General features: G+C 40.6%; 4 protein-coding genes across 4 annotated transcripts in view; 3 read left to right on the forward strand and 1 right to left on the reverse strand.

Annotated features, from left to right (window-relative positions):
• Positions 1–4,008: 4,008 nt before the first annotated feature.
• Positions 4,009–21,522, forward strand: aig1 (androgen-induced 1 (H. sapiens); the record flags this gene model as incomplete). The annotated part of the gene is made up of 6 exons (XM_079214924.1): positions 4,009–4,149; positions 7,640–7,795; positions 10,802–10,903; positions 19,977–20,092; positions 20,782–20,948; positions 21,021–21,522. The coding sequence occupies 6 exons, from the start codon at positions 4,009–4,011 to the stop codon at positions 21,038–21,040; spliced, it is 702 nt and encodes a 233-aa protein (XP_079071050.1). The 3' UTR covers positions 21,041–21,522.
• Positions 21,523–24,933: 3,411 nt separating this feature from the next.
• adat2 (adenosine deaminase tRNA specific 2) lies at positions 24,934–26,820 on the reverse strand. The gene is made up of 6 exons (XM_079215936.1): positions 26,624–26,820; positions 26,053–26,157; positions 25,762–25,912; positions 25,576–25,682; positions 25,306–25,378; positions 24,934–25,067 (listed from the first exon to the last, which is right to left on the reverse strand). The coding sequence occupies exons 1-6, from the start codon at positions 26,735–26,737 to the stop codon at positions 25,039–25,041; spliced, it is 579 nt and encodes a 192-aa protein (XP_079072062.1). The 5' UTR covers positions 26,738–26,820; the 3' UTR covers positions 24,934–25,038.
• Positions 26,821–27,740: 920 nt separating this feature from the next.
• On the forward strand, positions 27,741–37,201 carry pex3 (peroxisomal biogenesis factor 3). The gene is made up of 12 exons (XM_079216135.1): positions 27,741–27,862; positions 28,896–29,027; positions 29,142–29,223; positions 29,507–29,550; positions 29,700–29,821; positions 30,042–30,108; positions 30,242–30,296; positions 30,473–30,611; positions 30,692–30,762; positions 30,859–30,975; positions 31,180–31,276; positions 35,567–37,201. The coding sequence occupies exons 1-12, from the start codon at positions 27,790–27,792 to the stop codon at positions 35,648–35,650; spliced, it is 1,083 nt and encodes a 360-aa protein (XP_079072261.1). The 5' UTR covers positions 27,741–27,789; the 3' UTR covers positions 35,651–37,201.
• A 30,600-nt stretch (positions 37,202–67,801) lies between these two features.
• atf3 (activating transcription factor 3) overlaps positions 67,802–72,089 on the forward strand; it is a 4,980-nt gene continuing 692 nt past the window's right edge. The window contains exons 1-4 of the mRNA XM_079215377.1: positions 67,802–67,882; positions 69,247–69,484; positions 69,581–69,688; positions 70,151–72,089. The exon at positions 70,151–72,089 is cut by the window's right edge and continues 692 nt beyond it. Coding sequence (XP_079071503.1) covers positions 69,248–69,484; positions 69,581–69,688; positions 70,151–70,468 — 663 coding nt within the window. The 5' untranslated portion in view covers positions 67,802–67,882; position 69,247 and the 3' untranslated portion in view covers positions 70,469–72,089. The remainder of the gene's footprint in view (positions 67,883–69,246; positions 69,485–69,580; positions 69,689–70,150) is intronic.

Genomic DNA, 72,089 nt, shown 5'->3' on the forward strand with positions numbered 1-72,089 from the left:
ATATATATACATATATATATATATATACACACATATAATATTATTAATTAGTTGGTGTTTGAGTTGTGTTGAAATGGCTGACTAATTATTAGCCCAGGTTTTTTTGTTTAATTTGATGTGTAGCATCAATATATTTGTTCATGATTATTGTAATGTTTTACACAGTTTAACTAAAATGTCTAAAAAAGGACCTATATAGGTCCCGCGGGGCTTAAAGTTTAATGACATACACTTTATCCAATCAGCGCCCTAAAAAAGACTTCCAGGAGGGCCAAACTCAGTTGGCCCAAGGCTGCGCGTTCCCGTGTCTCTGTCTCATCAGGGCAGACGAGGCTCGCGCGCCACCCATTTTAACAACAATACAGCAGCGAGTGTGAGTACAGTCGAGCACGTTCCTCAAAGAAAACCAAACGCTAACTCGGTGTAATCTCTCCTCCAACATCGGTTTGAGAGAAGACCTTTGGTGGAGAAACTACAGGTAAAACACTTGGTCCTATATCAGCCTGACCTCAGTTTAACAGACTGGCGTCAAAGGGAAGCAGCTTCTGTGGAGACAGCTAAACTACGCCAGGACGGCTTGGCTAAGCTAGCTGCTGGATGCAGTCGTGCTAACGCCGTATTTGACTTTCCATGCCTGCTTTTTTTTTTTTAAATCAACATGGCCCGATCCAGCATGGACAGCTACGGGAGTAAGGGACATGAAGCACTTGTCGGAAAAATTAAAAAAACATGAGAACACCAGGAGGACACACATGGATAACTCTGTCAAGCTACTAACCAGGGACGTCCAACTTGTAGGAGACCCCGGGGAAGACCCAGGACAGCTGGAGGTATTATACCTCCCGGCTGACCTTGGAACACTCGGGATCCCCCAGAATGAACTGGAAAGTGTTGCGGGTGAGAGGGAATTAGAAACGGTAACGTATTAGCACTCCACTGTGTATGTTTTTAGGAAATGGGCGTGAGTGTTGTCTCTCTCTCTCTCTCTCTCTCTCTCTCTCTGTGTGTGTGTGTGTGTGTGTGTGTGTGTGTGTGTGTGTGTGTGTGTGTGTGTGTGTGTGCTATTAATGCAAACATACTTATCGTTTTTGTGCCTTGTACACAGCTCATACGTTGGTTTTGGGAATTCATCAATACATTTTAAATCATCAGTCAAGTCCAAAAGACTGTCTTTTGGAGGGGTATGCGACATGATATATATTTATTCCAACACTTTGACATAATGACATCTTATTAATACAATTCAGTATATTATAATATACTGTATTGTATTAATAAGATGTCCTTATTATGTCAAAGTGTTGGAATAAATGTTAAATATTTAACTGCAAAGTAGTAATGCGTAATACCTTTTTTTTTGCATTGAATCATACTGGGATTAGATGGCCCTACAAAAAACGAAATTGCCACCAGCCGCCACTGTATATATATATATATATATATATATATATATATATACACTTTCTACAGTGGAAACATGTTGCCAATAGACCCCACAGAGCTGGCAGTGTGTATGCACACACACACACACACACACACACACACGCACACACACACACACACACACACACACACACACACACACACACACACACACACATACACACAAACAGTCACACACTTAGGCATCTACGAGGGTCAACATATTCCGTCCAATCATTCTGGCATTTTCCACACAAACTCTTCCAAACCTTAAAGTGAGCTGGCAGGTTACTGGTTTGAGTCCCTACTCCACCACAGAGGGAGTCAGACTCAATCCCTTCAACCGTCTCCAGCAGAGCTGCTGAACAATTGTGTTGGAAATAGTTTATGACTTTTGAAATGTGAACATACATCCGTTTGAGAACGTTTTTTTTTATGCATGGGCGTAAAAAACAAAAAAAACACTGTCATCGTGGTGTCTGCGGTCTTTGAAGCCTCGAGTTCGGCATTCTGACCGTCGCCATCTTGGTTTTTGGTCGTTGCCGTCTTGTTTTTATGCAACCATGAGAGGGTGTCACCTTGTAGCCCCGCCCCTAAAGCATCCCCTGCTTTATGGTCTGTTTGACTCTAAATGGTCATCATTTAGTAAATGTACATCATTCTGTATTGAAGAAGACTTGAAACGAGAGATTGAGACATAAACTCATGTTTACAATGTTTACTGAGGGAATGAATCAAGAGAGAAGTAGAGTCATTTTCTATAGACTTCTATACAACCAGAGGAGTCGCAATCTGTTTTTACCGGTTGCACCTTGCTGCGAACTCGACAGCAATGACCCTGTGTTGTAACGAGCGCCGTGTTTCTGAGCAAACTGCATATTCCAGTTAAAACAACAGAGGGAATGTAATTTAACGTTAGACCTGTGCACGAGTCCATCCATCCATAAAAAAAAACTTTTAAAAAACTGCAGAAACAGCACTGTGTCCTGGGTAGCAGTGCAGCATCGTCATGGGAACAGCACCGACTCTTTCCTCGCCTGCTTGAGCGTCCTTTCTCTCTCTCTCTCTCTCTCTCTCTCTCAGTTCAAATGAGTTAATTTCGATTTCAATGGCTGCTTTATTGTTGTGACCTTCAATCTGTTTATAAACAATGCAGAGAGCTTACATTCCTGTCATCGGTTCTGGAGAACGAAGACGTAATCCTGGACCCGCTGGAGAGAAGGGGGGCGGGGGTGCTGGAGAACCAGAACCAGGACTAAGAGGGGCAGACTGTCAGATCCTGCTGCAGTAAAATGAGAGGTTTTCTAAAGGGACCCTGGTATTTAGAGACACTAACACTTTAGTACACAGAGGGCGCCAGACGGCTCCTTATATGTCCTGTACGTATGTTACTTCGATATTCGCAAAATGGTGTACCCACGTCGCTCTCATCATGTCCAACATATTTCAAATTGGAAATATGGAGTCGGACATTTTTAGGTATTTTCTCAAACCCCGACTGTGGGACGTTTTACATCACAACACCGTAATACATAATTTGGGAAGACATCTGTTCTTGGGATTTTTTTTCTACTGACAAATGTGTTTTATTCTCATTTTATCTCATATTTTATTTAATGAAATCCTATTTTCACATGTTTTTTATTTTGTCCTTTTATGTTACATGCCGTACAGAGATTCTCTGTGAGGTGAAATGCACACGTCATAACAGGAAGTCAGTGTTTGTACTTTGACCTTTCATTCGTTATCAACACGGTGGCTGTGACACACAGCTCAGGGCTCATTGAGGTGCTTTTACAGGTACAACAGACATAATATATGTTTTTAGATTCAAAGGGACTCAGCAAATCAGTTTGTTTGATTTCGATCCACTCATAAATCACATAAAAACAATTTAATATGCATGATGTAGTAAATCCCTTGCATATGTACACGTACTTGGTAATACAAACGTTTCTTGTTATGAATCCATGTACTGAATGTGATGTGCTAAATAATAAGTAAAAATGTGTCTAATAAAAATTAATTTAAATCCAAATGAAGATTTAGTTGACTTTAGATACGAATTCACATATTTACTTGAAATCTTGTATATATTTGTAATTTAACAGCCAGTTTTCAAATGTTATTTTGTATTATTATTTATGTCTACATTGTCCTATTATAAATATATTATATATGTCTCTTCAGGTGATTCCAGAGTGGGTTTTAATTTTTTTTAAATGTAATCTCCCCTCAGTTTTTCCCAGTAAACTGTATTTATGTAGTACTTTAAAAATAGATTAAAAAAAGGTTACAGTGCTTTACAAGATAGAAATGGCAGGTAAAACATATTGAGTAAAGATGAATATGAGTGCCTCCTCCCCCTTGCATCATCATCATCACAACACGGAAGCAGTCTACAGACGGAAAAGTAAGGGGGGGGGTGCACGAGCGTTAGACACGAGGAAGGAGGCGAGACAGGCCGAGACCGACCAGGAAGGATCTCCACCGACACGCTGAGAGAAGGAGTCAAGGAGACAAGGACACAAGGACACCAGGTGAACAGGTACACCAGGACGGAGCGCGCGCGAGCCAGCCACCGTCATGGCGCTGATCCCGTCGCAGGTCCTCCGGGTCGCCATCCTGCTGTCCTACTTCTCCATCCTGTGCCATTACAAGGCGCTGGACATGCCGGCGCACCAGACCTACGGGGGCAGCTGGAAGTTCCTGACCTTCATCGACCTGGTGAGGGACTCGAGACGGTTGCTGCATTTATTTTTTATTTGTATTAATTACCGTGCATGCACCACGCGCAGGCAGTGAATTCGCTGCACGGGCTGCAGCTTCGGATTTTTTTTTTAATGACCACTCAGCGTTTTTTTTCTTTTTCTCCGCCGTCCTCTTTGTTTACCGGTGGTTAACAAAGAGTGGTGGTTCCTCCTCCTCCCGGCACGCTAAAGCGGGTCTGGAGGCGCACAATGTGGGGAGCTCGGTGTTGTGGTGCAAAATGCACTAATGTCATATAATGCCCCCCACTACCACTACGCGGGAGCGCGCCGCGCGTTCACAATTAAACTAATTTAAAAAAGGCTGTCCCAGACAGAAGACATGCAACTCCCTCATCATTAAAACAACATAATAAAGCATGAATATTCAGCAAAAAAGAAACATAAAAGACATAAACACAAACAATTATGTATACATGGCATGCAAAACCTGCATATAAACAGGAGAAACATACAACAAATTAAAAGTATTTCCAGCACCTAGCTAGCCAATCATAAGAAGGCCGATCAGTGTTTCTACTCTGCTCATTTTGACTTTATTTCAAAATAAGAGCGCACTGTTATTCAACACAACTCCATCCCTTATCTGCAAATTGCTTTCTGAGAATAAACAGGATTATTTTTTATGGCCGCCTTTTACATAACGGTACAATACCTAAAATAGACATTGATGAATTAAAAAGTATGTGACAGGACATGTTCAGCTTCACAACCAGCAGGACGGCTTCTGGAGTGAAGTACATTTAGCTATAATGACAAGTGGAAAGCAAACGCACAATGCAGACACACATGGTTCACAAAGAGACGTCTCTGTTCAGACACTAACTCAGTCAGTCAGCATTAACAAGCATAGCATGTCCACTTTAGCAATAACCTCACACACGTTACAACAAGCGAGCCTTTGTGGACAGATAGCAGGAAGGTTTGCGTCTCTCTGTTTCTCTATTTATTCTTTGATTCCTGCTCGGATGTGTTTAACTGTAACGCGGAGCGACATCGTAAGACATGAGGTCACAACCTCCATGTTGTGTTCAAACGCTTTATTGTTTACATTAAAATGTCACTGACCAGTTTTGTTAGTTGTTTTGGAAGTGTGGGTTTATTTTATTTATTTATTTAAAACTCGTAAATACGATTTATAAAAAATAAATACATATATTTTTATAATCGTACATTTTGCACGAGGTGTGTGTGTGTGTGTGTGTGTGTGTGTGTGTGTGTGTGTGTGTGTGTGTGTGTGAGAGAGAGAGAGAAAAACAGCTGTGTCATATTTTCCACATTAGAACTCTCCTCCTGGTTAACTGTGCTGTTAATTAAACCAGCAGCCAGGAAACACACACACCACTGCAACATCTGGCTCTCGATCCCACTGTGTGTGTGTTTATCTGTGTGTGAATGTACAAACATGTGCAACATGAAGCTCTGCAAATAAGTGCAACACCGCCAGTGAAACGCAGACATGATTGCTATGAGATCCATTTCACAAATGCAGGCACTTTGACTGTGATTGATTTGTTTATGTGCACACACACACACACACACACACACACACACACACACACAAATATATATAAGTGCAGATGAATTCAAACCAAAACACCTGTCAATAGAGGATACGCTTTTCATCCATGTGGTTTTAGTTTTGAAAGCACTGTTGCTAGGCAACGGGCAATACCATTTTTAAAAAAAAAGAAGAAAAAAAAGGCTTTTCTCCCTTTTTTAAAAGATGGGAAGTTATTTTATTTTTGTGTTTCCTAGATTTCAAAATTAAGTCAAACCCCCCCAAATCTAGGGCTGTAGGGTTATCTCTGGATGTCTGTCGGCATATTTTCATCATTCTAAAGAAATATTAAAAAAAAAATATTTTGTGTGAGTTATTGTGGCGATATAAAAGTTATTTGTGGTTATGTTAGACCGCCCTGTTAACACAGATGCTGCCTCCCCTTTTATGTTTTTTTGACAGCAGTGAAAATGTCGGTTTTGAAACTAGAGCTGGCTGATGTGGAGAAGAACAAACTAATTATATATCACAATTAGGGCTGCAACTAACGATTATTTTGATAATCGATTAATCGGTTGATTATTTTTTCGATGAATCGGATAAAAAAAAATACAAAATTTCCAACCCTTTATTCAAAAACAGAAGTGACAGTGCAAAACATCTTCAGAAAGTGCACAAACAGGTTGCTCCTTGAACATCCCTGAGCTGTTAATTAAAAAAAATTAATAAGAATCGACTAATGCCGCGTTCACACAGGACGCGGCGCGAATTTGCGGCGCGACCAGATTACATGTAAAGTCAATCCTTTTTGGAGGAGTCGGTGAAATTCACCGAGCTGTGTGCGGTTAATATTATGAACCCAAACACGAGGGCGTTTCATGTTCCGACATGTTTGGGACTTCCACAACAAGTATAAAGCAGAACTAGTCGTTATTTATTCCATGGTCGATAGCGGAAATGAAAGCTCCGTTGCTTGTCTCACAGAGACAAGCAACGGAGCTAAGCCACGCCCTCTTCACGACGCGATCTTTCGTGTCTGGTGTGAACACCCTTGTTTCACTCACGTGAATAAACTGCCGCGGTGAACACGGCATAACACTAAAAACATACACATGTATGCTTTACATCTGCCAAATGTGAGCCCTTTTTACTGTAATTGATCTCCTTGGATCAGAGGCTGCTTTTACATACCCTGCTTTATCAATATGTATGAAACAGTGGGAAGCTGTACTGCTCCTTTCACGTCTGTTTTCACCTCCACTTCAGGCCCAGCTCCACTTCATCTGAGCTCTGCATCAAGTTGCGCTACATATAGAGCGTCCTCTTCCTTAAACTATTTCATACTGGGTCTCTTATGACCACGAAATCACGTTGTTGGCTAAGCCCAACTACGTGATTTGATTCATTCTACTTTGAGTAAAAAAAAAAACCTCCAGCCAGATCCGCCGGTGTGCCGGTTAACATTAACGAGTGACTACGTGAACTGAACCAGACCGGGGAGTTACGGCAAGTTTCATCATGTTACGTTTTTTTCCAAGTAAGACTGATCTGTAACGGAACATAAAGTAACTTTAACGACAATACACAACCCAAACGCGTTAGCTAACGTGGTAGCAAGCTGACTAGCTTCCATTTAAAAACAAGTTAGAGGAAAATGAAGCCGCTGTAGACATCTTAACGCTGATTGGCCAAGACTCGACACGTCACATCAAAGATCTTCTATTGCTAAGATCACGATTTAAACTTTTTTCCGTGTCTCACTCCAATCTCAGAAACGCTGGCGGCCGTCGGCCAGTTGCGCTACTCTTTTTTTTTTTTTTTTTTTTTTTTCCTCAGCGACTTATTGAATGCCGTAATAATCGTGCAACACAACAAATCGATAATGGATTTGTTGTTGCAGCCCTAATCACAATCATATATGTGTTTTTTGACCTAAATGTCTCCTCAGGTGATCCAGGCCGTGTTCTTCGGGCTGTGCGTCCTCATCGACGTGTCCTGTCTGCTGACTAAAGGAGGCGACAGCAGGGAGCAGGAGCGCCAGCTGAGGAAGCTCATCGGCCTGAGGGACTGGATGATGGCCGTGCTGGCCTTCCCCGTCGGAGCGGTGAGCGGATGGATGGATGCAGCGTCGGAAATACACTAGGGCAAAGGGCAAAACTAACCCTAAGAAATATAAACAAATTAATTATGGGGGCAATTTTTGCCCCATAATTAATAATAATTTGCCCATAATTTCCTCTAATAACTATGATGATTTAATGAACTTAGAAATTAGAAATGCGCCGTCCGCGTTTAAATCATCCGTCTGGACTTTCTGTCACTCGTAGCACCGATGCTCTCACAGCTGTTGCGCAACACACGGGACAACATGCGCGACACACCGCTGCTCAAAGACGTTAGAAAAAGCATAAAACTGGCTACGGGTCCTCTAGCAGCGCTGGAAGAGGCCTCCATTCAGACACACTTCCTCGCGTGACATCCACCGAGCTGTGTGGCTACGGATAATATTGTGAACCACAACAAGTAGAAAGCAGAAAGAGTGGTTATTTCCATGTGGAAGGCGTAAATGAAAACTGCTTGCACAGAGATAAGCCCCGCCCCCTCTCCGGCGCATCCAGCTCGAATGACAACATTGATAACAGTGTTCACATTTTGCTGCAATAAAAATGATTGAAGTGAGATGAAACTTGATCTTAGATACAATATGTTGACAAAGCTTTCCTTTGGGGACTATTTGCGGTGGAAAAAAGGGAATAAATCGCAATACTCAATATATCGCAGTCTAAAATAGAATCGTGGGACCTCTGGTGATTCCCACCCCTAGTAGGTACAACCTGATTAAGGTAATAAAAAAAATCAATAAATATCATTTTTAATTATAAAAAAAGAAAGAAAAAAGTTATAATTGTTAATAGTTGTTTCAAAAAATTAATAACAATGAATTACCACAAAGAAGTAAAAATAACATTGAATATGATTGTCTGATCTATGTTTTCTGTTTGTTCTTTTGTTCAAAAACCTAAGAATCTGTAGACTACTGCCTAATAGTCTTATTGTTGCCATTTGATGACAATTACTTATATACTGTAAGCCTAAATAAGTATATTTATTATTTTGAACAACAACATTTAATGTTCACAGCTTGAAGCTGAAGGAGCAGCGGACCGAACTACTTGTGTCTCATGTTAACTCACTTGACTCACGGTGTGCAAGAAATGACATCGCCAAAATGAATGCTGGGTAGATGACGCCGCCCACACAGGAAGACTTTTCTTGTGCAGGAAGAAGTTTTTTCCTGTGCAGCAAAGTGGGCGATGCTTTACCCATCATACATTTTGGCGATGTCATTTCTTGCACACCATGAGTCAACTTCTATCCGTGAGATGTAAGTAGCTCAGACCGCTGTACACATATATGTGACTGTAAACATTAAATGTTGCTGCCTGCTGAAGAATAACAATAGTCGTTATGGCCATGCATGTGCCACTAGTATCAAGGGATTCCCTGGGTCATAAATCCCTCCATGTTTAGCTCCCTATGTACCAATCAAAACAGCTGCTGGCCAGTTGCGATTGAGTGGTGAATAATGATGGCAGTGGCGATGGATGGAACCAAATCAGATGTCCCCAAATCAAGCAGACGATCGATAATGAATTTAATAACTGGTTATCTGAGAACTCGCTGTGAATAGAACAGAAGAAATGCTGTCGAGCCGTTGCTTCAAACTGTGACCTCCGTCTGATCCTTGGGATGTTTCTTACAATGCTGGCAGCCTACACACACACACACACACACACACACACACACACACACACACACACACACACACACACACTTTCAAGGCTTCAGTTGACAAGGTGCCCTTTAGCTGCTGCACAGAGTTGAACTTGTACAGCTGTATGACCACAACCATAGCCCATGTTTCGACATACAGTCATGAATATGCATACTAGACACAGATACTAAACAAATACACTTGAGATGGGGCTGCAACACGCACACATACTCTCCCTGAAACACCTATTGTCAGCTGGCACAGCGCCGTGTGTGTGTGAGTTCAGTTTACACAGCACAATAGACATGATTATCACCACAGCTAATGTCTGGAAACTCAGGCTGACTGATAAGGAATGTGCGTGCGTGCGTGCGTGCGTGCGTGCGTGCGTGCGTGCGTGCGTGCGTGCGCGTGTGTGTTTTCTGCCCCCAGCTTGTTGAAAGCAGAGAACATGCCGGTCAGGGTACAATAGGGTGTTCAGATACCTCGTCAGGTAATTCCACCCCCCACCCCGTCCTGCAGAACATGGTCTGGCTCACGTCCAGAACTGTCTGCTAGAGAGGCATTAGTCTGAGGGGTTTCTCAGTGTATGGTGCGTTCAGGGCACGTGTAGATTCTTGCTTCTCCCACCATTAAACCACCAAAGTTCAGAAACGCAGTAATTGACACTCCCAAAATTAAGACCCTGTATGCGAGACTCCATCGGGGAAATGTTGTAACTCTTCAGAGGTGGCATGTTACCGTGTTTCTGTAGCACATTACCGTGTCCCTTTAGCACGTTACCGTGTAGCTTTAGCATTTTACCGTGTCCCTTTAGCATGTAACCGTGCCCCTTTAGCACGTTACCGTGTCCCTTTAGCACATTACCCTGTCCCTTTAGCACGTTACCCTGTCCCTGCAGCACGTTACCGTGTCCCTTTAGCACGTTACCCTGTCCCTTTAGCACGTTACCCTGTCCCTTTAGCACATTACCCTGTCCCTTTAGCACGTTACCGTGTCCCTGCAGCACGTTACCCTGTCCCTTTAGCATGTTACATGTCCCTGCAGCACGTTACCCTGTCCCTTTAGCATGTTACCATGTCCCTGCAGCACGTTACCCTGTCCCTTTAGCACGTTACCGTGTCCCTGCAGCACGTTACCCTGTCCCTTTAGCATGTTACCATGTTCCTTTAGCACGTTACCGTGTCCCTGCAGCACATGAGGGTTTTTTCTCGTCTCTGGCGACCAGCAGCAGTTCAGTAATGCGTTCTTCAGTTCAGTGTTTTCATGCAGCTGCTTGGGTTTGAAATGCGCTGGATGAGGACTGCTTTGCTAACCGTTTATCTCTCTCTCTAGTTCGTGGTGTTCACGTTCTGGACTCTCTACCTGTACGACAGGGAGCTGGTCTACCCCCGACTGCTGGACAACTTCATCCCCCAGTGGCTCAACCACGGCATGGTGAGTCCAGTCGCTTCTGCTGAGCCGTTTGATTAAAATGAGATAAATGATGCAGAAGAATATTGTACAAGTGGGACCAAGTGGGACGAGAGTCCTGCACTGGTCCAGTTCCACACATCACTGGTCCAGTTCCACCCCTGCGAAGCTCACAACCAGAACTGATTAATACCAGCAATTATGTTTCTCAATGAATTCCAGATGGACTTTTGGATTGATGCGTGAAATCAGTCGGGGATAAAAAGAATTTTAAAAAAGTGTGTTTTTCCCTTTTTTGGGGGAAGAACAAAAGTAGCCTGAATCCCGCAGAGCAGATGGATTAATAATAATAATGTAATTAAACGAGGCGCAGACTTCTCTTTCCCAACATCAGTCTCTGGAGGAAAAAGTCAGTCTGGGCCCCGAAGGCGGCCCAGAGATTGTAATTCCACCATTTTTATAAATATATAAAAATGAATGTCAACTAGATGGTCTTCTGCATGGCCTGTCCTCTCTGGATCATGACTCATCAGAGGGTCAGTGAGCCATAGATTCGTCGGCTTTGTTTTGCCGCCTCGAGGAAGTGGGTTTTAATCTAATCGATGATCAAAAAATGTTCCAGAGCTGAAACATGAAAAACCTCCTCATGAAGCTTTCTTGGTGTGTGTGTGTGTGTGTGTGTGTGTGTGTGTGTGTGTGTGTGTGTGTGTGTGTGTGTGTGTGTGTGTGTGTGTGTGTGTATCATACTCCAAGAGATGACGCAACAGCTGAGTGGTTTCTACGGCGGCGGCACCGCGGACTAAAACAACCCAAACTGTTTTGTCATTGCGGTTGTAAATATTTTGCTGTAGTTTAGTTTTAGTTTGATGAGAATATTGCAGTGATGGTGACTTTTAGTTTTTTTTATCCAGTGTCTTTAGAGTTTGTTTATGGATAATATGGATATGTTTTAATGTCGTGCTGCTGGCTTGTGCCCAGCTGGATAATCATTGCATTAAAATATAGTTTTGCAGCCTGCATGGGTAGACAGTTTCTTATATATCTAAAATTCATGAGGTTAAATTTTAAAACCTTTGTCACATGTTTTACCTGCTTTTTAAAAGAGAGATTAGAATCAATAAAAATTCCTAAATATTTAAAATCTGACACTACTTGTAGCCTCTGACCAGCAACATAAACATCTGGCTCTTTTTACAGAGTTAACAGGAGATTTTAATCCAGAACTGATAATACAAATATACATTCCTCTCTGAAGGCGATTCATATGTGATTATAATATTTTTTTAAACCGACTCCGACACAAACACTCGCAGTGGTTCTCAAACTCTTTCTGTCACGCCGCATTTTGGAGGAAGACACATTTTAACAAAATGGTCCATGCTGAATTTGTATTGTAGTGGCACTCGATAGTCAACTCTCCCTGACTGCCAACATCACCGCAACAACACGTTCCTGTAGGTACATGCTGTACAACATCAGGAGAATACGTCCCCTTCTCACTCAGAAGGCGGCTCAGGTTCTTGTCCAGGCTCTGATCTTGACTACTGTATCACAAACTCCATCCTGGCAGGTCTACCTGCTAGTGCCATCCAACCTCTGCCGCTCATCCAGAATGCAGCAGCTCGACTGGTCTTTAACCTCCCGAAATTCACCCACACCACTTCACTCCTCCGCGATCTTCACTGGTTACCGGTGGTCGACCGCATCTCCTTTAAAACATTGGTACTTGCGTACCGTGCTACGAACAGATCGGGTCCAATCAATCTACATCCAGGACATGGTAAAACTGTACACCCCAGCTCGTTTGCTCCGCTCGGCTTCTGCCAATCGGTTTGTAGCTCCGTCACTGCGAGCTAAACACTCAACAAAGTCACGACTGTTTGCTGTCCCGGCTCCTCAATGGTGGAATGAGCACCCCATTGACATCAGGACAGCAGCAAGTCTCTACATCTTCCGTCGCAAACTGAAGAACACATCTTTTTCGACTACACCTTGAATAAGGAAGGTAGCGCCGTAGTAGCACTTTAGTAGCACTTAAATAGCACTTACGGATAGCACTTTGTAGTTTAAATTTGTTGTACTTTTTTACTTGTACTTTCTTGATGTTCTGAGTTTGTACTCATGGTTAATGCACTTATTGTAATTCACTTTGGATAAAAGCGTCAGCTAAATGTAATGTACTAACAACTTATTTTTTTATAAATAATAGAATAAAGAACATTGCAATCACTTTCAAGTAAACCAGATTGCTCCATCAGACAAAAACAAATATTGGGGCGAAACTCCGCCATGCGCGATACTGAGTGAGAGCAGAGGAGAGTTGTAAACGCGACCATGTAGAGACAGAAATACAAAAACAGACCTGTTCTGTAGGAAAGGGAACCTTAAATGTCTTCTGTTGTGATCTGACGCTATAGAGAAAATTAAATAAAACAAAATGAATTATATCATATAAGGGCGAGGCGCCCCCCTGATATAATGGTAGGGAAACACTGTATTTATATTCCTTTCTCACATCCGACTCTGACGCTCTGCAGCTATCGCTCCAGCTCTCATCAACACTTATTTCAAAAAGATCGAGTAAAAGTATTGCAAGTGTCAACCTTAACAGTATTGCGATTTGTTACCTTTTTTTTTTTCAACTGCAAATTGTCCCCAAAGGAAAACTTTGTCTACAACATATTTGATCTAATAAGATAACGTTTTCAGTCATTCAGTTCATCTCACTTCAATCATTTTTATTGCAGCAATTTGGGACAAACTGACCAACACTGTCATAAATGTTGCACCTGACAAAGTGAACTGTTGGTATTACAGTCTACATAGTCGCGTCAGAGAGGGATCGGGGCTTATTTCTGTGCAAACAGTTTTAATTTCCGCCATCCACCATAAAAATAAGCACTATGTCTGCATTATACTTGTTGTAGAAATCCCCAAAACATCGGAACATTGAACGCCCTCGTGTCTGGGGCCATAATATTATCCCTAGGCACACAGCTCGGTGAATTTTTACAGACTTCTCCAGGAACTGCGTCTGAATGACGGCCGCTTCCAGCGCTACTAGAGGACCAGGAGCCAGTTTGATTTATGCTTTTTTTAATGTCTTTGTCCAATGCCGTGTCGCGCATGTTGTCCCGTGTTTCGTGCAACAGCTGTGCAAGCAGCGGCGCTACGAGTGACATGAAGTCCAGACGTTTGATTTACACGCGGACGGCGTATTTCTAATTTCTTTCACCGAGGTCTCCATTTTTGTTTTGACCAACTTCCTACCGATCACGCTGATCCAGGACTCTGCTGACTTCACCAGACAACAACACAGCACCATCAAGTGGGCTGGAAAAGCAATTGATTTTATTATTCTAGGACCAAAATGTTAATAATTGATATGATAAAAGATCGATACTCGGCTTCCATGTCGCCACGCAAAATATCTACAAATCTTTTTTTTCTCCCCCCATCCCTAATATATACTGGTTCTATGCATTTATGCATTGGATTGATTGGTTTCATCGCTGCATACTTTGTAAACTCTTGCTTCTAAAGGTGCTGTATTATTATATGATCATTATTGTTATTAAGCTTCAGTGCTGTGGGGTTCCAAACCAGACAGAGGACCAGGATTGTGACATTAAAAGCTCCTGATAGTAAAATCCTGATTTCCTGACCTCTGTAAACTCTGCAGCAGCCACCAGTGATTATAAAGACGACTAGTCTTTATAATCTCGTGATGATCTTCTCAAAATCATCTTCTCAAAAGCCACATATGTTTTTATTGAGGATCCAAACGTTTCCAGGGTCACCCTGCCTGGACGTTCCCATAAAAACAAGGCTTGAAAATCACTCAGTGAAACTTTAAGTAAGTGTTTGAGCAAGAAGATGGAGATGTGGCCCCACAGCTGGGAAAAGCTTTTTCTGAATGTAAATAATCTTAAGGGTGACTTTAAGCTGGACTTAACTGTTAAAACATCTAAATTGTATATATTTGTGGGTGGTTTCAAGTGTTGTAACTAATAGTTATTTTCAAGAATGTATTAATGGCTCATTAAAATCCCGTACATATCCCGTACATCTATATCCCGTACATCTATAGTATAGATGATGTACATGTACGGGATAAACACTGATCTATGCAATACTGAGCCTGCAATATAGTGACTGGCCGAGTAATTTCCTATAGAACAGGTCTACATCTTGTTCTGTTAATAAACAAACTAAACGGCCGTATGTTATTGATCGTATCTACACACGGCATGTCCTTTCTGTCTCTACATGGTGGCGTTAAAACTCTTCTCTGTGTCACGCACGGCGGAGTTCTGCCCCGATGCGCTGCACACAGTGGAGAGAGAGAGAGAGGCGAAAAATATGTTGCGTGCTTTTCACAATGGGATTTGCTGCTTCAAGCTATCAGTATTTTAAGCTATAAGCTCTCACTTTTAAAGCCTAACAGTTAATGTATTTGCAGGTCAAGACAAACATCCAACAGCCTGCAGCATGGAGCTCCATCAATGACGTTTCTGACTTCGCGTATCGAGAGGCTCTGGAAATATTCTTCCAAAAGCCCGAAAAATGCACTGCAGTGACAAAGCCTGCACACTTTGTGGTCGCCATTAAAATAAATGAACACCATGTTTCCTTTAGTCAGTATTTATTTACAGGAGGGGCGCAAGAGGAAATGCTGATTTTAAATGTTCATCGTACGCCGTTAACAGGTTACCCTTGCGCATGCGCGACTCGCCCGTTTCTTGGCATTTTGTCAAAAGCCGATCTTTATGAATTCTCCGTGAGGTCTTTTCTGCTGTTGCGTCTCTCAACATTGAGCACGAATTGAGAGCGGCCGTATCAAATCTACAAGCTCACTGCAGCCACTAACACTGATATAATGTGATGCTCACACATCTGCACTCATTCGGTTTTGCAAAAAAAGAGCTTATTGTTTTCCACAATAAGGCATTTAGTAGTAACTAAATATTAGTTATTTCTTTGTACGGATATAACTTTATTGTCATTTTTCTAACAAAGTGATAACATTTTTTTTGTCTAATGGAGCAATCTGGTTTACTTGAAAGTGATTGCAATGTTCTTTATTCTATTATTTATAAAAGCACAGATGGAGTCACTGGAAGTACTGTGAGGTATTCAGAGGTGTCAAAAGTATTCACATTCATTACTCAAGTAGAAGTATAGATACTAGGGTTTAAAAATACTTCTGTAAAAGTTGAAGTATCAACTCAAGCTTTTTACTTAAGTAAAAGTGTAAAAGTACTGGTTTAAAAACTACTTAAAAGTATAAAAGTAAAGTAAGGGGAATGTTTTTTTTCCATTAAGGACAAACTCTTAAGCCGCGTCTCAGGGGCCTATAGTGCACTACCCCACCTCCCTCAAAACAATCATTTTTATAAAGGCCAAAATGACTACAATGTTTTAAAATGTTATGTTGAAAAATGTGGGATGCACTAGACTACCCGTTTCAGCTGCATATATGCCCATTGAAAATGATCACATTTTATTACAATGCAAATACATTAAAGTACCATATGTGTACTACTGAGCATTAACATGCGTTTCATGGAGCGGAAGACATGATAACTACTTGCCTATAAGTATTGTAATAGTGCAAAATAGGCGGCGGCGGCGCCTCCGACACAAACACTTAAAGCTGTGGTTCTCAAACCTTTTCTGTAAATAAAATAATTGTGACTCATCTGTGCTTTTATAAATAACAGAATAAAGAAAATTGCAATCACTTTCAAGTATATCAGATTGCCCCATCAGACAATGTATTGTGTAAGTTCTATCTGTGCAAAAAAATACTCATATTTAGTTACTACTAAATAGCTCATTGTGGAAAACAATAAGCTTTTATTTTTTTTTGCCAAACAAAACAATGAGTGCAGATATGTGAGCCATCAGGTTGTATCAGTATTAGTGGCTGCAGTGACCTGCTTTCCTCGACACACATGTTATAAACAGGGTTGTAGATTTGATACGGCCTCTCTCAATTCATGCTCAATATTGAGCTTAGATCTGTTTTTTTATTTCGAGAAACACAACAGCAAGAAAAGACAAGCTCACGGAGCTCACGGCGTCGCATCAAATCGCGCATGTGCAAACGTAACCTGTTAACGGCGTACCGTAACCATTTACCCAAAAGTACAGGCATTTGTCCATGTATTTATTAATGACTTAGTTTTATATCCGTGTACTTTGTACTTTTGTAATATGTGAAGCCAGCAGCTCATTGTTGGTAGAAGACACGGGCACTTTGGCTCGTTTCACCTGGAGCAGGAGAGCTGCTCCGGGTTCAGAGAGCTGCTCCGGTGCGAGGAGAACTCCGCTGCTCCTCACAGGAGAGCTGCTGTTGCATCTTCACCATGGGAGTGTTTAAAACGCAGATATAGCGGTCTACTTTTCACGTGACATATTTTTCGACGCTCTCTGTCCGCTGGTGTGTGTGCTCAGTGCTCACCTGTGTGCGCGCACACGTATCTGTGGGCAACGGGGCGGAGAGGTTTTGTGTGTGTGTTTTTGAACGATGACAAGCCGGAGTGAAAACAAACCAAGTGAGATTGGAGTGAGACACGAGAAAAGCTGAGGTCGTGATCTTCGCAAAATAAAACACCTTTGATGTGACGTGTCGAGTCTTGGCCAATCAGCGTTAAGATGTCTACACCGGCTTCATTTCTCTCAAACTTGTTTTTAATGGAAGCTAGTCAGCTTGCTATCACGTTAGCTAACGTGTTTGGGTTGTGTATTGTCGTTAAAGTTACTTTATGTTCTGTTACAGTTCAGTCTTGCTTGGAAAAAAACACAACGTGATGAAACATGTCGTAACGCCCCGGTCTGGTTCAGTTCACCAGTCACTCATTAACGTTAAACCGGCGGATCTGGCTGCAGGTTTTTTACTCAAAGTAGACTGAATCAAATCACGTAGTTGGGCGTAGCCAACAACGTGACGTCGTGGTCATAAGAGGCCCAGAATGAAATAGCTTAAGCAAGAGGACGCTCTATATGCAGCGCAGCTTGATGCAGAGCTGAGATGAAGTGGAGCTGGGCCTGAAGTGGAGGTGAAAACAGACGTGAAAGGAGCAGTACACTTCCACTGTCCCAGCATTTCATACATATTGATAAAGCAAGTTATGCTAAATGCAGCCTCTGCTCCAAGGAGATCAATCACAGTAAAAAGGGTCACATTTGGCAGATGTAAAGCATACATGTATATGTTTTTAGTGTTAGTCCGTTTTAATTTTAATGTTTTAATTAACAGCTCAGGGATGTTCAAGGAGCAACCTGTTTGTGCTTTCTGAAGATGTTTTGCACTGTCAGTTCTGTTTTTGAATAAAGGGTTGGAAATTAATGCTTTTTTGATTTTTAGTTTTTTTAATCCGATTAATCGAAAAACTAATCAACCGATTAATCGCTTATTAAAATAACAGTTAGTTGCAGCCCTAGATGTAACGATAAACATTCACTTTAATTCCATTGGAGTTTTGGTGAAGAAGCCAAATCAGTTTCCATCCTCGTCAGTCGTTTTGTCAACACTGGAAGATGACCCCCATGACCCTCAGCCGCGTGACCCCACCCCAGCTGTGTGTCTCTGCATGAAAGCGTTTTTTTAGCCCCCGCAGGATCGAACCACCACTGTTCTGCAGAGGAAGGGGGGGGGGGATTTTCTACAGAGTCATAAAGCTGGCTGCTCGAGCGAAACCGCAAACCTTGGGAGGGGGTGGAGGAGGTAGAGGGAGGGCTGCAGGGGGGGGACAGACGGAGACCTAGAAACCGAAATAGAGAGCGAGGGACGGCGAGCATAAAGAGAGTATTATTTACGAGCCGCGAGTCCTCTCAACGGAGACTAAACTTAAACATGACCGCGAGATTGGAATTCAACTGAGGCACTCTGGGTAAAGTGTGTGCGTGTGCGTGTGCGCGTGTGTGCTTTTGTCCCCGAAGTATAATGATGGGAGGGAAACCTAGAATTTAAGACCCCAGGAGAGAGCGAGAGCTATTCTGTCCTCCTCGTAGATGTTGTGACTCTTGTTCGTTTGCACATACTTGGCATCCTCGGTCCGACCTTTTAAAACCCTCAGAGGGAAACCAGATACGCCGATTGGTTGAAAGCAAGGTTGTGACACGGTGACCACCTCCCTTTTTGGTGCGCAGTGTACAAAGGAGCTCTGTTGCATTTTCTTTCCTGTTAAATCCACCTTGACTATCTGAGAAATGGGATGATTTTTAAATGATTTACAAAAACCTGTTGACCTAGCTAGCGCACATTAGAAGATACTTGTTTTTAACAATAAAATCAATAAAAATACCTTTTACCCCTGAAAGTGGGTTGTCTCAAATATCCACAGATTAGGTAATATAGAGGTCGAGGAAATAATTACAGTTCATGAAATAACATATTGAGGCGAGGACCGTCCGGATCCCCCAAAAAGAATAGTTTTCTTAGTAGTAATCATTAGCAAACAAGGCAGCGTTTTGAGGCTGATGTTTCCGGATATAATTGATATTTGATCTAACTGTGTGTGTGTGTGTGTGTGTGTGTGTGTGTGTGTGTGTGTGTGTGTGTGTGTGTGTGCGCGCGCATCTCTCTATCTAATGATGTTTGTGTGCATCATCTTCGTCGTTTGTATCCGCCGACCAGGGAATAATTTGCGAAATGTTTTTCTCACTGTGACATAACGAGCGGCTCAGCAGTCTGACTTCGCTCAGGGCGAACACACACACACACACACACACACACACACACACACACACACACACACACACACACACACACACACACACACACACACACACAGCTGTGCAAATGAGGTAAGAGGTCTCAACACTGCTGAGACAATTAGGTGTGTGTGTCTTTGTTTAATATCTGAGTGCCCCCTCGTGGATGGAGCGAGTAGCTCATGGGTGTAAAGTAGATGTTGGCTCTTGACTAACTGGTTGAGAGTTGATGGTGTTGCTGTACGGCGTGTTTGTTTACGGCCGTAAATGAATTATTAAAAGAGAACAAACTGACATCAATCCATAAGAAAGGCTAAACGACACAGAGTGTGACATGTTCTGCTTCGTCTCCTTTCCTTCTGTCCTTCTCTCCTAGCACACCACCGTCCTGCCCTTCATCATCATTGAGATGCGGACCACCAACCATCGGTACCCTAGCCGGTCGTGCGGTCTGGCGGCCGTGTGCTGCTTCGGCGTGGGATACATTCTCTGGTACCAGAATGTTCCCCATTAACAACCAGTCAATACACATCTCTTACAGTCCTGAACCAGTACCAGTCTAGTCCTGGTCCTCTATAAACCTCAGTGTAGTCCTGGTCCTCTATAGACCTCAGTATAGTCCTGGTCCTCTATAGACCTCAGTATAGTGCTGGTCCTCTATAGACCTCAGTGTAGTCCTGGTCCTCTATAAACCTCAGTGTACTCCTGGTCCTCTATAAACCTCAATGTAGTACTGGTCCTCTATAGGCCTCATTGTAGTCCTGGTCCTCTATAAACCTCAGTGTAGTCCTGGTCCTCTATAGACCTCAGTCTAGTCCTGGTCCTCTATAGGCCTCAGTGTAGTCCTTCTCCTCTAGGACGTATTTCTAGACCCGCTGGAGTGAAGGGGGGCACTGGAGAACCAGAACCAGGACTGAGAGGGGCAGACTGTCAGACCCTGCTGCAGTAAAATTAGAGGTTTTCTAAAGGGACCCTGGTGCTCAGAGACACTACCACCTTAGTCCACAGGGGGCGCCAGAACCAACATAGCATTAAAGTTCCTCGTTTAGATGAAACCTGTCCGGTTGAACGTAGCTTCAGACAAGTGGTCTGAAGGAGAATAATCCTGAGTTACACTACGAACTGTTGACCCAAATAAAACCTGCGTATGGATCCACGTTAACCCCCCCAACCCTCACCAGGACGTGTTGGGTGCACCAGGTGACGGGTGTGTGGGTGTACCCGGTGCTGGAGCGCGTCACTCCGCTGGCTCGAGGCCTCTTCTTCAGCGCCATGACGGCAGTGATTTGTGTTTTCTACACCCTCGGAGAAATCCTCAACAGCTACATCTGGGACCATCCACACACAGGTACACATACACACACACACACACACACACACACACTGTCTGCTGACTACACTCTTTGTGTCTTCCTCTTAGAAAAGGTCAAAGGTGAGTGATCGCCTCCCAGCTGCTCCTCTCGGACTGAAGAGGACGTGTCGTTGCCCCGCCCGCCCGGGATGGCACAAGACAGAAAACAAGCGCCCTCTCCTGAAGTGGGGAAAAATAACACGGTTTACCTTTTTTTAACTATACCCAATAACAACAACAACAATTTAAGGAGAAAAACATAATCTGCAGTTAAATGTAAATATTATAGTGTCAAAACTCAGCTTTTGATTTTTTTTCCAGTGGCAAAAAACTGATCAACTGTCTCGCTTTTTGTGGAGGCACACACACACACACACACACACACACACACACACACACACACACACACACACACACACACACACACACACACAATATTTGTAATCTGCTTTTCTGGTATGAACTACTGCGAAACCACTGATCAATAATGTGTTGGACATTATTATTATTCATCTCATGAGTCGCACTACATGTATGGAAGAAACTAGATGTTGGTACAAAATCAATAAAGTTTGAGTGGAAACTGTTTCCTGTGAAATCTGGAACTTTTTAACTTTTTAAAATGAGTCTGGGGGCGGGACTTAAACTGATCCGACTCTCTCACTGAGGGGACGTTTTGCATCAGCAGACAAGTAAATAAAGAGGAATGAAATGCTTCATCCAGTACTTTGCTATCGATGATTGTTTTAAACGTGTGTAGCATTTAAGCTAGCTCTTTGTTCACTAGTTAGCTAGCTTGCTAAATCTACCACACTTTAACGCTACAAGGGTTGCAGAAAAATGCTACAAAATAATTGTTTACTATCGGAGGGACATTTTTTATGTCTAATATTTCTGAGCGTTCTTGTGAGATGTTTCTCTCTCGATTTACAAAAGAAATGTTCAGCCAATCCTCCCCCAACTGCTTTTCCAGCTCTCTTGTCACCGTGGAAACCCCCAAACTTCAAACACAATTTAGTCCATAAAAATGCACACACACATTCATCTCTCTGAAAGAGACTTGTGGTGTTCAGAAGGGAAAGAAGACTTCTCAAGATGGAGGGGACGTGACAGGACAAAGAAGTAAGAACCAAGAAAAGACAGAAAGTTGAGGCATGACTGAGCGTTTGATTCCTCCACCAGCGCGGAGCAGACGGGTGGAGTGTGTGTGCGTGTGCGTGCGCGTGTGTTCATTAACATGTCGACTCCTCCACTCTTGAGGTGACACATTAAAATATTCTGGAATATCCTGCTTCGCATTAACTTGCATAGACTTGCATGCTAATGAGCAGAGAGGAGCTGGACGTCATTTAAACCACATTTGTATTATTTAACTGTCGAAGAAAAGAGGGAAAAAACTATATGTGTTTGTGTGTACTGAAAGCACTTGTGCCTTTTAGTGTGATGCATGTATTTGACACGTCTGTGAAGAAGAAGTTTACAAAGTGTTCCTCCTGAAAATTGAAGGAAGATTTGGGGGGAGGAAGGGAATGAGCAGGAACAAAGCGAAGGAAGGAGAGAGGGAAGATGTAAAGGAAATGAAAAAGGGGGAAATGAAGTAGAACATACATAAACTGATACAATAAACTACTGAAAGAAGGAAATGGGAAGTACAAAACGTAGGATAAAAAATGTGATAGAAAAGGGGGGGGGGAAGGCAATAATACAGGTAAAAGCCAGTAAATTAGAATATTTTGAAAAACTTGATTTATTTCAGTAATTGCATTCAAAAGGTGTAACTTGTACATTATATTTATTCATTGCACACAGACTGATGCATTCAAATGTTTATTTCATTTAATTTTGATGATTTGAAGTGGCAACAAATGAAAATCCAAAATTCCGTGTGTCACAAAATTAGAATATTACTTAAGGCTGATACAAAAAAGGGATTTTTAGAAATGTTGGCCAACTGAAAAGTATGAAAATGAAAAATATGAGCATGTACAATACTCAATACTTGGTTGGAGCTCCTTTTGCCTCAATTACTGCGTTAATGCGGCGTGGCATGGAGTCCATGAGTTTCTGGCACTGCTCAGGTGTTATGAGAGCCCAGGTTGCTCTGATAGTGGCCTTCAACTCTTCTGCGTTTTTGGGTCTGGCATTCTGCATCTTCCTTTTCACAATACCCCACAGATTTTCTATGGGGCTAAGGTCAGGGGAGTTGGCTGGCCAATTTAGAACAGAAATACCATGGTCCGTAAACCAGGCACGGGTAGATTTCGCGCTGTGTGCAGGCGCCAAGTCCTGTTGGAACTTGAAATCTCCATCTCCATAGAGCAGGTCAGCAGCAGGAAGCATGAAGTGCTCTAAAACTTGCTGGTATACGGCTGCGTTGACCCTGGATCTCAGGAAACAGAGTGGACCGACACCAGCAGATGACATGGCACCCCAAACCATCACTGATGGTGGAAACTTTACACTAGACTTCAGGCAACGTGGATCCTGTGCCTCTCCTGTCCTCCTCCAGACTCTGGGACCTCGATTTCCAAAGGAAATGCAAAATTTGCTTTCGTCAGAAAACATGACTTTGGACCACTCAGCAGCAGTCCAGCTCTTTTTTTCCTTAGCCCAGGTGAGACGCTTTTCGCGCTGTTTCTTGGTCAACAGTGGCTTGACACGAGGTATGCGGCAGTTGAAACCCATGTCTTTCAAGCGTCTCTTGGTGGTGGATCTTGAAGCACTGACTCCAGCAGCTGTCCACTCCTTGTGAATCTCCCCCACATTTTTGAATGTTTTTTTTTTCACAATCTTGACCAGGGCGCGGTGATCCCTATTGCTTGTACACTTTTTCTGACCACGGTTTTTCCTTCCCTTTGCCTCTCCATTAATGTGTTTGGACACAGAGCTCTGAGAACAGCCAGCCTCTTCAGCAATAACCTTTTGTGTCTTTCCCTCCTTGTGCAATGTGTCGATGGTCGCCTTTTGGACAGCTGTCAAATCTGAAGTCTTCCCCATGTTTGTGTAGGCTTCAGAACTGGACTGAGAGACCATTTAAAGCCCTTTGCAGGTGTTTTGAGTTAATCAGCTGATTAGTTTGTGGCACCAGGTATCTTCAAAATGTAACCCTAACACAATATTCTAATTTTGTGACACACGGAATTTTGGATTTTCATTTGTTGCCACTTCAAATCATCAAAATTAAATGAAATTAACATTTGAATGCATCAGTCTGTGTGCAATGAATAAATATAATGTACAAGTTACACCTTTTGAATGCAATTACTGAAATAAATCAAGTTTTTCAAAATATTCTAATTTACTGGCTTTTACCTGTATATGATAAATGAACAAAGAAGGGACGGAAGGAAGGAAGGAAGGAAGTTGTCAGCCACAAAGAAGGAAGTGGAGAACCGAAAACAAACACTGAAGATAAAAAGAGAAACATCGTGTGAAACAGTTTAAATATTTCGCTTTCACTTTGTTAACAAACAGCAGGACACCTGAACACACACACACACACACATATATACACACGTATATACACACACCGTGTTTCCAACTCCTCCATGCTGCAGATACTGTGAACACACACACACTCCGACATACTACAGTATGTGTGTGTGAGAGGAAGTGAAACGCAATCAGAATTGTGTTAGCCTCTCTGTGTGTGTGTGTGTGTGTTATGAGCAGTTGTGAAGGTTACTCCTGTTGAGAAGCGCTGCTAGACACACACACACACCTTCGCTGTTTCTCACACATTCTGTCGGTTCTCAGAAAGACAGGAAGTGGTGAGTTTTACAGTTTGAGAACAAACAACTGCGCGGTCATGAACAGTGAAATTAAACAACTTAACAAATTTTCTCCAAAATATTTGGACTTCCCTCTGTTAATTGTTTTTATGTTTGTTTTAATCTCAGAGTATTAGATCATGAGGAGTTGTGTGGGTGGGTGAGTTAGTGCTGCTCCCCCTGGTGGCACAATGAACAGCAACTGAAGTTGCGGGAAGTCTGTGACACACAGAATGATTCATGATGTCTTTTATTTCATAAAACAAAAATGAAAACAGGCGATATGAAAACTGAATGTACGACCGATGTGGAAGAGGTCAGTCCTTCCTGCTTTTGGGTTTTGGGGCTAAAACGGACAGAAGGAAGAAGAAAAGAGAAACATTAAGAAGAAACATTAAGAAGAGGAAGTGTAGGCTGTTCGTGTGTAAAGGCGTCAGGTAACAATGTCTGACAAGAGCAGAAGAAAACACAAGAAATATGATTAAAAGGAGAGAAAAATAGAACGGAAGATAAAAAAGAAACATTAAAATAAAATGTAAAAGAAAAACTTAAGAAGAGAAGAGATGAGAAAAGCTTCTGATCACCGTTTGGGTTCTCCTGTTTGTAGAAAGACTTCAGCATCTCGACAGCTTCCTCTGCTCTGTGACCTGAAACACACTGAACACACACACCATAAGTATGTGGACATGTATGGCAGTTGAACATGTTGCTCTATAACTGTGGGCTTTAATCTGCTGCTGTCACGGCCTCCGCTTCCCAACACACACACACACACACACACACACACACACACACACACACACACACACACACACACACACACAGTGTGTCACTTTTAAAAGTCAGACAAACACCTTGAATGTGGACCCGGTCTCTGGTAGGTGTGCAGAGGAGACGTCCAGAACCGAACCGCAGCCGCCAAAACGCTCATTCCTGCAGCCGTACACAACCACCGGGATGTCTGACAGCTGGTCAAGGAACAACAGCGAACAGCGGTCAACACACAAAACACACACACATACCCCCAGGTGTCGGGATACTGAGCAGGCGCAGGGCTGCGGCACACATGATGCACGGCTCCACGGTGACGTACAGCGCCGTCCACTCGCACACGGCGCTCACATTCAGGCTGCTCCGGCGGCACCGGTCGAGGAGCTGATCCAGGGCCACCATCTCAGCGTGTCGAGTGGCCTAACACACACACACACACACACACACACACACACACACACACACACACACACACACACACACACTCACTCTCTTGTTATATGCCGATCTGCATGTTTTATATACTGAGAACATCTGGAGTTCGTTCAAACTTTTCCTACATTTTTGGTCTTGTTGACTTCATTCCGACCTTTTCCCATGACCTCATCGTTGTGGACCATCAGACACCCGACCGGCACCTCCCCATTTTCCAGAGCCTCTCGGGCCTGCAGCATCACAGTACAGTCAGGTCAACACGCAGCAGCTTCACAGGTACAGTCAGGTCAACACGCAGCAGCTTCACAGGTACAGTCAGGTCAACATGCAGCAGCTTCACAGGACAGTCAGGTTAATATATATTTATTGTTATCCCCCCCGTTTTTTTATGTTTAGCAATTTAGGCTGCATGTCTGTATGGAAGTTAATAATAATAATAATTAAAAACAAAAACGTGTACAAAGAGTTTAACCAGAACATATTCGTCACTTTCCTTTTAGCTGGTAATTGAACGCTTATTTATTATCTATAAATCCTGTACAGCTATCAAATCAGGAAATATATATAAATGACAATGGTATCACTGAGAGCTTAGTTTTAGCTTTAGTTAATAAGCGGCACAACATTCCTGTCATGCATTATAGTTAAACTAAGATAACATGAAAGTTATTTGATTGATTGGCATTAATCCCTCACCATGTCAAATGCGCTGGACATCCACTTCTCAACGTCCTCATCACTCGGATAAAAACTCTCCGCCGAATCAGCTTTGGAAACTTCTACTACTTTACTGTCCTGAACAAAAGTCATAGTTTTGCTTTATGATGCGTTTTTTTTTTTTGCTTCTTTCTTTCCTTTCTTGTATTACATTGTAATGTTCTTGTAATTCACACAAGCCGTGCACCAACACTCGTGGAAGGGGGGAAGACAATATTGGACGGACCGGTTCCAGACATGACCAATCGAGCTCGACAGGCCAGCGCACATCCTCACGTTTACGCTGACGCTTCTGATGCGTCAAGCTTGCTGGATGTAAACCGGAAATGAAGAGACTTCACGTATAAAATACATGTTTTTTTTCTCTACTTTTAGATTTAGTTGTTTTCATAGAGGTTTAGGACTTTTATAAAGTGTGACAGGAGACAAAACCGCCCCGAAACTGCTTGGGGTTAAACTTTGTTTGTCTTTTTACCTTTTATTTTAAATATAATTCTTTATTAAACAATTGCACATGTACAATTTCATAAATTGGCAATAAGGGACAGCTAAATATATGGAAATACATTTAAAATAACATGCCAGGGAGGCAACCGCAGAGAATAAAAAATAGACCCAAACAAATTATACAATAATAAAATGTAAAAGGAGACACTAAGGCACACACTCTGATTATGTAATTACAAATATATTTCACAGGCAACGCATGCTGCTACTGTTCACATGGCCTTTTTGTTGGGCCAGCATTTAAGAGTTTTTAGATAAATTTAAAACTCTGTAAAAAAAAGAAAATACACAAAAACTTACACTTATGAATATAGAATTTGGCAAAAATAATAAATCAACTTATGGTATCTGCCCTTTATTTAAATTGTCTGCCTTATATGAATAATTCAAACAGCACATGTTCATAGAATAATGCAAAAATATTAGTTTTGTCGTCCTTTTGTCTTTACGTGAAGAACACGTGTTTTATTTTGGAACCCGTAAACCGGAAAGTGTTGCTGTTTATTCTTCTCCGACCGACTTTGGCTCTTCTGACAGTTAGCATGGTGGCCAGTCGTTCCCAACTAGCCGAACACAAAGTTTAAAAAGTACAACGTGTTCGCTCTGAATTGTAGATTGTGAAGTCTTACCGTTCGAGGATGTTTTCATCGGTCTGGAGTTTTATTAAACGCCACAAGAGGAAGTTTATTTTCACCGGCGCAGTAGTTGGAGGTAAACTGGCGTTCCTCTTAGCTTCTGAGCTCGCTAGCGGCTTTAGCAAACACGTCTGGCTGCACTGGAAATATGTTCTAATTTACGGTTTTATAGCGCGTACGTTTTTAAATCTGCCTGTTTTCAGGAGCTTTTAATAATCGATTAGTGTGTCTTGTCACTTCGGCGTGTATATTGTCCATCAAATTGCACAATTTTGTACATAAAGGTGCAGTTATCAGACAACCAATAATGGTAATAACGGTAATAACTGGTAAGACCAGACAGCAAAAGTTATTTTTTATTTTTGTATTAACACTGTGCAGTATTTTGTTGATATAGCTCGTCAAAAATGACGTCTAGATCATTACATTCGTGTACTGTGCACTGAGGGAGACCTTTTTAAATTAGCACAATTTTGAATGGAGTCTGGCGTGACTCTGGAACGCGTTGGCTCATTAGCTCATCGCCGAGCTCCTTAATGTGAGGAAGATGAAACATGTCAATAAACTGCTGACCAGAAACTGTAACGGGATTTCGACTTGTGTTACGTGACTTTATGGAAACAAGAAGGTTGCTACATGTTGTCTTCACATGTAGCAACTATTTATATTTATAATTAGTGATACTTAATCAAGCATCTACACCTTACGTATTATAATTATAAATATATATATATATATATATCGCATATATTAAATATATACTTTATTATAATGTGTATATATATATATACTATTATAAATAATATTTAATATATATTATATTTATTTTATCATATAATATATATTATATCATATCTATTATATATCATTTTTATCAGGTATTTAAGAGATTTAGTAGGCGGCTAAATAAGAAAGAAAGACAATGATCTAGTTCAAATATACAATTTAAAAGTATTCTGTTGGCATCATCTATCCCAAAATATAAACTTAATTAAATATTAAAGTGTGATTGAGGCTTTGAGGTATATATGTATTTACATTATGAATATTGTTTTGTTTTCCGTGCCCGATGTGAGTCAGTAATGCTGAGTACTTGTTGCTGATCCCAGGAGTGTACTTCCTGGGTAAATATGCCCAGAAGAAGATCGGTGACTTCCAGGAGAAGGAAGCGACGGAGTACATTGCTCAGGCCAGACGGCAGTTCCACTTCGAGAGCAACCAGAGGACCTGCAACATGACCGGTGAACGGCTTCTCTCTCCTCAACACTAGTCCCTTTTTTGTCATAGTATCGGGATCATCACTAAAAAATATATTTTTTAAACCGTGTGTGTGTGTGTGTGTGTGTATGTTGCAGTGCTGTCCATGCTCCCTCCACTGAAAGAAGCTATCGTCCACCAGCTGAACTCTGAGAGCCTCACCGCACTCCTCAAGGCCAAGTGAGTAGAGCTGCGTTTTTTACTGTCGCGCCTCTTTTTTCACCCTGGGAACTTCCTCCAGCGGCGTTGGAGGACCTCGATGTGACCAGCAACCTGTCTCTTTATCCGTCTTATACGTTCATTATTTTACGCATTTGTGCCAGTTTGTCGCCATTTTTATGAAAGATGTTTTTGTCGTATTTAAGCATTTGTTGCTTTGCTGTATGTAGACTAAATATTTCTTCTTCTTCTTCTTCTTCTTCTTCTTCTTCTTCTTCTTCTTCTTCCACGTTGTGTGTTACAGACCGGCCAACAAGCTGGAAATCTGGGAAGATTTAAAGATCATCAGTAAGTCTTCTCTCAACCTCAGCTATGTCTCATTAGCCGTAAATAAACACATTAACTAACAGAATAAAAAGGAAGATCTTTTAAGCTTTTCACTTGTGATTCGAGATCCAACATTTGACCCCCGACGTGTGCCGCTTGCTCCGGTCCAGGTTTCACCCGCACCATCGTGGCGGTCTACAGCACCTGCATGCTGGTGGTTCTGCTGAGAGTCCAGCTGAACATCATCGGAGGATACCTGTACCTGGACAACTCTGTGGGCAAGAACACCGTGGTGAGGGAAGAGAGAGACGCTGGTTTCTGAGTTCACTGGGAAACTGTGTTGTTGATGTGAATATTTGATTTTAGACTTCCTCTCGTAGTATCCACAGATTATTATTGTCAGTATTATCATTTTCTCTATAATCCGGCCATCGAGCACTTTTACTGTCAGCAGACCGAATATCTGGAGTTCTAAATCATTTTTATGATTATTATTATTTTTAATCTCCCAGACTCCTCTGGCTCCTCCGGACGTCCAGCAGCAGTACCTGTCCAGTATCCAACATCTACTGGGAGATGGTAGACAGACAGATAGACACATACACACATACACACACACACACACACACACACACACACACACACACACACACACACACACACACCAGGATGTCATAGTCTTTCATTAAAGTGTGTGTGTGTGTATCTCCAGGTTTGATAGAGTTGATGACGGTCGTGAAGAAAGCGGTGCAGAACTCTCTGGCAGGGTGAGTCTTTATTTGCGGTTCCATTTGATCATATTTTTGGTTCATTTGGTTTTTAATTGTTTTAGATGATAAAATGTCAAGAAACTGAGAGAAATGCTCATCGCAAAGCCAGCGTTGTGAATAAAACATTGAAGATTAAATAAGAAAGTGCTTATGATCTGACCTGCTCTGTGCAGCGTGCCCCTGAAACAGAGTCTGTCTCTGCTGGAGCTGGAGCAGCAGCTGAGCTGGATCCGGGCCGAGGTGGAGGCCAGCTCGGAGCGGCCGATGTCCTGGTACATGCTGGCCGACGACGAGAACGCGCTCGCAGACCAGGTCAACAACAACAACAACAACAAACAAACAAACAACAGCGCAGCGGTGAATAATCTGAATGTCTCCTCTCTTCTGTGCAGGCGTGCGGTTTGACGGGAAACGACCTCGCGACCATCCGACTGTTGAACGAGACGAGAGATATGCTGGACAGGTGTGTGTGTGTGTGTGTGTGTGTGTGTGTGTGTGTGTGTGTGTGTGTGTGTGTGTGTTCTGTGGTTCTGATTTGTGTGTGTGTGTGTGACTCCAGTCCAGACTTCACCACCGTCCTCAACGCCAGTCTAAGCCGTGGTTTCTCTCGTCTTCTTGACAACTTGGCCGAGTTCTTCCGTCCGCCTCTCGCTGACTCCGCCCTCAACTTTGACAGGTCAGCTGATTCCTGAATTTACCTTCCTGTCTTATTTTATTCATATTTCAGCTCACAAGAACCGCTGATTACACACAACATCAGGTCGCTTCACAAATTATTGTTTTCCTGCTCGATTATGAAGAATTCCGTCATCAAACCTCTGACCTCCGTGTTGACCTCCATGTTGACTATGTGACCTTCCTTTTGTTTCTGCCCGTCCAGTCTGTCTGCAGTCAGTCTGCCGCTGGCCAAGATCATCCCCATCGTCAACGGTCAGATCAACTACATCTGCAGTGAGACGCCGAGCCACTTCGTCCAGGTGAAATATATAATATATACAGAGGTGTCAAGTAACGAAGTACAAATACTTTGTTACTTTACTTAAGTAGACATTTTGGGTATCTATAATTTACTGGAGTATTTATTTTTCAGACGACTTTTTACTTCTACTCCTTACATTTTCACGCAAATATCTGTACTTTCTACTCCCTACATTTTAAAAATAGCCTCGTTACTATTTCATTTTGGTTTGTTTTATAGGCAACTAGTTATCATGTCTTCCGCTCCATGAAACGCATTTTAATGCTCAGTAGTACACATATGGTACTTTACGTTCCGCTGTCCCGCGGGCGTCCTTTACTTGACATTCTAGTGTACACTATACCCCCTATTTATAGTTCGGTACGAGTGCCATATGTTTCTGGAAATCTACGATTCTTGTGATTCCAGCTGTTTCCGTTTCCAAGATCAGACCACCACAGCAGCTACAAACAAGACTTTTGTCATACAAAAACAAACAAACAAACGATAGCAAAATCCAGGCAATTCACCGATGACGCCTCATATTTATCCATAAATCCATAACATTCCAACAAAAACGGCGTTGTTACGTTGTAATGGTCCAATAAAAAATAGTCCCATAAAAGATTTAATCCAAAACACGTGATTACATCCATAAATATCCACGAACTGCATCATTCGTTGCATCATTTCTTATCAGCTGGAAGATATGAAAGAATAACGTTTTGTTTTTAGAAAAAAGCAAGTTTGCATGAGAGCACAGCTACAAACTTGGTATCAAAATGACCATCGAAACCAATAGGAGCTTGATGTCCTGACTGACAGGCTACATTACCCAACCAGAGGCTACGTTGAAGTTCAGACTCACCCTCAATTTTCTTACGTGGATCAAGCCTGTCACGTCGTACGGCTCGGATGATAGGCGTTTCCTACAGCCAATGAAATTGCCTAAAAAACGAATACCAGGGAGAGGGGGGGCCAAATAATCCCAACAGCCTTCAATTTGATGAGAAGAGACAACTGCTGATAGAGTCTCAGTTTGGCATTGAATTAGCATGAAAATGCATTTATACTTAATTTTCAGCAATACTGGTAGTAAATATGAACTATAGTACCTCTATAAGTTTGCAAGACTATAAGCCTTTTTAATAGGTATATAGTATATATATATATCATGAATATTTTCAGTCTCAAAATGAAAAAAAACACTTAGACATTTCATTAGAAACACATGTGTAAAATATTCATTTTCTGTGATATTGTTATCTGCTTTTTACGTGGACTAGAAAAGGCTTCAGGCTATGGTTCCATTGTGTTTTCCAGTTCATAAGTCCCATTTATAGTCATCTACAGGCATCTATTTATAAAGAAATGTTCAGGCGGAAATAAAAACCTTATACTTTAGTGTGTTCAAACTTATATAACTCAGTGTCAGCAGCACTTAAAGTGATTCTGACTATTGAGGGAAAAAAGCTTCAGATTGATACCTTTCAAAAGAGACCAAGACCATGCATTTACTCCAAATAGTTCAAGTACAGCTTGCAATTTACTTTGGGTATACCTGGATAGGCGTTTTTCGTCAAATTTTACAGGAAAGCTAAGAGGTTAATGTATTTGCATTGTAATAAAATGTGATCATTTTCAATGGGCATATATGCAGCTGAAACAGGTAGCCTAGTGCATCACACATTTTTCAACATAACATTTTAAAACATTATAGTCATTATGGCCTTTAGAAAAATTATTGTTTTGGGGGGAGGTGGGGTAGTGCACTATAGGCCCCTGAGACGCAGCTTAAGAGTTTGTCCTTAATGGAAAAAATCCCCTTACATTACATTTATACTTTTAAGTAGTTTTGAAACCAGTACTTTTACACTTTTACTTAAGTAAAAAGCTTGAGTTGATACTTCAACTTTTACAGAAATATTTTTAAACCCTAGTATCTATACTTCTACTTGAGTAATGAATGTGAATACTTTTGACACCTTTGAATATATATTACATTCTGGATTTCACAAGAACCGAAACTTCAAGTTAACTTCAAGTTAAAATTCTGATGAGGTGACCATGCTTGCTATTGAACAGCACCACAATGGAGGCCCGGTCCCTGAGCAGTCCTGTTTAGCTATTGCTAACGGAGCTAACGGCTATTGCTAGCAGAGCTAACAGCTATTGCTAACGGAGCTAACCACTGTTTCTAACAGAGCTAACAGCTATTGCTAACAGTAAACAGCTATTGCTAACAGAGGTTGCATTGAGTTGCACTGTGATGCGTTCACGCTCTATCCATTCCGAGACTCGCGACGCGGATCTGCGTTTTCACAATGTTTACTTTACTTTATATTTTGTAAATATTCATATCTTCGCGAAAAAACGGCGCATAAAAAAGAATCCGATGCTGTTAGATCCGCCAGACTCTGTAGTTTCCGGGCCCCTCCTTTGTGTGCTTTAAGTGCCTGTAACAGGACATCACAGCCGGTGGAGTATGTGTGGAGTAGGGCTGCAACAACGAATCGATAAAATCGATTATCAAAAGTGTTGGCAACGAATTTCATTATCGATTCGTTGTGTCGCGCGATTATTACACCAAGTCGCGGAGAACAGAGCAACTGGCCTGCCAGCGTGTCTGAGATTAGAGTGAGACACTAAGAAAAGTTTAAATCGTGATCTTCACAAAAATAGAACATCTTTGACGTGTCGAGTCTTGGCCAATCAGAGTTAAGATGTCTCCAGCGTCTTCATTTCCCTCAAACTTGTTTTTAATGGAAGCTAGTCAGCTTGCTATCGCGTTAGCTAACGTGTTTGGGTAGTGTTGCCGTTAAAGTTACGTTATGTTCCATTACAGTTCAGTCTTGCTTGTAAAAAAACGTATCGTGATGAAACATGCCGTCACCCCCGGTCTGGTTCAGTTCACGCTGTCACTCGTTAACGTTAAACCGGCGGATCTGGCTGCAGGTTTTTATTTTTTTACTCAAAGTAGAATGAAGCAAATCACGTAGTTGGGCTTAGCCAACAGCGTGACGTCGTGGTCATAAGAGGCCCAGATATTGATCAGATGATGTGAATGAAAGAGTTTAAGGCAGGTGGAAGTCCAAACAGACGTGAGAGGAGCAGTACAGCTTCCCACTGTCCCAGTATTTCATACATATTGATAAAGCAGGGTATGCTAAATGCAGCCTCTGCTCCAAGGAGATCAGTTACAGTAAAAAGGGCTCACACTTGGCAGATGTAAAGCATACATGTGTATGTTTTTAGTGTTAGTCCATTTTTATTTTATTTTTTTAATTAACAGCTTAGGGATGTTCAAGGAGCAACCTGTTTGTGCTTTCTGAAGATGTTTTGCACTGTCACTTCTGTTTTTGAATAAAGGGTTGGAAATTAATGATTTTTTTATTTTTAGTTTTTTTATCCGATTCATCGATTAATCGAAAAAATAATCAATCGATTATTAAAATAATCTTTAGTTGCAGCCCTAGTGTGGGGCTCCGCCTTTCACTGCAAGAGAACACAGAGATGGCACCTCTGCGCCGCTCCGCTGTTCAGTTTTACTCTGCGCGACGCGACACACGACCATGCTCTGGTAAACAGTCCACAGTACACACATACATATAGAGTACAGTACATATGTTGTTCTTGTTCTGAAAACAGTTCTTGAAGAAACTGAAACATGCACATTGTGTAAACATTTTTGAATAGTTTGTTTTTCTATAGTACATATTTTGACTCAAATATATTGTACATATTTTGTTTGAAAACAATAACTGTTGTAATATAAATGTTTCATGTGCACACACCCAATGAAGCTTGGTCTGTAATATGAAGTCATTCCTCAGTCCCTTTCTCGTTTTGTTGAAAGTAGTGACAGACAACACTTCTACTCAAAAAACTATAATACAAAATTTGTTTTTAGACATTTATTTATATATATATATATATACCATTTTATTCATTTATTTCACTGCTTTTGTGAACCTAAGACCTTTGGTTAACCAATTTCCATCAAGATTACATTTTTTAGCTTGAGGGTATTTTCTCTTTGCACTTTTTTTCAAACATCTGGTCCCATCGTAACTATTAATTATTGTTTGATCAGACAGCTTCTGATTTAAATTACATTTTGTCTGTTTTTTACTGTATTCATTATTATTTGAGAGGGTTTTTTGTCTTTTTTATTATCAAAACGTATCATAAATAAATTAAAACGTGCACGTTCGATGCTTCGGACGGCGTTACATCTGCATCATAATAAACTATTTTGATAAGTGAATTATCTCCCAGTAAAAATGATGGGTGACGTTTTTTCTCTCAGGACCTGCTGATGAACGACCAGGTGAAGGAGTTTGCGGCCAACGTCTACGAGACGTTCAGCGCTCCACAGGCACTGCAGAAATAACCAACCGAGTATGAGGAGGAGAAGAAGGAGGAGAAGAAGAAGAAGAAAAGAGGGATGAAAAAAGTTCATCCCTCCTTCCTTTCTGTGAGACTCTTTTCTCCTCCGAACCCTGAAGACTTTTCTCTCTGCGACGGGAGAAATAACGAGTCCTCCCTGTGAATTGTTAACCCGGCGTGGGAAGAAGAGACTGAATCCCTCTGACCATTGCATCCTGGGAAATGGAGTCTTATTTACCCCGAGAGGTGGGAAACGCACGCCGAGACCGTCGAAAAGCGGAATGAAGGATCAACCGGTGCTAATCTCTGTTTCTTCAAACGAGGTGACGCCTCAGTTTATTCTGCTGATGTGACAGATTTTAGGATGATTGTTTTTCTCCGTTTCTATCAGCAAAAATGTGTAAAACATTTTTTTAAAGGCTGCTCACTGTTTTCTGTCCTTGATTTACTTTTACTAAATTCAGGTGTCAGAGGGACGTATTGGACCGATGGCACAGTGGGGTTTTATTTAATTTATAAAATGTTTTTTTTATTTAACATAACATAACAAATTGGCATTTTCCTGTGGTGGAAGAGGTACACAGATGAAAAAACTCCATTACGAGTAAAAGTTGTGCATTTAAAATTACACTTATTATTTTGTATCATTTAAAAAAAATTGTGATAAATTTCAGTTTATTTTTTTTATTAGGAGGAAAGGGGGATGTCACGATGGGGAAAATCCTACAGCAGCTAGTGAGGTAAAATTTGGGAGATTACAACTTTTAAAAATACGATTTAAAGACATTGATTGATCGATCGATTCCAAATGAATCAATGGGGACAGTAGTGATGCGTATTTGCTCTTTTTCCATCAAAAAAAAAAGAACAACTGTATCTGTGTTTTTTCTTTTGCCCAGAGGGTGGCGCTGTCATCTTGTCTTTTATATGAAGGGCTTCATTCCCAAACTATTCCCTCCTGTGTTGTAAGTTGAATGACATGCTGTCCTCTCTCAGTGCTGCTACCACAGGAGGATTTACACCCTAAAACTACTTTCATAGCCGCACTGATTTTTGTATTTTTCCTCACAAATGAGAGACAATATTGTTTCCGGAAGGCAAATCCTTCGATGTGTTTCCACCGCTTCTCTCGGTTGTTTTTGTCTGGATGTGACTAATCAAATCAAGCCAAAAAAACATCTGGGACCAGTGTGTGACTGGTGGGAAACCAGTGGTTCCGAGTCGTGCTCTGGTCCACGTCTGATTGGTGCTGGAAAGGAGGGGGAAAAAAAATTATAATAATAAATCCGCTGAAGTCCAGTGATAAATGCATAAAGCCAAGTCCAAGTTATGAAATGCATGCACCACGTTTGTGGAGACGACGGTGGTTTCTGTTTGCTTCTTGCCTCTCGGGAGGAGAGGGAACACCAGGTGACGGGTTCGACTCCCGTGCAACTCAGTCGGAATGTAAATGTGTACGTATTAATCGATGTGATGCCTTTTTGAAGCGTGACATCCTGAATGAAAGCTAACATGTATGTTTGTAGAAATTTATTGAAGAGATAATAAAGTATGATTTAAATATAATTTTTGTGTTTGTTCCCTCTGTGCTTTTAAATATGCATTTTCTTAAATTTATGTTGGTGTTAAGCCGGTGAGTCATCGCACAGTTATGCCAGCAGGGGGTGCCGTTCTGCAGCAGTGAGCTCGGATCTGTTGCTGGAAAATAATCAGTGTGCTGTTAAAGTGCCGACCCATGACGAGTCAGCAGATGATGACATTTATTGAGCAAAACAAAATATTCCATAAAAGCCAAGTCACCAAGTGGTGGATTTGTTTTGGGTAAGGCCAGCCAATCAATTTCAGCAAACATCCAAGTATGGTTCAATGCAAAAAAAAAAGGGATCAAAAACGCATTACTACTTTGCAGTTACATTTTTATCATTTATTCCAACACTGACATAATAAGGACATCATAATATTCAGTATAATATGATATATAAATGACATAATCAAAAATATACAATATGAATATATTATACTAAAATATCAATATAAATATCATATATATATATATATATATATATATGTATATATATATATATACGTATATATATATATATATATATATATATATATATATATATATATATATACGTATATATATATGTATATATATATATATATATATATATATATATATATATATATATATATATATATATATATATATATATATATATATATATATGACCTTCTTATTGAAGGCATGTCCCTGACAAGTTTCTTCTCCATGGAGAGCATAGCCAGAGCATTAAGGCTGTGTCATGGTGTCTCACTGTTCTCATGACAAGGTGCTGGGTGAAGGAGAACCGCTCCTTGGCTTGCATCAGGATGGTATCACATACCTGTAAAAGATAAATCAACTTACATTTGCAATAAAGCTATTTTAATTAAAGTGATTCTGATTGAACACATGCTTACGTCCAAGTCAAGTATTTCAAAAATACAATTTTTGTAAAATATTACAAATAACTTTAGATGATGGGAAATTATAACTACATCATCAAAATGTATCAGACGGTCAGTTACCAGCTTGTCCTCCCCTTTTTAACAGTCAACTATGTTATTGAATAGTTGCCAACTTGCAATCTTCAAAGACAACTAGGCATCTTCTAGAAATTGACTTGGTGGACACCTGAATAAGCATGTTAATAACTACTAGCATTTTTATAGAAATTTGATCTTTTTCCTTTTAAAATATTTAAACAAATATCATTGTGATGTTTTCTATCATAATCATTCACTTTGATGACTAGGCCCATTTAGGCTTTTACAGACTGTTGGATGTGAGCAACTCATCTTTCTAACAACAAAAGCTTTATCAGCTAATATAGTAGCGACCCTGGGTCAAGAAAGCTACGAAATGTTAGCTTGCTTATTGTGTGTTTATTCGTTAACAACAGAACTGTGGGCCGTAGCGTACGCCAAAACAACCTCGTAACATGCTTCACACTCTGCTCCCGGTCATAGCCTCCTCTCCACAGGCTCGTAACACAACAATAACATCCCACCTCACTCGCTCTGCCGATAACAGGCACGCTCACAGGTAGCTTCGATGAGTACAAGCTACACAGCTCATGAGACATTCACTGACCTCCTGAACCCAGTAATTACAACAACCAGTCTTCTTATCTAGAACAACTTCTTTCTGTAAACACAATAACACTTTAAAAATAACAGGTTAACACTACATGTCACTCAGTCTGTTAAAATATAGTTATTTACCAGATTGTTTTAATGCTGTCTGCTAGCGGGCTAACGTTAGCTAACCCCTCGTCGCTGCTTGGTTCCGGAGGGACAAACAAACAAGCAAAAAAAAACAAGGTAGTTGAGTTTAGATAAACATATTTTTAGTACTCCATAAGATAAAGATTGACAACCTAGTAAAACACAGTTTACTATAACACTATACTATACAACAACATGCCTTTAAAAGAGAAGTTCTTAAGATTCTATACTTTCATAAACACTTTAAAATGGCATTATTGTACTAGTTTACATTTGTCACACTGAAACATACATGTTGTATTCGGCCCCTTTGAGACGAAGACATTTGTTATAAACTTAATCCTAAATTTACCTAAAATAATCATGGGTTACGTTGTGGGGACCAGCGTTTTTCCCTTGAACGTGAGTCTGGTCCTCACAACGTCACTTTGTTAGGATCCTTGTTGAAATAAACCAGCCCCCACGAATTAATCTTTAAAATGAACTTCATTCTGGACTTTATCTTCTCTGCGGCGCTTTGAGACGCACACATTTGCTATAAACTTAATCCTGAACGTCACCAAAAGCCTCCTAAAAACACATGGTTCACGTAGTGAGGACCTGTGTTTCTGCTACATTGTAGCACCATAAGACATTTGTCACAGTGAAAAATATATTTTGAGACACATTTGTAACCTTAATCCTTAAATGTCACATAAAACCAAGCGGCTTCAAAATGCCTGGTTTACTGTACGTTGTGGGGACCAGGAACGTGAGGCTGGTCCCCACAATGTCACTTTGTGAACTGACACTTGTGAGGACCCTCATTGAAGTAAACCACTCCCCCAAACACTTAACCCTTAATCTGAAGTACATTCTAGCCGTAACCCCAAAACCACGTCCCAAACCCAGAATCAGCCGTTTGACAAAGACAGACACACACACACACACACACACACACACACACACCCACACACACACACACACACACACACACACACACACACACACACACACACACACACACACACACACTTTGTCTGGCAGCTGCACAGTAAATTACCCAGTGTTAAATATGCATTGTCAAAGTATATGAACTCTTCCAGAGTTATTACAACAACGTCAAGAGTAATTACTACCAATTTATAATACGGGTAGATCAAATCAAGCATTCTGATTGGTTGAGAGTGAGTCACAGGGTGTACTTTATTCAGCCATAAAGTACTGTACAGCCTGTTTACATTTAGAGCGCTCCATATCAGTGTGCACTTAAAATAACAGGTAGATTTAAATTGCGTGACCGTTAGTTGTCATTTCAAGCTTGACAGTTACCACACATGTTTTGTGTAAACTTTGATATTGTAACGTCCGCAGTAACGACTCGCAGACGTTGGTTTCCTTAACTTGCAGGTTTATTGCTTGAGTGTTCATAGTATTGCAACGGGGCTCTTCGCTAACAGTAGCTCAAACGGAACAGCTAACAAGCTCACTTAGCATCCCACACACTAGCATAACGAACGACAACACACACGCCACTTCCTCCCTAACCTAAAGATGAGGAATGAAAAGGGTTTGATCACAAAATTGTGATAATTTCCACTGAGAGATAATTACGTCGGTAATTTCCCAACGCGAGGCAAGTTCTCTAAACATCATGGAGGAGAAAAATGACGGAGAAAAGACGGACAGAAGCAGCGAGAGCACTTCTTTACATCGGCAGTTCAAGGGTTTGCCGGCCCTTTGCTGCGCGTCGGGCCTAACAACACCCTTGAACAGTACATTATTGCACGACACAGTACTGCCTCTCGTACCTTATTGCTTAAGTATTGCCCAGTGTTGGTGTAAATAATCAGAGTTAAACCTTTCAGTGTAAAAATGCTGTGTCAAGGTACTGTGGCATCACAAGGGGACAGGTAGTGGAGAGGCGCTACATACTCACTCAAGATCAGTGCCCACACCATAAAATGGCCGCCGGGCTGGAGACTACATCTCCCTGGCTGCCTCATCACGCAGCCAGATGCAGGTGCGTAAGGCCCCTTATTGAGGCTAGAGTGGGGCAGTGCAACAGAGAGCAGAAAACAGGCACAATCCAACGGTATAAATCAAATGTAAGGTTTATTGTCCCTCCCACCAGCAAGGTAATTTCCAAAAAATAAAATAAAAAGTCCATTCACAAACATAAAGCGTCCCCGGAGGAGGGTTGTTTAACCGAAACAAAACTCAAAACTCAACACTGCAAAGTCCAGGGTTCAAGATCCTCCTCTTCATAGTCCTTTTCTCTTCTTCAGCCTCTTGCACCTTCTGCTTGTCCTGCTCCTTCCCTCCATGTGCTCTCCGCTCTGCCCTTTATCCAGCTTCCCAGACCTGCCTGCCCTAGGGACAACCCGTGACACTACAGTACATTGACTCTTCAAGAGTAACAGAACAACAGCAAGAGTAAAACAAACCCCAGTGTTGATGTATTTGTACACTGCTACAAGATAAAGTGTACTCTGGAAGGTACTCTGTGAGGCTCCGCCCATCTCCTTCTCTTCTCAAACGGATCAGTAGTCTCCTCACTGCGCCATCTTGCACTTCTCAAAAGACTGTGGTAAGTTTCTCTAAATCACTTTTGAAACCAAATGTTGGCAGTGAGCTTTCTTTGGGGATTGCATTAGTTAAAAAACTATTTCAATGTATTTACGGTAATTTCTTCAAAATTATTTCATATTTAATAAATATTGTCTTGTCCTCTACTCTTTTGTTTCACAGCAGATCTGTGTTGGCTAAGAAAGCTGGTGGAGACGTAATGTCAAGACTACAACAACAAAAGGTCTGATGTACGGGAGTTACACTGGCGTCTCATAAACATGAATGAACATTGTATGCAAACTAAACTAAAATGTTTTTATTTTTAATAAAGTGCTATTAAGACATGGATATAATGGTGTTTGATGTTTTTTCCCCCGCAGACATGTTTTAGTTTTATTGTTTTAAGTGTTAGCTGGACATGTTGAAGTGAGTGTGCAAAACATTTCATAGTTATTGTGTAGAAGAGTTAAAAAGTAGTCAATTGAAAATAAGTAAGTAAGTGCTGGATTAAAAAGTACACTAATAGGGAGTAAATACAAGAGTATTTTGTAACAATGGCAAGAGTCAGTTAAAACAACACTTGGTGTTAAGTAGGTCTGACACTAATGAAGAGTAATATTTGAGTATTAGTGTCAAATCTAAATAGCACTACTCTTACTAGAGTTGAATTGACATAAAGCCACGGATGTTTTTTAATTAGCCCCAAATATTAGTTAATTAAAATGTATTATTTTGGTGATGTTATTAAATTAAACTATTGTTTCTCACATGGACAAATTATTTATAACTCTAACATGCTACATATGTGCGTGTGTTCTGGTTTGTATGTTTGCTCCCCTTAAAATTACAATCCAATAGCCTATCATCATACTTGACCTTAGGGCACTAGGACCTTGGGGAGGCTGCTGCGCTGGCTTTCTCACTATTCCAAGTAAGGTCTCATCAACCACAACAGGATTATACCAAGGAGGTTATCTCACAGTAAACTATATCAAGGAGTTTATCTCACAGTAAACTATACCAAGGAGTTTAGCTCAAAGTAAACTATACCAAGGAGTTTAGCTCAAAGTAAACTATACCAAGGGGTTTAGCTCAAATTATAATACGGGTAGATCAAATCAAGCATTCTGATTGGTTGAGAGTGAGTCACGAGGTGTAGTTTATTCAGCCATAAAGTACTGTACAGCCTGTTTACATTTAGAGCGTTCCATATCAGTGCGCACTTAAAATAGCAGGTAGATTGAAATTGCGCGACCGTTAGTTGTCATTTCAATCTTGACAGTTACCAAACATGTTCGTGTAAACTTTGATATTGTAACGTATGCAGTAACGACTCGCAGACGTTGGTTTCCTTAACTTGCAGGTGTATTGCTTGAGTGTTCACAGTATTGCAACGGGGCTCTTCACTAACAGTGATGTTAGCTCAAACGGAACAGCTAACAAGCTCACGTAGCATCCCCCCACACTATCACAACGAACGACAAAACACACGTCACTTCCTCCCTAAAATGAGATGAGGAATGAAAAGGGTTTGACCACAAAATAATGATAATTTCTAGTGAGAGATAATTACGTCGGTAATTTCCCGACGCGAGGCAAGTTCTCTAAACATCATGGAGGAGAAACATGACGGAGAAAAGACAGACAGACGCAGCGAGAGCACTTCTTTACATCGGTGGCTGCGTGTCATCCTCCACCCTGCTTCCAACCAGCCTGGTCAGTAAATCACAGATTTACTGAACAGGCAGTCCGTTTTATAGTCCCGTATGTGCGTCCCGGGACTATTTTCTCTGTCGCTGAAATGCGATTCACAATGTTTGGTGGCTACAGCTATTTTGTGCTGAAAAGGAGCTTACTATTACTATTTATAAAGTCGCAGGTACCTGTATTATAAAAGCAATAAGGTACTTGAGGCAGTACTGTGTCTACAATAATGTACAGTTCAAGGGTTTGCCCTTGAACAGTACATTATTGCACGACACAGTACTGCCTCTCGTACCTTATTGCTTAAGTAAACTATACCAAGGAGTTTAGCTCACAGTAAACTACAACAAGGAGTTTATCTCACAGTAAATTATACCAAGAAGTTTAGTTCAACATAAACTATATGTTACACACGGCACCATTATACAATATTTAGCATTCGATAATTAAGATGTACTTGACATTTTTTTTTTCATGTTTTTTTTTTTACTATTGAATGGTATATTTGACACTGAACTAGTTCATCTTTATCTCAGTGATAGTGTCCAAATTAGCATAAAATATCACTGGTTTGTAAAAACTACACAGACAACAAAATAGATGTAAATGTTGATCAAAATCTTATTCCCTTCTGCTCAAAATAAAACAAGTAAACAACTCAAAAGTTTACACTGTCCGGTCCATTCTTCATCCATTGGATTTGGGAGTGACGTGGATATGAAAGCTAGTTTATCCGTCTTTCCTTTACAAGCAGGAAAAGTATTAGTCACTCGTTATTTGAGAAAAGTTCATATTTGTGTTCACTATGACCCTTCTATTATCATATACTGAATGAATGCAAGCAAAACTATAGAGCAAAATCATACTCTTTCTGATTGAACCAATCTATGAACTGTCTGAAACAATGGATATCCGGGACCCCAAATGGGCCCCAAATGGGCCCCAAAAAAAACATGCCGGTTCTCTAGGGGCTAAGCCCCCCCCTTTCCTTGAATCCTAGAAACGCCCCTGCACTGACCTAGTGTTCAATTTGACTCTTTAAGTGTTGCATTAGCACTGTCAATTTTACTGTGTGGTTAACAAACAGCCACATGATTATTAAAAAAAAGGCCATGTGGTCTGCAACACTGTGAGAGTGTGTGTGATGTGTAAGTTGTCCTCAGAGTTTCAACACAGAGTTGCCGGTTAGCTGACAGTCCTCTTTTGCTGATTGTCTGATACTGAAACTGTTGTGCTGACGAAATTATTTCTCGCAACCCAAAAATAGAGCTGAAGCGTGACATAAACAAGCCACTTCATGCAGCGCAGCAGAATGGAGCCTTTGTTTGTTAAAAAAAATAATTAAATGGCTTTATTGGCTGAGTAACTGAGTGGTTTTCCATGTTCAATACGGCAAAAAAACAGGTTCGCTCAAATTAGACGACTGCATGTGTCACAGTGTGAACTTTTGTTGCGCTTTTGTCTCGTGTCCAAACTCCAACTTACGAAGAAATGTTTGACTACCCATCAAAAAGATTGTTCAAATATTTAGTTTTTTTCTTTTATGTTTTTTTGACCTTGTTTTTGCTCGTTTCCATCTTGGTTTTTGCTCATTAGCATCTTTGTTTTTGCTCGTCGCCATCTTGGTTTTTGGTTGTTGCCATCTTGGTTTTTGCTTGTTGCCATCTTGGCTTTTGCTCGTTGCCATCTTGGCTTTTGCTCGTCACCATCTTGGTTTTTGCCCGTCGCCATCTTGGTTTTTGCTTGTTGTCATCTTGGTTAGCCTAGATGCACATCATGCAACATCCCTCTTGTTTGCTGTCAACTGCTGACTTTGTATTGCATGCCATTCTGTCACTCTTTGAATGTTTCCCTTCATAAATAAATGTATCTATCTGCCACCATGTTTATTGGAAATCATTTTTAGTTAAAAAAAAAAAAATGACCACGAAATACAAACTATGAAGCAAGAAAGTTCTATTTATTTTTCCTTGGCAGTGTATTCAAGGTCACACTAATCCCTCAGCACCAGGTGTGGTATAGTACCAGAGTCAAACCAGGAAAACTAGCCACACAAAGCTTGAATTCCTGCTTGTGAAACCTGCCGAGTGGCACGGTGACTCAGGTCATGTGACCTCTGAGCTAACATCCAGTCTTGACATAATCTCTGTGGAACGTGGCCTCGCCAGTGTTTGAAAGTTTCCCCCTCAGTGGGACATTTCCTACCGAGACACAAGGACATGTCAGGTGTGTCCAAAACATTTCCATCATCATCATCATCATCATCATCACTGTGACTCAGCAGGTTTTTCGTTTTAGGTATTTAGGTTTGATCAAGTTCATGAGAAGTTGTTGTACAAACAAATACGATTTTACCACAAAGAATCATGGGATTATTTGACAGTATTTAAGCCAAAACCTACTTTTAATAGTACATGCAAGATATTGATTCCTCTTCCTGCTAAAGGTTAACTAAACTACTATTGAGAATACCTAAACTTAAGAATACTCATACTCATATTGCTTGTATTACTGCTTATTGCTACTACTGTTTATAAGAAGAAGTACATATTCATAACATATTCATGATGGGACCTCCTGCACACTAGTTCTTAGGTAACTAGACACTAGCTAGCTACTGTATACCGTATCGTCTCGTCACTTGATCAAATAGAGACGTGACATTGGATAATATTAACATACATATTACCCAGCACTCCACATTGAAAAAAACTCAACCCCCCCGCAACCCTCCCATGGGCCCTTATATTGGAAAAATAATATATATATATATATATATATATATATATATATATATATATATATATATATAGTTTTTTTTCCTGTTTTTATTCTGTTTGTGCCATGAATTTGTGTGAATTTGAAGTGCAAAATATTCTTTTAAATTGACAAACCTATTATATATTGTATCAATATGCAAAAGTTATTTGTTTCTCACCGCTTACTAGCGTAAATATTTTTTCCTAAAATAAGGTCCCGTGGTAGTCAACCGGAAGGGCCGGGACTTCTTGTCTCTATTGGCGCCCCCCTGCACACAGAATACTGCTACCTTTGGTCTCATAATCTCTCCTGGTGCAATACACACATTCCTGCATGTGAAACCTGATTGTCCTACAGAAGCCAGCCAGCACAACAACAACAAAAACAAACAAACAATGGCTGAAACTAAACAATCAGTGTGAGAACTGAGCCAACAGTTCAGATTACAGTTTGCAGGATCAAAAGAATGAGACTCAGCCTCTCTGGTTTTAAATTGCTGCAACAGCCGTGACTCACGAGTAACTCCTGGCAATGACTCACTCACTGAGATCATCTTCTCCCTCTTCTATTGGTCCCCACTCTCACTTTGGTTTCTTTATTTCTCTCCATCCTTCCCTTTTCTCCCGAAGCTTCGGAGCTTCGTCATTTACTGTAATGGTAGTAAGGACACGCTCAGGGCGCGTGTGTGTGTGTGTGTGTTATTGATTACTCCTGAGTACCACCAGGCAGTAATCTGTGCGCTGAGCTGTGATTGGCTGTGTGCCGTCAGGCCTCGTTACCTGATAATCCAGGGCATGTGCCGATTGGCCGCTGTCCGACCCCCTCGTTAGGAATTCATGATGATGATGCAGGCTGAGGTCACACTGCTGATCAGGAGGACAGGGTGATGTCATCTCACCTGAGCCCTGTGATTGGCCCAGAGATGGATGGATGAAAAAATAGAAAATGACACGAGAGAAAATGACAAAAGGAGGTGAAATTGAAAAGAGATTCAGAGAAATAACCGACTGACGAGTGGAAATTTCAAATGTACAATTTTAAGACGAAGGAAAGGAAATCAGCGACATCTTTACATCACATTCATTATGCTTCAGTGCAGAGGGAGTATGTTGTTGTTAAAGGAATACAACATGCAGTACAGCAAATACTTTCAGAACCATAATCTAGTTTATTGACAAGTAGTAGGAAGTAGGAAAACCGAATTTCCGAACTTTTGAACCGAGGTTACGTGAAGCGAGGCCGGATTTCATCAGCGATGACAAGACGAGTCAGACAGAAAGTGAGCTGAAATGTGACAAAATGACTCATGGTCACATGGTCACATGGTCACACGGTTCATGCGTGATGACACGTTGTTTAAAGACGATGTAAATCGTCCAGCATGATCCTGCTCCCTGCAGCCAGAGATCTGCTGGGTCATGTCGGAACATGTGGGCGAAGGAGGAATTAATGAAAAAGAAAGAAAAAACAGACACTGCTGGGATTGGAGTCAACACCTGAGAGAGACGTGCTGAGTCATGATTACGGAGGACAGAGTGTTGTATGGAAGCCCATTTCTGACAGTAAAATAAAAAAATTAAAAAAATGTCTTCTTCATGTTATGTGCGCTGTATGGTATGGTAGTTAACAGGAACAAAATAAAATAAAAACAAAGCTAGAAACAAATAACAGCGCTACTGAAGTGCATACACACTTTCTATCTCATAATTATGATTTTTAACCTCATGATTATGTCTTACCATGGGGATATTTTTATTATCACAGCTACATTTTCTTTTTTCTTCTTCTTTTACTTGCTGAAATGGGCTTCTATAAATTTGAGATAAAAAAAGAAAGAAAGAAAACCAGGGTTGTGTCTGAGGTCTGATATCAAGACTGGAATCAGAAAGCGGAAGTTTAAAAGTTAAACTTTAACTTTAATGATGTCACAGCAGCGTCAAAAGGAGGATGATTGATTCCTCTACAGATTATTATTTTATTACGGGTCACGTCTGACGTCACCAAGGTGTAAAGGATGCCCCTCCTCTCTACCTCCTTCTGCTTAATGGGTCGTGGCTATCTGGATCATGGACCATGCATACTACTCATTATATGAATCATTTCTGTCACATTCATTGAATGTGCTGTAACTCTGTTACGTGATTCATTCTGGCCACATGACATCTATTGCTTCTGTCCATCCGGGGAGAAGGATCCTCCTCTGTTGCTCTCCCTCAGGTTTCTTCCCCTTTTTTTCCCTGTGAAAGGGTTTTTACTATCTTTTTGGGGGAGTTTTTCCTGATCCGATGTGAGGTCCCGGGACAGGGATGTCATGTGTACAGATTGTAAAGCCCTCCAAGGCAAACTTGTATTTGTGATGTTGGGCTATACAAAATAAACTGAATTGAATTGAATTGAATTAAAGATATGTTGAATAGAACTCTTTAATATAGATTTTACCCTGTGACTTTTTCACCGTTTAACTTGATGTTTTATGAGTTCCTCTCTTCATTACGTCTGACATAATCAAATATACAAGTATAAATACACAACATACAAGTGCTATTATTAGCCAGTGGATCAGAAACGTCATCCATGACTACGAGTCTATTTACACAGTAACATATCTCACTTATTAATGTCGGAGTGGTGATGTCATGGCTTTTTTTTATGCCACTTGTTGTATGAGACATATAAAGATCGGTAGTGTTTTAGCGTCACCAATATTTACAACAGGGTGTGTGTGTGTGTGAGTGTGTCTGTGTGTGTGTGTGTGTGTGTGTGTGTGTGTGCGTGCGCGCGCGTGTGGTCTGCGTCGCAGCTGCCAAGGCCATATAACCCTGTTTACACATGTTCTAAAAATAGCAGCTCCGAGCCCAGAGGATGTGACGCAGAGTGCAGGAGCCTCTGGAGCATGGGAATCCTGGGACGCTTCCCATTTCTAAACAGCGGTCTCCTCTCACGATTCCTTGTTTCTCTTGAGAGGGCAGATTAAAACAACCGAGAGAGTTTTTATTGATGACACACATTTCTAACACAAAACACACTTAAAGTCACTTTACCTTTTTGTCCTTTGTGTTTTGTAAAAAATAACTTTAGAGATATAGTTATAACCATAAAGTTATGAGGATATTTTTATTATCAATAGATAAATATAGTTTGTTTTGCTACTTTAACTGTAGTTTGACAAAAAGATCTTCCTCAAGGGTTTTGACTGTTCCAAACATTTATATAGATTTCTATCTCCTATACATTGTACTGCTCCTCACAGTTAAAATGTTATGTTTTATTTTCATTCCAGAAAATATTCATAACTGCAAAGGATTTTTTGTTCTTTATTTAGATCCCCAGTTGTTGATACCTCAGAAAAACAGATATTACGGTTACAATATCACATTTAAACCTATAACAGTACAAATACATCAAAACGAAACATTAAAACAATACAGAAACAACAAAAAAATTCAGAATGGAACGCGGCCCTGGCTGAGGTTTTCTCTCTCTCTCTCTCTCTCTCTCTCTCTCTCGCTCTCTCTCTCTCTCTCTCTCTCTCTCTCTCTCTCTCTCTCTCTCTCTATCTCTCTATGACCTGTCCATCTGTCTGTCTGCGTTCCAGTGGTGGAAGTCCGCAGGGCGTGAAGGTGTTGTTACCGCGGTAACAGCCATTACAACATAAACAGAGGGGTTAGTGGAGCAGAGAGAGAGAGAGAGAGAGATTATGGCTCATAAATGTCACATGTTTCAAAAAGGCCGGTTAATTAGTCCTAAATATAAATATATTTGCATTTTATAACATCAACAGATGACCAATAACTTTGGTAAAATCATTAGTTTGTTTTAATGTTTATTCATTTTAAAAGCTTTCACAACTTTGGGGAGTTTTCATTTTACCGTAAAAAAAAAAAAGGATGACATTTTCTTAGGCTGGATCCACTATTTTTAGACTCATAGGTCACGAGATTATTTGTTGTCGTTGTATAACAGGGTCAAAACAACACTCTGTTATACGTGGTGGGTGGACGATGCGTTCAGGGTCTCTTTTAGTGTCTTTTTAGCTCCGCACAGGCACCTCTTGTCACCAATATCACTGATGCCAATAATCTTTGTCCTGAGCCCTGCGCATAGCCTGTCAGGTTGTAATGTTTACATTCAGGGTGCTTTCTATTGCTCTTCTATAAAAAATACTTAAAAACTAATAAATACAAATCCTAGCATTATGGAGATCGCATAGGAACATAATTTAAACATTTACTTTGAAAGAAACAAAGAGGTAGTGCTTTGTTTTAGTGGTCAGTCATTTCCTAATCATTTAGGACGTTTCTTGGACACATTATAGGGTTAAAGAAATATATATTTTAGTTTCAGCCTGCTTCGCAGAGTACTTAATATGTGAAATATTGGCTGATAAGAAAAGCATTTAACATTTTGAAGATGTGTTCATGAAGCAGTAATTCACTTAAATGCCTCAATGATAAATGTTTTCCTTTATTTTGATAACAATAGAAGACAAAAAAGAAAATAGCATTTCCGGCTGTACTGTAGAAGCCAAGGCTGGATTACCAAGTAAAACAGATAATTACCCAAAAGGTTCTCTTGTGAGTAGTACACTTTATATGTATGGCACCATTCAAAAACAAGCGCAAAACCAAAACGACCCTGCTGGGTGTCTGTTAATTTGAATATTTTTACTAACGTTGGTTTGTAATTATGCAGCACTAAATCATAGCAGCGATAGAGGCCTTCAGGTGGTGATCTGTCTGGTGGGAAAATACAGAATTATTTCTTTATTCCTGCTAATTGGCCCAGAAATGACCATTCAAAGTTTATTTGTATTTGTTTCCATTTTAATCATTGCATAATTCCCCTCGGTCGCTAAAAAACAACCCAAATTTCCAAAATGAACCACCTGGAATGGAAAAGTTAATTCCTCTGGTAACGATAACAAATACAACGTGTGCCGGCGATACAACCGGTTGCACATATCTTTGCGAGCAGTTACATCACGGAGCGTTGGCAAAGTGCCTGAAGGTGTGAAAACAATGACGCAGCTCTTACACAACTACTGCGGCAAACAAACAAACAACAACACACGGAGCCTGCAAAGCATTCCCGGCATGTGAAGCTGCCCGGCTTCATTCTCAACTCGCTGAGAGAACGTGCAGAGTCGCAGCGAACCTTGAAGGGAACTTCCACTTTTTGTTTTGAGGAAATGCCCAATCGGCCCACTGAAACCGAGAGTTACCTGTGAGTCAAAGCACCTGCCCATGGTCTTCCTAGGGTGTTTTGCCGGAGTTTTACCAGCGTTTGAGAGCATCGAACTTGCAACCACACAGGATAGACCTTGCATCAAACCGTTGGTCAGCCAAGTGATCTTTTTAATTAAATCCCACAAAAAATGACTGCCCTACTTTTGCAGCTCTTTTTGTAGTTTTTTTGTAATTTAAACAGTTTTTATTACTTTTTATGTGATTATTTTGGTGAAGTATTCAATGTTTCCTCAAACGGTTCATTTGATTTTTGATAAAAAGTCCAACAAAATGTGTCGACTTCTGCTCCTTACAGGAACACAGTCTTTTCAAAATAAAGGTCCGTATCCACAGGAAAAAAAATGTAGTTAGATTTAGGAAAAGATGGTGGTTTGGGATAAAAGATATCCACAGAAGTGTCGTTACTGAAGATACGTGACTAATTAATAAACGTACTTCTCGTTTCAAATTTTTTCGCAACACTTTAACTTAACTTTTGAAACAAAAAGGGCGTTTTAAACCTCTTAAAATGAGGCTTATATCAGTTTTTTTAAAGAAAAGAAGATGGAAAATAAAATAGTTTAAAAATGTATTGTCACCATTTAGTAGCTGAACTGGAGCATGACCTTCTGTAAGAGTTGCATTTTTTTTTTTTTTCAGGACGTATTTGCTAAAAAGTTTTAGATTCAAAGTTCATTCTTGGAAACAACAGCCGACAAAACAAAGACAATTTATTGAAAAATACAATTATTTTAAGAAGAGCAGATACACAAACTGACAATAATAACTTTAATCTCAGTCATCAGAAATATGGAACGCAATGTTAAGAAAGCGTTAAAAATAACTCTTGAGAGGAGCAGCTGGAGCATGTTGGTACTTTACAAGGAGGGGTGGCAAGCGAGGAAGGAAGTAAGGAAGAGAACAGGAAGAGTGAGCGAGAGAAGGAAGGAAGGAAGAGAAGAGGAAGAATAGGAGAGGAAAGGAAGGAAGAGAAGAGGAAGAATAGGAGAGGAAAGGAAGGAAGAGAAGGGGAAGAATAGGAGAGGAAAGGAAGGAAGGAAGAGAACAGGAAGAATGGGAGAGGGAAGGACGGAAGGAAGAGAAAAGGAAGAATGGAAGAGGGAAGGAAGAAAGGAAGGAAGAAAAAAGGAGGAGAAAAGGAAGAATGGAAGGAAGGAAGGAAGAGAAAGGAAGAATGGAAGAGGGAAGGAAGAAAGGGAGATAAAAGGAAGAATGAGAGTGGGAAGGAAGAAGTCAAATACGAAAGGGAATGAATTGGGGACTGACTGCTGCAGGGAAGGAATACAGGAAGTAGTGAGGAGATGAGGGAGGAATGTTGCTCTTCAGCTCCTCGCTGTTTCCTTCTGGCATTTCGTCATCGGTCCGTGAAGCCGACCGTTCGAGTCCCGCTCCCTTAGCCGTGCTGACCTCGGCCATGAGGAAGAGAGCGACGCCTCCTCTGAGGCCACAACGCCAGCGTTAGCAATCTGATCCGCTCAGAGCTCACATAGTGACAGACGATCATAAACCGTAAATAATGCTCATTCCAGTATAAGTGCTCTCAATAAAGAGCAAAAAAATTGCTTTATATGTAAAACGTGTTTCATTAGATTGTTTACAATGTTTTTTTCTCTTCAGATTACAGTATGTTTAGACCTGGGTTAATACAAGTAAATCAAATAAATGCCGGCATTATGAAGACCTATATTGTTTTAAAGGAACAATAAAGGGTTTTACTGCTCTGTAATCCCTTGATAGTTTTTAAGGAAGATTCCTGGAAATAGGTATTCGTGTAATTTGGCATCTTCTGAGAAGGTTTTTTTAGTTTCAGCCTGCTTCGCTTATAGGGGGAAATAAATAAACAGAATGAAATAATATAAAAAACGGTAAATTTAGGCTAAAAATAATACCCAATAAATACTTATCATTGTCTAAGGATTTGTTCTTGAGGAAGTAACAATCATGAATGCCTTGTGTCTATATTTAGACGTTGAGAGGCCGCATACCTTCAGAGGGCGTCACAATCCTGCCGAGGTGTCGGGAACCTGATCCGGGTCAAAACTTTCACAATGACGGGCCGTCGTGTGTAAATGTGACGCTCGGCCAAGTGACTCCAGGAGTCCGTCAACAAAAAGGACATATATATATATATATATATATATATATATATATATATATATATATATATATATGATAAAAATAATAATAAAAAAATCTCATAAACCTCCAAAATCACTTTTTCTTGGCTTATTATGACCCTTAAATCTGTAATCTAAAAAACACACAACTATCTTTGTTTTCCGCGCATCATCTTTTGCACTGATATCATACGTCATAATATATATTTGCTTCTTTTGTTTGTTAAAACTGTGAAATAAACACCATTTGTCTTCCATTCCACAGCATGCAGCAGGTGGAAGTGATATGTAAGTAATATGTCCACATAGATGAAATAACTCTCCGTTGAAAAGCTTTTATTTTGGTGGGGAACCACTAATACGAGAGCAGCAGCAGAGAAAAAAGGAAATTTAAAGGCCGCTGCTGTCAATAATGAATGATGTATTTGCAAATTCTTCCAGGAATGTCCAGCCATCTTGCCTTGAGCCTCAGTATCAGTGAATGTCTCTGTGTGTGTTTGTGGTTCGTTTCTTCCTGTTTTTCCTTAACAGAGGAGGAAGAAGTACTCACGTCTTTTAGTTAAGTGAATGCAACTCTGTAGAACATACTCTGTTACATGCATATGTTAAGCCACTTAATGTAGTAACAGCAACATGTAAGTGTTGACGCATTGTATTATTGGAATATTAGTTCTGATGCTTTAAAACAGTTTGACTATTTGATGTGTTTTGTCTGTAAAATATCAAATGTAAAGAAGTAAATGTTTGGCTCTGAGATGTGGTAGAGTAGGAATATGAAGTAGCATGAAATTAAAATAAATTAAAATAAATAGATGAAAACATCTGCGAGTGCAATATCTCTGGATCAGCCCTGGAGCAGTTCTCTTCCGACCTGTCCGACGGGAGTTTTTTAATTACGCCTCATCAACTGAAAGTCTTGGTGTTGCCTAGGGTTCTTTCCTGGGCCCACTTCTGATTACATTGCATGTACTTCCTCTCTGAGAGCTAATGTGTCATTTAAAAACATAGCTCTGACCGTTACTTTGAAGACGATATTCAATTATACTTCTCAGTTAAGCCTCAAAATGTTTCAAAACTCTCTGTCCTACAAAAATTGCCTGAACTCTGTAAAAAAAATGTACTTACTCGAAAAGGAACAAAAAATTCAAAAAGGTATCTTAAATAAGACACATTTTGATTTGTTTTAACAATAGCATCACATAAAATTAAGAATCCAGTTTTACACCCACCTGTTTAGACTGTTTACTTTTTTGTATCTTATTTAATTTCATAGTTTTTTTGTGTATATGCATTTCATGTTTGTTTCTGTATTTTAAAATTTAATAAAACTGGAAAACTATATTCCAGACATTTTTTTAAATAAATTCCAATATGCATTTTGTTCCAAATATACTTCAAAGTTGTCATTCAAATAAGTTTAAATGTTAAATAAAGCCCCGTCTCAGAATTAAAAAAGAAAAACACTGTTCTTGCCACATGGCCAAACGTTCCACTAAATTACATTAATATGTTGAACAAGTCTTTAAAATATCCTGCTGACTCTCAAGAAGAACTGAAGCAGGACGGGGTTGTGAGCACGATAACAAGTGAATCCAGGTGAGAGCTGCAGGTGATGGCTCGTTAGCGTCAGCTGTGAGCTAAACGCTCACCACGCAGAAGCAGGAACGAGTCAAACAAGAAGTCGCCCGCCTCGAGGCGGTTGCAACACATTTCCCACAAAAGCTTCTTCAGCTGAATAGCAGGAAAGTGATTAACGTAACGTGTCCCTTTTTTTTTAAACCACATTCTGCATGAAACATCGTGAACTTCCTGTTTGGAGTTTTGTTTTTAAGCACACTGTGTGAAGCAACGTCTGGGCTGCAGAATGTGTGAGATGAAAAGTTTAATGAGACCAGAAGGGGGAAACTGGGTCACTGCAGCAGAAACTGAGTGACAAAGAGAACACACTCAGATTCAAACTTCAGCAGCTTCATCGCACAACCTTTGGTTTAATTCTACTGAACATCAATAGAGAGATTATATAAAAACATAGTTGAGAGCAGTTATTGTATAACGATATGAGCAAGAATGTAGAAATAATACAACACAAAAGCATCAACAACAAGCTGTTTAAACACTGGTGTATTTATTTAAACATCATCATACTATTTTTCAGCTGAAGGAATTCTAAACAACGTTTTGACCTTTTGCCTGCATGATGACATCATCCTCACTTTAAAATAAAAAAGAGGCTGGTATCAGATACTCGAAGCTGCTGCATCAGCTGGCTTTGACCCAAACTGCACTGAGGTGGGAATTAAGTGTCATGGAAACCACGCACCTTACTATGACTGTTTAGGTGACACCAGTGGAAAGATTTAAACAGCGGGACAAGCCGGGGCAATAAAGTGGGTGCGGAGTGAAAAAAAAACGTTGAATCACACGTTTGTTTTCCTCTGTGACCTTCGGCTCGTATTATTTATAAACAGATCGCAGTCTGCACCTTTGACACAGTCAACTTCAAACACACTGTAACACTCAGCGGTGGTTTTTACCAGCACACCCACTAGGTTAGCTTCAGAAACAGGATCATCAGCTTTTACTCTTTTTTTTCCTTCTATTTACTGCATGAAAAGAAAACGCTCAGGGCTGCAAATATTGTTTTTCAAGAAAGAGTAACAAGGAAATTCATCAGGAAAACAAAAACAAAAAAAAACATTGCCTAAGCAGAGACGTAGAGAAGTATGTAAAAGAGTTAATGTGATAAAAGACTCCAGGAGCGATACATTATTAATGTAATTCTGAGTAAATCTTATTAGCATCATCTTGGGTGGAGTGAACAGGCTTACTGGGTGCAGGACCAGCGGTGAAGGGCCAGGGGCCCGTGAACCAGAGGCCCCTGGACCAGAACCTCTACCAAGTGACTGTTCAACATGTCTTGTTGGAAATTCAATCCAATGCAAAACAGTACAAAATGACATACTTACCACAAAAATACAGAAAACAACCACAAAGGGATAAAAAAACGACCACAAAGAGACATGCAAAGACTACAAAGAACCATGCAAAGACTGCAACTAGACATGCAAAGTCTACAAAGACTACAAAGAGACATGCAAAGACTACGACTAGCAGTTCAAAGACTACAAAGAGAAATGCAAAGACTACAACTAGAAATGCAAAGAATACAAAGACTACAAAGAGACATGCAAAGACTACAAAGAATACAACTAGACATGGGAAGACTACGACTAGAAATACAAAGACTACGAAGAGACATGCAAAGACTACAAAGACTTGAAAGAGAAATGCAAAGACTACAACTAGACATGCAAAGACTACAAAGACTTGAAAGAGAAATGCAAAGACTACAACTAGACATGCAAAGACTACAAAGACTACAAAGAGACAGGCAAAGATTACAAATGTTACAACTAGACATGCAAAAACTATGACTATAAAATGCAAAGACTACAAAGAGACAGGCAAAGACTACAACTAGACATGCAAAGACTACAAAGACTACAAGAGAAATGCAAAGTCTACAACTAGACATGCAAAGACTACAAATAATACAACTAGACATGCAACGACGTCAAAGACCACAAAGAGACATGCAATATCTACAAAGACTACAAATAGACATGCAAAGACTACAAATACTACAAGTGACATGCAAAGACTATACAGACCACAAATAATACAAAAAGACATGCAAAGACTACAAAGACTAGAAAGAGACATGCAAAGACTACAAAGAGACATGGAAATACTACAAAGAATACAAAGAGACATGCAAAGACTACAAAGACACACAAAACGACCACAAAGAGACACATAATGGCGGCTCGTCTGGATGTCCGGCTCCCGGTTGGTGGAGCTCATCTTAAATTCAACATGTTACTATGTCAAAAATGATTCGTATCAAACTATATACATTCTAAGTCAGGAACAAGTTGAACTCATCAAGGACAAGGTTCACAACTTCCTGCTCCTCATATCGGGTCATGTGGAGCTGCTGACTTCACCAACCGTTTACAACCGTCAGCATGTTTTAAACACTGAATCATCACCTCGGTGCCAATTAGGATGAATCACAATCAGCTCATTTATCTCTGCCTTCTGAATGTCGCTGCTGTGAAGGCGTTGAAACTTTGAAGAAACCTCAGTGAAAAATTTGGTTTTCTTTCAACCGAGCGGGTTCCTGGCAGAAGTCGAATATAAAGGGACGAACGTGAGTTTATGTTTAAAATGAAAGAAAAATAAGAACAAATGCTACACATGAGTGGAAGGTGAATGTTAGCTTTACATATTAGTATAAATACATATACTCATATGACTTTTTTTATATTACAAAGTATGGATATGCAGTACAGATATTATACTATGTTATAAGTACATGGATAAGACATTAATATAATCAGCAAAACTGGGTTCAAATAAACTTTACTGTCTCATAAAGGGAAATTACGGCCGGGGGTGTAAAACCATGTGAGAACAAGCGAAAACAACCATAAACAATCAAACAATAAAAAGCCACAACTATAATACAATAAAAAAGTAAAGCAAATAAAATGAAAGAACATCTGAGACCAAATCAGACGTGGGTGGCAGCAGCAGAGTAAAAGGTTTCAGCCTGCAGTTTCAATGGTTGAGTGATCTTTTTTTCTATTTTCTTAACAACAACTCCTTTATGACGGCAAACCCCTGCCACAACTAGAGAGCGCAAATGAGCTCCATGAGAGCGCGCAAATCAAACAGCTGCGCGCGTAATTTACTTTGACGAGCGCTTTTACATCACTACGCGAGCAAAATCCCCGCTTGCGAGAGCAACTTTTGCAAAGGTCCCTCTTGAAGTTTGAACCTGCTCACTCGCGTGTCTGTTACCTGGGCCCTATTTCTCGTACCTGGCTTACTGAGTTGGCGGGCTAATTGTCAGGATAAGATGACGTAGGTCAGGCTTTCTCGGTTTCTCGAAGCAAGCTTAGATAAATCACCATAGCAACACATCCAAAAATTTAAACCTGCTCCCGGGCAGGCTTACTGAAATTCACTGGATAAACTGACCACTCCCACGGACAAAAAAGGCAGCTCCCTTCCTCATTGATGAAGGAGCGATATTAGTTATATTAGTTTTATAGGGAGAGAGTTCTTTCAGATCGCCAGGATCCATCCTTTACATTATCATGACTTCCTATACGTGGCGCTATAGATTTTGCCGGCAAGAAATTATTTATTTACGAGAGCTTCTCGAGCCGCGGACATTGATCACCACAGGCGCAGCTGATCGCCCGTCTCAGACACAGACTATCAGCCGCTGCATGCCGCTGTTCTTAAGTTTATTTAGCTCTTAAGAAACTTATGGATGTGTTGAAAGCACTCATAATTATATGACAGTGCTATTAGTACACCATACATATCATTATTGTAGAACATGATTAAAGTGATCGTGATGAGAATACAGAGAATCACACATAATTTATTTTCACTGCTTCAATTGATTGAATTTCTGATTATGAATAATATATACATACTGATCCGCCCATACACATATTCAAACTCATATACACATATATAGTACATCATTCATACGTGCATACAGTACATATATCCTCATAAGTATATATTTATTCGTAAATATAATCTGATTGATTTGGGTGATAAAGCACTTCAAATTTGCCGATACATTTTCTCAACACTGACGCATTTAACTTGTCTGATATATTTGCGACGCTTATGTCTCGCAGCGGGCGCTGTTAAAGTTGCGTTCACGGCAACAATGTTGCAAAAATGTTGGAATATTCGCAACATGTTTGCTGTGAATGACTACGGTATTGACTTCCTCATATGCCTTCATGATCATCTCCTGCTTCTCATTAGAGAAATAAAAAGAGGTTCCTCTGAGTTTGTACATTGTACTGTTAGAACATCGTGGTGTCAGTGCTCGATTATTATCCCTTCTGAAGAGGAGCGGGCGCGCGCATTTATCCAGATGACTGACGTCTGGCTAGAATTAACGAGACCGTTTCAGTGCGGATCAGCCGTGAAGAAACCCAGATAGCCTGATGTCAATCATCTCGCTAATTTAAGATGGAGATTAGGACATTTGCTTGACTTTGTTTAGCCAGGTACGAGAAATAGGGCCCTGCTTGCGCTTGAGTAGATTTTCTTTTTGACAGTAAGTAGGCGGATCCAGTCACCATCCATCTCTACATCTCTACATCTAATTGGTTACAATCCTCGTCTTCGGATTGGCTGGAATGCATTTCGCACCAGAAACATTGCCGGATGAGAAAACACAACTGAAAGTTGACGTTCTCTGAATACTACTGTTATTCAGTCATAAAATGTAATTTTAGGATGTTTTCAGGCGAGAAGTTAGTTGTTTAAGCATCAAATCTGTGGTTGGTTTGTCAAGAACCGACCACAGTCTCGGCAGGCCTTTTTGAAATGATCCGTTGGCTCCGATTTCTCCGTAGCGGTTAAACATGAGATATAATTCAGTTTACACGCGAGCGAGCAGGTTAAAGCTTCGAGAGCAACTTTTGCTCGCGCGAGCGGGGATTTTGCTCGTGTCGTCATGTAAAAGCGCTCGTCAAAGTAAATTACGCACGCAGCTGTTTGATTTCCGCACTCTCGTGGAGCTCATTTGCGCTCTCTATTTATGACATTGATTTGCCCCAATACTCCTTCATACTGAGGAAAAAAACTAAATTTGAACTACAGTTCAAGACAAATGGGCAACCAAATATCCGCAAAAAGGAAGACCATGTGATGTGCTCAAAAGCTCCAGATGAGCTGAACTAAATAGAGGAAATTGAACCTAGAATTAAAACATGATTATGTCAAACGGCTAAACAATCAGTTGCTAATCGTTCAAATAAATCAAGAAATTCATGACATTGTTTGTGACTTATTGTTTCAGCACCACTGAAACATGTTTAATATACAACTGCTGCAGCTTATAGAGGTTTATTTCCATTTAGGAAGATCAAGGATGATAATGAGGGTTCTGTAAAATGAATAACAGCTTTTAAGGATTTTATCATGAATACAATATAGTATAGTATGTATCTTAGTACATTAGTATATTAGTATCCGACACGTGTAAATAAAGAGCAGTGGTGTTTATTATTGTCTGGAAGCGGCATCGGACCGCCATGCACCTGCAGTGTTTACGGTCAGTCTGCAGCTCCGTTGCAGATATTTACCGGGATGCGATGAATCACCTTGGATCGAAAGGGCAACTGATCCCGACCGGCTGCCGTAAATAAAAAAACGTTTACCACGTTAACATGTAAAGAGTCGCATTGTCCATCCATTCATCCATCCGCCGTGTTTCACACCCCGCCCCGCTTCTCATCAGTGGCGTGATGCTGGAGGAGGAGGAGGAGGAGGAGGAGGAGGAAGGGGAGGGAGGAGAGGTAGGAGGAGGGGAGGAGGGGGATTTCCCGGATCCCCCGTGATAAAGAAGAAGAGGAGGAAGAGCTTCCCGGAAAGGATGACCACACCGGGATCTGCAGGACAGAATGTAGGAAGAGAGGATCAGGCAAACTACATAATGCAGTATAGAAATAAAAATAAAATAAATTGGTGTAAAATAAATATCTTGTTCTCCTAAAGATTATCATTATTAATATTATTGTTATTTAATAATAGTTGTATTTACAGTATCAATTAATCTTTTCAAGTACTCAAATTATAATCACTATGAAGTAGTATTATATACACAGAATATGTGTATAATAAAATATATCATCAAAATAATAATTTATTAATTTCACATTACTAATTTCACATAATATATTATATTAAGTTAATTTATAAAATAATTAATGAATTGTATTATATTTTTGCAGCTTAATTCTATTGATTATAACAATAGAATAAGTATAAATTCTAAATCGTATTTTTTTTTCTTCTTTTAGCAGCAGAGGCGTAAACAAAAGCTCCTCTGTCCTCCTCCTCTGTCCTCCTCCTCCTCCTCCTCCTCCTCCTCCTCCTCCTCCTCCTCCTCCTCCTCCTCGTTTTTTATTCTCAGCAGGAACAGATTACGTCACCCTCTTCCTTTCCGGGAAATAGTGCCTCTCATCCTCCCGGTGGCTTTACCGGGCAACCAGTGGGGAACCGGGAAAAGACACCGGGAGGATGGGAAGCCTCCTCATCTTTAACACTTACCATCATCATCATAAGCACTTTTATTACCAGAACATTTCAAAGCTGCAGTCTCATTTGGAAATGCAGGAAATTGCAAATACTACTTTCTCCACCAATAACAGAACAACAAATCCTTTGTTCTTAATCTAGAAATATGGGGGTGGAGGGGTAGAATATTAAATAAACCCCCATAGCGACCTGCAGACACTTTCAAAATCATTTCAGTTTTTGAGCTCTTTCTGTTTCAGATATATTTAACTAAACCCACAAACATCACCATTTATAAATAGTATGCTTTTTTCAATGTCGATGTTGCAGTAGATCATCATTACAGACATCATATAAGAAAAGACGGTTGTTATAACAACGGAAGCAAAGTGAAGTGTAACAAATTGAACAACATTTCTGACACAAAAACCTCCAAATAGTTCAAACGCTGCTCAAATACTGCAAGGAGTCCCTGCAGACTAAAACATGATGGACTACTGGGGTTACTAATGATCTGAAAGTGGAACAAACCAAAATATAATAAGACTGTAGACTTGTTAACCAAACCCACACCAAAAACTTAACAACGTAACGCACGTAACGCAACGTTAACCGATCTGCGCAACAACGTAATGCAACAACGTAATGCAACAAAAAAAATAAATCATGAAAGTACGGAAGCGCATTGCATTCACTGGATAAAAAAAAAACAGACCCCTTTTCTCGTAATTACGACATCCTGATCTCGTAATTACGTCATCCCGATCTCGTAATTACGACATCCTGACCTGATTACGAAAGGTGCCATACTGGTCACTGTATGCATGTATGTGTAGCGGCGTCTTCTTAGACGGTTCCGTTGCCTTAGCTACTCCTTGGGGATCTAGGATTTTTAACAGGTGCCGCACAGTTCTTTGAGTCACTGTAGCATCCCCGGCAGAATTATAGTCTGGAGTCTTAAAGTGATGGTTCGTAAAGGTTTATTGAAGTCATCGTAAGAACAATGAAGAAAAACGGAAATAGCAGTTGGATAGCTTAAGCTGTGACACAGACAAAAAACGTAACAATCTAAAACAATATTTTCTCAAAAAATGAACTTGAACAGGTGCAAACCTTGTGCCCATATCAGCCAGGTGCTAAACTAATACATCCGTAACCTTTTTATCACTGTTTTCCTTTCTGCCCGTTTTTTACTAACAACTTCCGTTTTTTGTACCTTCAAAATAAGAGCGCAACCGGAAATGCACCGACTGCAGTAACAAAACGGACTAAAATAAAGGACAAAAAAGAGGAACAAACTATTACAATACTTTAAACTCTCAGAGGTCCATTACAGTCACTACCAAACCAGATTGGATGCATATCAAATGCATGAATTTGTATCATGAGTAGTAGCATGAAGCATCCCGTGTTGGTTCAACTGCTCCTGCAGAAACAGAGCGACATCCAGCACGTCAGACTGGGCTTTCCGCCTGAACAATCCTAACGCCTTGAGATGCCTGCGCAGTGTTGACATACTCAATTTAATACCATCCTCATTTTTTAGAAACATCAGCATTTCCCAGTGTCTCAAACCGAGAAGGTAACAATAGCAGATTAACTGCGATAGCTCCATAATTGCCACTGAGAGAGGATTTACAGACGTTTCCTTTTTCTTTTTCTTTTCTCGTAATTACGAGATCAGGATGTAGATCAGGACCTCGTAATTACGAGAAAAGATCTCATAATTACGAGATCAGGATGTCGTAATTACGAGAAAAGATCTCGTAATTACGAGATCAGGATGTCGTAATTACGAGAAAAGATCTCGTAATTACGAGATCAGGATGTCGTAATTACGAGAAAAGATCTCGTAATTACAAGATCAGGATGTCGTAATTACGAGAAAATCCAGTGAACGCAATGCGCTTCCGTACGCTTCCGTATGAAAGCTATATTAAAAAATATATATATTAAGCAGCAGTTGTACAGAATGACGCATGGCCTTAATTAGATTGTGTCTCATGTGGGAGTGAATCAAAATAATATATTCCGGAAGATGTCGAAAATACAATCACATGGCTGTGTCTAAAAAAAGGGCATGAAAAGTTTGAACAACAAGGTTCAAATGCTAGCTTCAGGATGTGATGTGTCCCCATGATGCGATATTCAGGGCTTCTGTTTCTTTTCACTTTCACAAAGAGAGCAGATTCTCTTTATGAGAAATCCCGACTCTGTTCCCTCACAGTGAAACCTAAATCTCCGCCATCGCTTCAGTTTTCTTTTTCAAACCCATGTCTGCGGCTGAAAATTCACAAAACCAAACAAACATCTGCATTCCAGGAAGTGAGACGGAAAGCTGACAGCGGGCGAAAGTGAGAGTGTGCCGGTGAACCGATGCCCGAAGTCTTACCTGTCGAGCGCTGCGCCGCTATCAGCTGTTGCTTTTTATTTTAGACTAAGGTTCACAAGTGATTGGACACAATAAAACATGATTTATTGTCCGGAGGGAAACACAACTTTTAAAGGTCATAAAACAGCATACGACGTAATGTTCACATTATTATTAACAGACATTTTACTGATTAGAAACTATATTTAGTTTCATACCCTTTATTCTTCATTTATTATTCACTGAAAACCAGGCAACACAGCCTGGATGTAACCTGATAATAATAATAATTAAACAAATCTTTATTGTCAACATTTGACATAATCTGGCACCACTTTTACATTCCCATTTTTATCATCTAATGTGTTATTTATAAAAGGAGATTTCCACTTCGTCTGACAAACTTCATGTATGAAAACTCAGTCTTGATCCTGACGTAAATATTATAAAACAAGTATAACTTTCTGTTAAATCTCGGCACACAAACACAGAAGATAGGTGGGCCACACACACACACACACACAGAGAGAGAGAGAGAGAGAGAGAGAGAGAGAGAGAGAGAGAGAGAGAGAGAGAGAGAGAGAGAGAGAGAGAGAGAGAGAGAGCTCGGTATGAAAACCCCTCAAATATAAAAATAGAGAATGTGATATTTAGCCGGTGGGTATATGTAGTATTAATAGTCAACGGGGTCAGCAATGACTTCACAGCGCAGCATCAATCTGGATTACCACACTGACCTCTTACACGTTTCAACACCCGTCTGCCAGCCAAGAGAGAGGGAGAGGGAGGGAGGGAGAGTGAGAGAGAGGGAAGGAGAGAAAGAGAGAGAGGGGAAAGAGAAAGAGAGAGAGGGAGAGACGTGTTTCCATCCACCTGTTTTTATGCAGATGTGTAAATATCAGTCTATATGTTACTGGTTAAGAGTAAATGAAGATGACACAGAAAAAAATGAAAAGGATTCAGGTCCAACTAGAAAAAAAGCACTTTCAGGATGACTATTTCTTTGAAATGATGCAGCTGTAAGGTCTGACTCTAACCCAAATCATAACACAATATGTGAACATTCTCTCTGCAAAGGTTGACTTTGACTGATAAATTGAAGCAGAACAAAGTACAGAGAAGATTCAGGCGAGGACTCCAAAATGTGCATTTGCACACATTTGTGACATTTGAATTTGTTCATGTGCCAAAGTATGTATTTCATTTGTATATTGCTTATGGTGTTCAATACATTCAGTATTGGGCTTTTTTTTTCATAAAACAAGCTATGATTTACAGTTTTATATAACAATCGCTCAGTCTTCCCCTCTTAGGGGGGTTTGGTTTTTAAAAGGTTTTTAAGGGATTTTCAAACCGAAACCCACTTCATTATAAAATGTAACAATGTGCAACCCTAAAACTCCAAAATGTCTCCTTGTTATTATTCTTTGGTGGGACATCAAGTGTGAATAACGGAGGTTTGAATTCAGATCTTGAGATCTTTCTTTTCCTGAGAACAGACATTTCCTGCTAAGTCCAGCAGGATTTCTTCCCCCACTGTCAGGCCCGCAGCGGGGAAACACTGCCTTATTAACAGTTGTATGGCTTCTTGCTGGCTGGTGTGATGCACGACATCCCAACACACACTGGAATGGAAAGTCACCATGGAGGTGTTTTCATCAGCAGCTCGAGGCTTCCCTGGAAACAATGCATGACCCGGGGTGGATCAAAACACACACACACACACACACACACACACACACACACACACACACACACACACACACACACACACACACAGGGGGTGGAAGTTTCTACATCCATCACAGTGGTCATAAAGTCATATTTCCTGTTGTACAGGTCATTTTGGGTAAAATCCCTCATGACACCGACACAGTGTCGACACACATTTTGAGGTTTCACAATTTCTATACTCCTCGACAAACTTCTGAGGAAGACTGCAGGATTCAGCGAAAGCGAAAGTTTGAATGTAATCGCAAGGCAACAGAAACTGGAAGTTTCTAGATTACTGGGGTCGGAGGCTTCGAGCTGGAAATGAAAAAAAATTAGTGACGAGGAAGGAAAAGAGAGACTCTGCTGCACATCTGCTAAAAAAACTTATTAGTTCTAAAAACACAGCCGGCGGCTTTACTCGTGTCAACATGTCTGTCTGTTCTTGTGAAAGGTTTTCCTCAAACGTCTGCAGGCGTCACGCTGGAAAAGTTTTCATTAACAGTTTGTAGTTTGTTCATTTAAAAATAATGAAGAGAAAGAGACGTGGTCACAGTTTCAGAGCATATTTTTAGGCCCGTTTTGGTGAAATCATTCGTCTCCAAATCCATGAAGTCATGTGACAGTGGTGGAGCTCCTTTTTAGGCCAACGTTAGCTTCTTTACACTTTAAATGTCATAAAAGTGTTTATTAGTGAAGATCATCTTGAATAACAAAGGGTTTAAGATTCATAGACTATAGTTTGACACAGAGATGCTAAGTCCTGTTGGACTACACAAACATGTCATCCCTGCAGCTCTCTATTCATCCACTAGTTGTTAATCTGATTATACCAATAACATTACAAATTCTAAACAACATTTTAAATCCCAAAAGGGAGCGATTATGAGCAGCTAAAACATACAACCACAAACAAACAAGGAGCTAAAATTTGGAAAGAAATCTATAAATAATATAAGTGACGTAGTAATAGTACTGCTGTTACTTGTCATTATATAAAGTCAGAACTATAGAAAAGGCCACTCATAGTAGTACATGTAACACTTATAGTAGTATAACTACTAGTACTGCTGAATACTGCTCTATCGTGTACCTTTTCTCGTACTAATGTGCAATATTCGTGTATGTTCGAGGTATAAACGCGTCACTGCTCCTATCAGGAAATCCCCGTCTGTCTCAGCAGGCAAGTCGACGAGATCAACCGATTAAGAGCAATTAAGACGCAGCAGGAGATCAAAGTAAAGCTGGTTTCAGACCTCCACCGGGGTCACGAGCAGCTCCCTATTTTTAGGGGAAAATACAAATATTTATATTTTGTTTACCTGCTGGGAACAATGGTAAAAACAAAATGATGAATTAACCTTGTAAATTAAAAGAAAAAAACAGATGATCCCAAAATGATGAGGTAATGAGATAAAGGGAAAGAAAGATGTAAGATGACAAGGAGAGGAGGGAAGAAGTTAGCCGGAAAGAAGGAAAAGAGAGAAGAAGAAGAAGAAGAAGAAGAAGAAGAAGAAGAAGAAGAAGAAGAAGAAGAGACCGAAAAAAAGAATATGGGGAAAGGTGAGAGGAGAAACATGAGAGTGAGAAAAAGATGGGAGAGGGAGGAAGAAGTAGAATGAGAGGAAATAACAAATAGGGAAAGAGAGAAAGAAAGGGGGGAAGGAAATCGAGGGATGGAAAGTAGAAAGGAGGACAAGCAGATGATAATGAGGATAAGAAAAAAGGGAAGAGGGATGGATGGAAAGGAAAGAGGAGAAAGAGAGAGGAAAGGAAGAAGAAATATAAAGGTGATTAAAGGAAGTAAAAAAACAATGGAGAAAGAAAAGAGGAAGGAGACTAAGGAATAAAAAGAAGGAAAAGGAGAGGAGACGAGGAGAAGTGGACGACAACAGGTACGAGAAGAAAAGGAAAGAGGGATGGATGGAAAAGAAGAGAGGATGAAGGGACAGAAGTGATCTCAAGATGAGAGGATGAAAAGAGGGGAGGAGACAAGAGGAAGAGGAAAAGACTGAGGAGATGGAGGAAGGAAGTATTAGGAGAGAGCTGAGGAGGAGGAGGAGGAGGAGGGAAGCCTGCCCTGTTATGGCTGAGCAGCTTGGGGTTGCTGGATTGCATCATCGCAGGATAATCCTTCTATAAATAGGGTGACGTCACCCCGCCGCTCTCCCTCCCTCCTCCCTCTCCTCACCCCGCCCCTCCCTCCCTCTCGTACAGCATTCCTCTTGCGTCACCGGGCCCCGCCCCCGCCGGCCGGCTATAAAGGCGGGTGATGCAACGCTCTGGCCACAAGCGCAACTTTACGCAGCAGGAAGAGACGCGCTAGGACAGACGAGACTTTACGGAGCTTTTCTGTTTTCATCCGACACCCAGAGATCTAACAGGTAGGACGGACGTCTGCTTACCTGGGGGAGAGGTGGGGGGGGGGGGGGGGGAAGGGTGTGTGTGTGTGGTCTGTGTGCCGGAGAGGATCGGTGTCGTCCCGGGGAGCGCAGCGGAGGCGTCCTGTCTCTGTCCCGGGACACTCGAGGCAAACTTCTAAAGTTGCTTCCACTTGTGGTTCAATGAAAACAGAGAGGAGAAAAGTTATTATAAAGTTATGTAAAACTTATGGGAGGTTTTACTCTGATGGGATTTTCTGTTTGGTCTTAGTTTGTGAATAGTTACACATGGTGATGATAAAGAATTACAGTAAAACAAATAATACTGATAATACAACCGTAATAATAATATAATAATACACGTTATAATGGGTGTTTGTGATGTATATATTTGGCGAACTAAAGGGAAGTTATTATTTTAAACGTTGGGAGCTGGTGACAAATATCAGTTTAATTAAGTTAAATTGAAAACAACTGTATTTATTCTCGAACACGTTTTTAAATATTAACCTGCACACACACAAACACACACACACACACACACACACACACACACACACACACACACACACACACACACACACACACACACACACACATATATTAACAAATATATCAAAATCTGAGAAATATTGTGGATTTACGAAATGAGCAAACATGATGTAAATCAGTTTAAAATGTTGGATGAGTTGATAAATCAAAACAGAGTGCCTTATTATGACACCTTATGGAAATATCAAACTGTGTCTGTGTTATGAATGCGTTTTGTTTTGGTGTCACAGAGCTGATAATCATCTTATCGAGCTGTCAGTCAAACTTCTCCACGAGTCCCTCCTCTAGATAACACATATTAATGATTCTCTTTAATTGTTTATGCCAATAAAAAAACAAATATATGTGTCCAAGTTCAGTGTGTTATTCCTCCTCCTGCTCCACGTTGCATCAGACAACCATCTGGACTTTTGCTTACATGTTTTACCTGTTGTGCAATATTTAATTAAGAGCTTTATCATGATTACTCAGCAAAATAAATATCACTCAAAGCTAATGATAAGTGGTCTAAACATGCTTTACGGTATTTGTAATCTCTTGTAATATTACTGCAGCAACTTATTGTGTCTTTGTGCAACTTAACATTGAGATAACAATGAGTTGTATTGCATTTTGTATATTTATTTGTTTATTTAATAACTTTGATATATCTTTATTTAGGCACTTGTAGCGTTTTAATATGAGGTTATTATAACTTATTGTTGTCTTTATTTTGCTAAATATAATTATGATTTGTCAAAAAAAAAAACTGCCAAATTCTCTAGGACTTTGACAATAATTGATAATAATCTGTTGACTCTCGTTGTTTCCCCCAGAATGATGCTGCAGCATCCGGGTCCCTCGCTGGCCGACATCAGCTGCTCCGCGCTGGTGCCCTGCCTCTCCCTGCCGGGCAGCCTCACCCTGGACGACTTCACCAGCTTCACGCCGCTCGTGAAGGAGGAGCTGCGGCTCGCCATCCAGAGCAAGCGGCTGTCCAACGGGCTCAGCGCCGACATGAGCTCCGACGGCGGCAGCTCCAGCTCGGACCGAGGCTCCGGAGTCCGGAGAGAGGTGAGGCGGAGAGACAGGAAGAAAGCTCCGGAGCGTCGACACGTGTGACTTCGTGTCCACTGAGTATTGACTTGTTTTATCTTCTGTGGTCTTCAGGTCACACCTCAGGAGCACGAGAGGAGGAAGAGACGGAGGGAGAGAAACAAAGTCGCTGCCGCCAAGTGCCGCAACAAGAAGAAGGAGAAGACGGAGACTCTGCAGCAGGTATGTGCAACTTCTATTGTGTGTGTGTTTTTTTTAATATATAACTTTTTCTCTCAGGTTTTTGTCAGAGAAACCTTTTTTAGCTGGGGGTTATTATACATGTCTGGCTCAAGCTGAATAAAACAACCTAAATTCCAGCAATGAGTTTTTTTAAACCATTTCAGCTTTATGTTTATGTGAAAGTTTGAAATATTTGAAATTTGAAATCCGCACCTTTCAGAGAGGGTCAGAGATGCTTCCAAATGTTTCTCCCGCTGTTAGATTTCCAACATTTGTTCAGACTTACTTAAAGTGCAAAGAAGCACCCAAACAGAGTTTTGCCATCCAGCATAAAATCCCAACATGAACTGACCCCCCTCCCTCTCTCTCTCTCTCTCTCTCTCTCTCTCTCTCTCTTTCTTTCTTTCTTTCTTTCTTTCTTTCTTTCTTTCTTTCTTTCTTTCTTTCTCTCTCTCTCTGCAGGAGTCGGAGAAGCTGGAGAGCGTCAACAGCGACCTGAAGGCTCAGATCGAGGAGCTGAAGCAGCAGAAGCAGCAGCTGGTCTACATGCTCAACCTGCACCGGCCGACATGCATCGTCCGAGCCCAGAACGGCCAGACGCCCGAGGACGAGAGGAACCTCTTCCTCCAGCACATCAAGGAGAGCAGCTTGCAGCTCCACAACCTCACCTCCTCCTCCTCCATCACCTCTACCTCCTCGTCCATGTCCCTCTCCACGTTGTCGCCTCTGGACGGAGGACTCCTGTCCCTCGATCACATTCACTGTCCCGGGCACCTATGAGCGACCGTCTGCCACTTTCTTTTCTAAGACTTTGCAATGCCGCCAATCGGGGCGGCGGCACAGGACGCCGGAGAGGCTGGCGAAGCCGCCATGAGACTTGTCGTCCACGCCGCCCGGGATGAGCCCTCGGTCTCATTCACTGTCCACTACGCTGCTATGAAAGACCTCACACTCCCACTCCCCGAAGCTGCTGCTTCCACAGCACTTTCACATGTATTACCTTTTTAAACATTACAAACTGTCATGGCCAATGGACAGATGTCAGAGCACTAAAAGAAAAAACCCATCTCTTTTTTCGTTTTAAATGTACTGGTATTTTTGAATAGATGAAAGTTAGATTTTTGTACTAAAATGTGATTTCAAGGAGATCAAAGGCACGCCGTTTAAAGGTTCTGTGTGTGAGTGCACAGACGGAGAGTTTTGAGCTGCAAGACTTAACAAAAAAAGACTTTGTTGTTTGTCCTTAATGTATGAACCTTTTTATATTTATTTAGTTACTATTGTATGACATATAGTTGCCTATCAGCTCTGCCTGCTTACATGTGCTGTTATCCAGATTTCAGGTTGTTGGTTATCAGGGCAGCAGTTACAAAAAGGGAAATGTACTTTGCAGGCAGGGTTTGTAATTATGCACTTAATAAAAAAAAGCATAGTAAGAAAAAATCACAATATAATCCTTTATGCGGATGATACTTTACTTTTCTTAACAAGTTGAAATTTGCTGGCAAACAAAACCGTAAAACTGTGTAGACTTTCAATAGTACACTTCATTTAGTTGCTGCGTTCCTCTTAACAGAACGAGTGCTGTTTAAACTCTTCTATGATGAAGCTAAATGTGTATACGAGTGTTGCGCTCCGATTACATTATTTCCTTCCCGATACCTGAACTTGCATATCGGCTCAAAACAAGTATTGATTTGATACCAGTGCTTTTAAAAAACAAATAAAGTCTAAAAAGTCAAAATTCTTTCTCTTAATAGCTTTTTTATATTTTTGTGACAACCTTATTCATTAAATGTTCTCCTCAAAACTGAATTTTACTGGATTACATTTAAACAAATGACCACAACATTATAATTCACCTTCACCTCAAAGTTATTTTTTACTGAATAGAACATGATTGCACCACGATCTCATGCAACCTCCGTACACGTTAACTAACTCTCCTCCTGGCGATTTCAACGTGGATGTGTTGTTCAGAATGTATCATATCAGGGAGATAAACAGGCTGCACAAAGACAGTTTTGCCACAGGTGTGTCATACTAGTTTGCACATGTGCAGCACGGATCAGAGAGTAAGCGATGTGTCGTTGTTGTTCCTGTGTGTTGTGAGCCGATACGATGATATGATAACCAAAGCATCGAATATATTGTATGCGTTAATTCTGTGCTGCTGGATGTAAACATGGATGCCTACTTTTGATCTTGTCAGCGCGAAACACTCACAAAATGAAAAAAGATGGTTTATTTCATATATATTATTTTTATCAACGTGATTTGGTTTGGAAGTTGCGTTCACTTGCTATCGTTAGCTCGGTATCGGAAGTGTTTTTGTTTGACATGAGACGTAATTCTGTGCGTTGTGAACTTTATCTGTATCCAGGCTTCAACCCACTGCCAA

This window comes from Taurulus bubalis (assembly GCF_910589615.1).
Source record: "Taurulus bubalis genome assembly, chromosome: 3".
Lineage (NCBI taxonomy): Eukaryota > Metazoa > Chordata > Actinopteri > Perciformes > Cottidae > Taurulus > Taurulus bubalis.

Coding starts and splice junctions, on each gene's coding strand:
- adat2 (XM_079215936.1), bottom strand. CDS start 26,737: ATGACTTTTGTTCAGGACAGTAAAGTAGTAGAAGTTTCCAAAGCTGAT. Junction 25,913..26,052: donor AAGTCAACAAGACCAAAAAT/GTAGGAAAAGTT, acceptor TGTGTGTGTTAG/GCCACTCGACACGCTGAGAT. Junction 25,068..25,305: donor CAAACAGGAGAACCCAAACG/GTGATCAGAAGC, acceptor TGTCCGTTTTAG/CCCCAAAACCCAAAAGCAGG.
- pex3 (XM_079216135.1), top strand. CDS start 27,790: ATGTTTTCATCGGTCTGGAGTTTTATTAAACGCCACAAGAGGAAGTTT. Junction 29,224..29,506: donor ACCGCACTCCTCAAGGCCAA/GTGAGTAGAGCT, acceptor TGTGTGTTACAG/ACCGGCCAACAAGCTGGAAA. Junction 30,109..30,241: donor CCAACATCTACTGGGAGATG/GTAGACAGACAG, acceptor GTGTATCTCCAG/GTTTGATAGAGTTGATGACG.